At 47.2% G+C, this 71,438-nt stretch overlaps 1 protein-coding gene across 1 annotated transcript; it reads left to right on the plus strand.

Moving 5' to 3' along the window:
* Positions 1–514: 514 nt before the first annotated feature.
* PLEKHD1 (pleckstrin homology and coiled-coil domain containing D1) lies at positions 515–29,912 on the plus strand. The gene is made up of 13 exons (XM_049770400.1): positions 515–919; positions 12,904–12,997; positions 13,274–13,363; positions 13,574–13,650; positions 14,266–14,357; positions 15,423–15,475; positions 22,638–22,732; positions 24,574–24,667; positions 26,519–26,697; positions 27,382–27,514; positions 27,707–27,851; positions 28,737–28,886; positions 29,622–29,912. The coding sequence occupies exons 1-13, from the start codon at positions 771–773 to the stop codon at positions 29,789–29,791; spliced, it is 1,521 nt and encodes a 506-aa protein (XP_049626357.1). The 5' UTR covers positions 515–770; the 3' UTR covers positions 29,792–29,912.
* The last annotated feature ends 41,526 nt before the right edge of the window (positions 29,913–71,438 follow it).

Genomic DNA, 71,438 nt, shown 5'->3' on the forward strand with positions numbered 1-71,438 from the left:
GATTCTTCCTGAAGCCTGCGTGTGAGTGAGTCTTGATTACGCCGACTACCTGGGCCTGAAACTTGCCAGCTGGATGGGGGATGAAGCCACGTGGCTGGGGCCTAAGCACAAAGGCCTCCATCCACCGCCATCCAGCCCCATCGTTAATTATTTCATGCTACACAAGGATGCTCCCTGATGGGTGACTGTCCCCAGACCCTCGCTCCGGTACAAAAGGAGAGATTCTGCAGGAGTGGCACCAAAGCATTCCAGAAGAACAGTTGGAGCAGGTTCCCTGGGAACCCCTGCGTGCCAGCAGCAGCAATCCGGAATCGGGGAACCGGGGTGCAGCAGCCGCCCAGCCGTCCCCGCTGCCGGCGCCCCGTGGGGACCTTCTGGCACGGGAGCCAGGCTCTGCGGCCGGAGGATGCGCTGATTGGCGCGCGGCGGGCCTGGCGCGCTCACCTGCACCCCCCTAGCCAATCGGGGCCCTTAGAATTGGGGCTCCAGCGGGAGGGGAGGGCGATGCCAAGGGCTGGAGGAGTTTCTATCCTGCCCTGCTTGCCCGGCCCGCTGTCATCCCGGGCGGGAGCTGCCCGGCAGTGAGCCCCCAAGGCGCGCACTCCGCACCCCAACCTCTCCAAGTCCCCGCGCGCTCCGACGCAGCAGATCCAGGCCACGGAGCCGCCGGGACGCGCCCCGACAGCGCCCCGAGAAGCCCACCCGCGCCTGGTCCCGGGCAGGGGGTGGTGGTGGTGGTGGTGGGTGGCAGCCAACCCAGCCGAGGAAGGATGTTCACCTCCAAATCCAACTCGGTGTCACCCTCGCCGTCTCTGGAGCAGGCCGACCCCGACGCCCTGGACATCAGCACCAAAGTGCAGCTGTACGGAGTGCTGTGGAAGCGGCCCTTCGGGAGGTCATCGGCAAAGTGGTCCCGGAGGTGAGTGCGCCTAAGACCCCCAAACACACCCTTCATCCACCTTGGGTCCCCTTGGGACTCTCAGCTTTTGTGACCTTGGCCTCATCCCGTTTTTATTTCCCTCTCAGCTGCCCTCGGCTGGTCTGTCCACCAGGGGCTGATGGAGCCAGGAAGGGACCAGCAGCCTGGGGGAAAGTTGGGTGAATTCTCTCAGGCAGAGTTGGGGCGTTGGCTGAGGGCTGTAGAGAATAGCCCGGGGGGGGGGGGGGGGACTACAGCTGAGCCAAGCTGAGCCAGATTCTGCAGAAAAGGGAGAAGGCCCTCCTATACTTCTGGGACCCCACTGCTAATGCCACCTACTTCAGGAGCACCCCCATTAATACATTAACACACACACACACACACACACACACACACACACACACACACACACACCAGCCAGAGAGCAGCCTAGATCCCATCTCCATCCCCCAATCCACAGCGTTGAATGAGCTGGGCCCTGAGTTATTCTTTTGAGTTTTGAGATGAGTGACACCTCTACTTGCATTCAAAGCTTTCTCCTAGCTCTGCACTCACAGTCCACTTCTGCAAGACATGAACCGCAGAGAGAAGCCGCTGGAAGGATCTGTGACTTTCTGGCAGCCGAGCTTTGGCAACCTTTCTGTCCCCAGAAATATGTATTTTTTTTAAATCTGGACCAAAGCTTCTGCATAGAGGCCTTCTCTTCTGAAGGCACAGAGGCCAGAAGAGGGGTGCCAACCCGAGGTGGAGATGGGGGCTGGGTGTAGGAATTCATCGTCCTGCAGGATGAGTGATGGGTTCTGTTCTAGGGGTGGGGACTCATGTTTTCTTGTGTGTGTGTGTGTGTGTGTGTGTGTGTGTGTGTGTGTGTGTGTGTGTGTGTGTGTGTGTGTATGGCGGTGGGGCGTGGGCTCCTCCAGAAAGTCTTTCAACCAGTTCTGGGTCCCCTAGACAGCAGGATCTCCCAGACCAAGCTCACTTAAAAGGAAGAGTGGAGCCGATGTGTGGAAGGGGCTATACATAGCCTTGTCCTGGAAGGGAGCTTGGGTATCTGGTGCCAGGTGTGATGTGTGGGTAACTTCTGGGCAGTTTTCACCCTCAAACCAGCCTCAAGTCTGAGAGACTGAGCTGGAACAGTCTGTAGATTCAGACTCCTTAGATGGAGACCTTGCAAGATGCTTGTGGAGAGGTCCCCTTCCTGCCTCAGGGAGCATCTGCTCTGAGCAAGAGATTGGGGCCACTCAGAGAGCCCAAATGTTGTCTTAATATAAATGAATGAGTCCTATTGTTGGTAGGGGGATGGTGAGGACTTTCTGGGCTTGACTAGGTTCCTGCAGCCCCTACAGCCTGGCAGGTCTGAAGGTTGCAGGGTGAGGGCGGAGAGATTCCCAAAATCAGTCAGATGAAGTTTCAGGAGTCAGCCAGCTTTATTTCCGTCTCTACCACCATGTATATCTCCTCACATGGCCTCTATACCAGCAGCTACTTCTCCTAGCAGCTTTTCTCCTAGCTACTTTTCCAAGCAGCTACTTCTCTCCTCCTTCTGGCTCTCTCTGCCTCTGTCTCCCTTTCAGATGCTTTTTCCAGGCTTCCTAACTGGCTTCCAGGCTGACTAACTCCCTTTGCTGATACTACTGCTGCTGAATCTGTTGCCGAATTGCTGATACTAAATCTCTCTCTGTTGAATCTCTTTAATTCTCACTTCCACCAATTCTCTCGCTTCTGCCATTCGCCTCTCTCACACTTCTCTAACTCCTTATCCCCTCTTTCCTTCCATGCAGACTCCTCTACCCGTTCTGATCATTCAGGTGGGATAAATAAGAAGTTGAGGGAGGGGATACCCACACCCCAGGGCCCAGGGTGATGCCAGCACTGGCGTTCTATTTTGTTTTGTTATTGTTGTTGTTGTTTTGTTGTTGTTGTTGGTTTTTGGTTTTTGGTCACACCCAGCGGTGCTCAGGGATTACTCCTGGCTGTCTGCTCAGAAATAGCTCCTGGCAGGCACGGGGGACCATATGGGACGCCAGGATTCGAACCAACCACCTTAGGTCCTGGGTCGGCTGCTTGCAAGGCAAACGCCACTGTGCTATCTCTCTGACCCCACTGGCATTCTATTTTGATGACTAATGGGCCGCATCTCCCAGAGCCAGAGCAGATGGAGCTGGTGTCTCTGGTCCCACCTGTGATCCTGCTGCTGCATCTCCAACAGTGGCTCCTTGATTTCAAACCCTGTTGCTTTCTGATCCCCAAAGGGGTGCTGGGGAGGGCCTTCTAGGACTGTGTGGTCCGCAGTTCTGCAGCTTAGTATCTTCCCAGGGTATGAAGGCCTCTTGTGTATTCCAGACCATTAGCGGAATGTCCCTCAATTCCCCTGTGCTGCTCAGGGCTCCTGCACGCTCCCCTGGCCTGGCTGCTGGCCTTGATGGGATCCTGGCTCATGCTTATTATTATGACTATGATTGTAACCATAGTCAAGGCCAGGAGCATATGGTCTCCAGGACATGTCCTCTGAGGACCCTCAGGAGTAGAGTCTTTTTTTTTCTGCACAGTTGATTCCAGAGCTGAGAAAGTGCATAGGACAAAGGCCAGGAAGCTAAAAGCATGATATGAAAGCCAAGAGAAGCTTGGATATCTTAAGCACTCCACCCACCAAATCTCTTTCCCACAACCAGGCAAAGTCATTTGGAGTCAGAACAGTGAACATGCCCTATGAGTACTCCTTCAGGCCAAGCCCCCAACACTCATACAAGGTGATGGTTCCCTTCTTTTGCAAGAATTTGGGGTGCAGAACAATAGTACAGAAGTTAGGGTGTTTGCCTTGCAGGCAGCCAATCCAGGTTTGCTCCCCCAGTAAGGTCCCATATGGTCCCCTGAGCCCTGCCAGGAGTGGTTCCCTGAGCACAGAGCCAGGAGGAGTAAGATTTGAGTAGTGCTAGGGCTTAAAAAAAAAAAAAAAAAAAGCAAAATGAACAAGAAAAAGAAAGAATTTGGGGGCTAGCTCTGGATAGAAGGCTCAAAGTCTGAGCCTTTGCATGCTGGAGCCCTGGTTTTCCTTCCTATCACCACAGCATCGCCCAAGCACCTCTAGAGTGATACTTGAGTGCTGATCTGCGTGTAGCCCACCCCCCAGGCACCACCACGTGTGGCCCAAAAATAAGAATTCTGGGTGTACCACAAAGCAAGACCCCATACCTGAAACAGCTAACATTTCAGCTACTGTGGTCTCAGTCGGCATGCATGGTTCTAGAAACACACACACACACACACACACACACACACACACACACACACACACACAGTGAATGATGAATCTTGGATCGATGTCAGAGCCTGCCAGAGAGGTCTGGCTATAGAGGGAGACAGGATGCTCCCTCACTTCCCAGCAGGGCCCCCTGGGCCCAGTTCCCCATTTGTGAGATGGTGCCTCTAGGCCCTAGAGTCTAGGGCCTCAGTTCATTAGTGGCCACAGGAAAGCTTGGGGAGGGGGCCTCTGGGCAAGCCACCACAGAGCCCGGCCATTAGGCTGATCGATACCTGGGCGGGTGCCTGCGGGGAGGGGGCCTGCAAGAACTCGGGCTGCAGAATAGCCAATGGGCAGGATGGAAGTTCTTTGGCAGCCAGTGGCATTCTAGAAAACCTTTTACTCAGTCTCTGTCATAGGACTTGTGCCTTCAGCTGCCTGCCCCAGTGGCCCTGCCCTTCCTGGAGCAGGGAGATGACCTTGAGGTGCCCCCAACTCTGCTTTTTTGGACAACAAACATGGCTTGAGAGATAAGAGAAAGGGAAAGAGGCAAGAGGGGGATCTGTGCTCCCCAGTCTGAGGGGCCCAGCCTGCCCTCTGAACACTGTCTGCTCCAGCTGCCTGTGGAGCTCACTCTGTATTCATGGAGAGTCTGTATTCTAGTCCCTTCCAAATCCTCCAGGATCCTGGGGGAGGGGCTCATACTTGTTCCTCATTTCTGGAGCCCAATCCACCGATCGTTCACTTTTGGGGACCCCACCTCAGGGACCTAACATTGTCTGCCCAGGGCCACGGAGGTCACAGCTTAGGCCGCAGCCTACCAAGGGCAGAGAGGAGGTCTGGGTAAGTGGTGGGCACATGTTCATGACGTTTTGGGGAGAACTTTTCTTTGAGGAGGAGTTTGAGGCCACATTCAGCTGTCAGAAGCTGAATTCAGGAGTCATTCAGGAGTCAGAAGCTACTCCTGGATATGTGCTCCGGGATCATTCCTGCTGGTGCTCAGAATGGAACTGGGGTCAGTGGCATATAAGGCAAGTGCCCTACCTGTCTTTCCAGCCCTGGGAAGTCTGTCTTTCTGCAGAGATGTGGGTCTGAGAGGGTGACCCACCTTGGAGCATCACTTCCTAGAGGGGATCCTGTGATATTGTACTTCCCCGAAGCACTGGGTTTACTCAGGCACCAACCAGACTCAGCCTAACTCTAATACCCAGGTCCTTCTTCCTGTTTCCCAGAGAAGTGTTCACACCTGACTCTGCAAGGTGCCCCCATGTCTGCCTGTTCTCCTGCCCCAACTGGCCCAATCAGTAATGGTTCTCTGAGCATTTAGAGGCAGCTTGAGTGAGTGGAGGGAACTCTTAGGATCCCTCACTCCCAACCACCCCCCTTAAGTGGTTGGCTTCACTCTGGATGACACAGCCACTGTAAAACAAACTGATTCCTTTTGTCAAACTTCATTGGGTCGAAGAGTGACTCACCTAGGACAGGTGAAGAGGCCACGCCCACTCAGTTGCCTCAGTGGCTATCCAGGTTCTGTTTGAAAGGGAATCTGAACAGCAGCCAGACCCCAGACACAATACTTGCAGGCAACTTGGTCTCCTCACATCCAAAACTTGGGTATGGTCCATCCTTTCTTCTTTCCCTGCTGAAGCAGAGGTGAAAAGGGACCCCAAGGTTTACAGGCTGGATCTCTGAATTCTGGCCCCAGATACGCCAGTGTCTCATCTACACTGGGGTGAATATTTTTACTTGGACCCGGCCAGAGAAATAGTGGACAGAGTCCTTGCAGCTGGCTTGGGTTCCATCCCTGGCTTCCTATATGGTCCCACTAAGCCTGCCAGGAGTTAATCCCAAGTGCAGAGCCAGGAGTAAGGCCTGAGTACCATCAAAAAAAAAAAAAACAAAATAAATCTCCCTGGACCTTAAATTGTGCTCTGGGTCTGACTCTATTCCAACACAAAGGGGCAGGCCGAACTGCAAGGCCTCACTTTCCTCGCCCTGTATCCGCACCATTAGCTGTGTTACACACCATACTCATCTGTACTGTATTGTTTGAAGAATCCTGGCCACAATTTGCTTGTTTGAGCCACACCCAGTGGTGCTTAGGGGCTGTTCCTGAGGGACTTGGGGTCTCGAGATCGTGTAGTGCTGAGGATTCAACCTAGGCCTTCTGCTTGCCATCTGATGTGCTTATATCCTTCAGCTCTCTGACCCTTAGATTTCACTGTTTCTGGGTCACTTTGTAGGGTAGATTCTTTGCTGACCCCCTACATCTCAGACTAAAGGCCAGACAAGAGGTATCTGGGTGAGGTATGGGTCAAGTGCCCAAGTAGGTACCCAGCATGGACAAGGAGACACAGGGGAAGTGTCATGTCTACCCTCCTTCAGTCCCTGCTTGCACCTTGGTTCCCAGGATACTTTGGTCATCTCAGTGGTCCTTGCTGCCCAGCCAGCTGTGGAGCTGGGCTCATTGCCATCCCCCTGTCCCTTCTCTGCACCCCCTGGATTCTCCTCTCACACCAGCTATTTGTGAATCTGGCAGACTGTGAGGAAGGGCAGGTTCAACAAGGAGGCAGGTGGCAGAGGCACTGCCATCACCAAGGACTGAGCACCTTCAGACTGGGTGTCCTTGCCCTGATCACTGAGCCTCCCAGGTACCAACAGAGCCTACAGTCGGAGGACATTGTGCTCTTTCTTGCCTTTCCCATTGCTGCATCCTGCCCTCTCCCATAGTCCTCCTCCTGATGCTCTCAGCAAAGTGCACCAGCTCTGAGTTTCTCTCACTTTATGTTCAAGTTTTACTCTTGATGGTGCTTGAAGGACCATATCGAGTGCTGGGAATTGAACTGTGGTCTGCTGTATGCAATGTAAATGCCGTCTCTCTGGTCCCAGGAGTGCTCTTTTTAATTTAAAGTTGTTTTTTTTTTTTTTTTTTTGGTTTTTGGGCCACACCCGGTGATGCTCAGGGGTTACTCCTGGCTGTCTGCTCAGAAATAGCTCCTGGCAGGCACGGGGGACCCTATGGATCACCGGGATTCGAACCAACCACCTTTGGTCCTGGATCGGCTGCTTGCAAGGCAAACGCCACTGTGCTATCTCTCCGGGCCCTAATTTAAAGTTTTTATTTATTTATTTATTTATTTATTTATTTATTTATTTATTTATTTATTTATTTTGCTTTTTGGTTCATATCCAGAAGTGCTCAGGGTTCTGCATTCAGAAATTATTCGTTGCGGCTGGAGAGATAGCACAGCGGTAGGGCATATGCCTTGCACATAGCCAATCCAGGAAGGACGGTGGTTTGAATCCTGACATCCCATATGGCCCCCTGAGCCTGCCAGGAGTGATTTCTGAGTACAGGGCCGGGAGTAACCCCTGAGCACCTCAGGGTATGACCCCCCACACACACACAAAACAAAACCAGTCAGTGTTGGGTCCTGGGATCACACCCCTCAGCCTGCCAGAGTCTGGCTGAATATGGAGCAAAGACTGCCTGAGATGACCCCATTCCTTCACCTCATTCTCTGCCTCTTTCAGGGGCCAAGTGGAGGAGGAGCATGAGGCTGAATACACACGCTATGTGCAGGACAAGTAATGAAAACCTGAAATCTTCTCTACCAAACCATTGCACAATATTCCTGACCGGAATAAGTTCTCAAATCAACATCAGCTGTCTGTTTCATATCCCATAGGACCCCTAAAGGGCCTGAATGCTGTGGTCCCAGTTCTGCAACACTCATTATTACCTCTCAGTCTTTCTAGAGTCAGGCACATTCTCCACCCCAGGGCCTTTGCATAGGCAGCTCTTCTGCTGGAACCTTTTCTCCTTCCTCAAACATCAGCCATGCAAGTTTCCTGTGGTGTGGTACCAGGGATAGAATTCAGATCTCATGCACATAAAGAATGTACTTTTCAAAAAAAAAAAAGAATGTACTTTTCCATTTAGCTAAATCCCTGGCCCCTAACCAGTTTCTATCTGACTCCTCTGTTTATTTGAAACTCTTTTTCCCTGGTTCTTCCCTGTCTTTTACCTGCTTTATGTTCCTTCCGATCCAAATTCGTATAGAGCAGAGCATTTCTTTTGAACTCAGTTGGCCTCCCCACACCGTATTTCCCAAGGGAAAGCCCCACAGCTCTACCCCAGCACTGAGAGTGGTGTCTGGCAGAGAGTTCAGCAATTCTTTGAGGAATCAATACACGAATCCTCATTTTCCAGCTCCCAGAGACAAATATTTGCACTCCTACTAGAGAGGGGGGCTTCTGCAGGCAGTGCAGAAACAATAAGAGCTGGCCCAGGGCCAGAGCAATAGCACAGCAGTAGAGTGTCTGCCTTGCAAGTGGCCAACCCCGGACAGAGCCCTTTTCGATTTCCAGCATCTCATACGGTCCCCTTAGCCTGACAGGAGCAATTTCTGAGCCCAGAGCCAGGAGTAACCCCTGAGTGCCACCGGGTGTGGCCCCCCCTCCTCCCAAAAAATAAGAGCTGGCCCAAGCCAGGGTAGTGTGGTCCTAGATATCTCACTGTCTCCCTTTTCCTCACCTGGACCAGTCCTAGGTCCCTGCTCTTGAGGACTGGGGAGGAGCTCAAGGAGGAGCAAGAAGGAAGAAGGTCTGTCATTGTTCTGATGCTGCAGGTGTGAGCTTGGATGGAACCTATTGGGTCCTGACATGAAAGTGGCCACCTGCCCTCTCGATGTGGCTTCCTTGAATGGTGTAGACAGGGCAGAAGCAACAGGGAGCACCTCCTCTTCTGAGCAGCTGGAGTCCTTGCGTGTTCAATTTCTGTTCTCGTGACCTCCTACAACTGTCCATAGAGTCACAGCTGGTAGGCAGTGCTCCAGCTGGGGGTGCAGCTATGCCCAGAGCAGGCTTTCAGAAGCCAGTGGAAGGGGCACCAGAGCCCTCTCCCCCACACACACACTTCACACCAGGGGAAGACTTCTCTGGTCCTACGTAAGTTGTCAGAGTACCAGGCTCAACCCTATTTGCTCCTCACAAAAAGCATTGGTATCGCCTTTCTACAGGAAAATAGAGACTCAGGTAGGTGCATGTACCAAGGCCTCTAGCTGGGACGTGAAGGGCAGTGGAGTGGTTCTAAATCAGGCTGGGAGGTGGGGATACAGGTCGTAGACCATGCCTAGCACAGGAGACTCTGCGTTTGATCCCCAGAGCACCGTTTAAAGTAATCCTAAACCCTGAGCATCACCACGTGTGGCCAAAAAACAAACAAAAAATGAAACCCTGGGGCCGGGCGGTGGCGCTAGAGGTAAGGTGTCTGCCTTGCCAGCACTAGCCTAGGACGGACCGCAGTTTGATCCCCCGGTGTCCCATATGGTCCCCTAAGCCAGGAGCAACTTCTGAGCGCATAGCCAGGAGTAACCCCTGAGCGTCAAACGGGTGTGGCCCAAAAAACCAAAAAAAAAAAAAAAAAATGAAACCCTTATACAAAAGAACAGGAAATGCTGAAGAAATAGAACAGGAATTAAGGCACTTGCTTGGCATGCTTGGCATGCAGCTAATCCCCTCTACTTCATATGATCTCCAGAGTCCCTACTCCAGGAGTGACCCCTGAGCATCACAGGTTGTGCCACCCTCCAAAAAATACATCCATAAGAATAATGACAAGAAACAGGTGGGACCATCTCCCTAGGCTCATAGAACTGGAGAGGCATGGCCCACCTTCCAGCCCCTCAGCCCCTTCACCATGAAACAGACCAAACCACACTTGGGGGTGACAGGGCGCAGAGGACAACTAATTGCTTCCTCGTAAGATGAGCAGCCAGTGTTGAAAAACAGTCCTTAGGATTGCCTTGGATGGTGGATGGAGGCCTTGGTTCGTAGGCCCCGGCCACATGGCTCCATCCCCATTAACCAGCGGGTCTGGGTCCAGGAAAGCAACGGGTATTGAACTCACTCACAGGCAGGCTTCACGAGAGATAACATCTATTTTTTTCTTTTTTTTTAGAGCTCAATGGGTAGAATCAATGGAAGGAAGAGAGGAAGGGTGGAAAGGAGGGAGAAGAAAGGAAGGAATGGAGGGAAGGAGGAAGGGAGGGAGGAAAGAAGGAAGAAAGGAGGGAGGAAAGAAGGAAGGAAGGGGGGAGGGAGGGAAGAAGGGAGGGAAGGAGGGAGTGAAAGAAGAAGGGAGGGAGTCAGGAAAGAAAGGAGAAAGGGAGGGGAGGGAAGGAATGGTGGAAGGAGGGAATGAAGGAGGATGGAAGGAGGAAAGGGGAGGGAGGGAGAGAAGAAGGAAGGGAGAAAGGGGAGGGAGAAGAGAAGAAGGGGGAAGGAAGGGAAGGTAGACAGGGGAGGGAAGGAAGAGGAAGAAAGCGAGGGAGGGAGGGAGGGAGGGAGGGAGGAAGGAAGGAAGGAAGGAAGGAAGGAAGGAAGGAAGGAAGGAAGGAAGGAAGGAAGGAAGGAAGGAAGGAAGGAAGGAAGGAAGAAAAAATGGAAGGAAGGAAGAAAGGAAGGAAGGAAATTCTTAACTATTTTCCTGGCAAGGAAAGGTGTTGAGTGAGAGATAACATCTTTATTCAGCCCTAGCCAACAGGTGTGGCTGCTAACCATTTACGCATTCAGCCTGCATTCTTGCTTCTCCCTCAGCCATAGCTCTCCATCCAGGTAAATGCCAATTCCTCTCCATCCTGACCAAAGACCAAAAGACCTTAATCCTCTCTGGTCAAAGCCTTATCTAACCTTTCCAAGACTCCTCCCAGGAATAGGCGGGGTCTTGCAGGTAAGATCAAGTTACCTGGTTAGAATGGGGGGTGGGGCCACAGGCCAGGTTGTTTTTTTTGTTTGGTTTGATTTGGTTTTTGGGTCACACCCGGCAGCTCAGGGGTTACTCCTGGCTCTATGCTCAGAAATTGCTCCTGGTAGGCTCCGGGGACCATATGGGATGCTGGGATTTGAACCACTGTCCTTCTGCATGCAAGGCAAATGCTTTACCTCCATGCTATCTCTCCAGCCCCCAACAGGCAGTTCTCACAATAGGGAGAGCACAGACATGAGGTGGGTGTTGAATGGTGGGTTGTGCGTTCCACAATCCCCAGAGAAAGAGAGGAATTCCCATGCCCCCTGTCTGGATAGGACAAGAGATGCAAGTCCAGCAGCAATCCCAATGCAGGAAATAATTCACACACAACTGGAAAGGTATAGCAGGCCAGAAGCTCACACTGCAAGCTGTTCACCCACAAGCCAGTCGCTCCACCATGTGGAACCACAAGCCAAGATGGCAGCTCCTGGGCCCGGAGAGATAGCACAGCGATGTTTGCCTTGCAAGCAGCCGATCCAGGACCTAAGGTGGTTGGTTTGAATCCCAGTGTCCCATATGGTCCCCCGTGCCTGCCAGGAGCTATTTCTGAGCAGACAGCCAGGAGTAACCCCTGAGCACCGCCGGGTGTGACCCAAAAACCAAAAAAAAAAAAAAAAAGAAAAAGAAAAAGAAAAAGATGGCAGCTCCTCCTCCAGGTCTCCAAAGCATCCTTTATTGAGAAAAACTAAGCCCAACCCCAAGGGGAGGAGAAAAAGCCAATGAGGAGGCAATGGGGGAAACATCTTTTTAATAAGAAAACCAGGGACTGAAGAGATAGCATGGAGGTATGGTGTTTGCCTTTCATGCAGAAGGACGGTGGTCCCCTGAGTCTGCCAGGAGCAATTTCTGAGCATAGAGCCAAGAGTAACCCCTGAGCGCTGTCGGGTGTGACCCAAAAAAAACAAAACAAAACAAAAAATACTGGGGCCAGAGAGATAGCACAGCGGTGTTTGCCTTGCAAGCAGCCGACCCAGGACCTAAGGTGGTTGGTTTGAATCCCGGTGTCCCATATGGTACCCCGAGCCTGCCAGGGGCTATTTCTGAGCAGATAGCCAGGTGTGGCCCAAAAAAACAAAACAAAACAAAACAAAAAAACAAAGGAACCGATTGAGAAACATCTAATTAGAAGACAGTATGAGGACCAATCCAAAGGCCTCTACCAACAGGTGGGGTAGGGACAAAGGATCCCTTGTGGGACCGAGCTGCAGTAGGGAGCTCAGAGCTGGCCTGGAGCTAAGGCCGATGGGCTACATGGGAAAGCATATGGCTAGTGCTTACCAGCCAACTCAGCTGCCCCCCAAGGGAGTCCTATGGGCACTTGGTAGTCTCCTCTCTGGTAGCCTGAGTCTCAGGGCCCCAGAGTGTTAGATGCCCAACCTAGATGCCAGGGAGACGTAAGGGAGTGTATGGTCACTGCAGCTGCAGGCCTGGCTCCCAGGCCCAAAACACACTAGTCCATGGTGAGTCTGCAGGTCTGGCCCCTCACAATGGTGTATCTGTTTACTCTTCTCCTTCACCTTCAGGGGTGGAAGGTTAGGGCTCAGGGAGCTAAAGAGACTGGAGGGGAAAGACCCTGTGCCCTCTTAATGACTTGTAGCCACTGATGTCAGAGCTGAGCTCAGTGGGGTTGGCTTCCGGCAGTGGGCCAGGTCCAATGGGCCACTGACATGGATGTCGACTGAGTAGATAAGGATTCTTTGACCCAGGCTCAACCCCCATCATCCCATATGGTCCCCTCAACACTGCCAGAAGTGGTTTCTGAGTGCAGAGCCAGGAGTAACACAGGTCTGGCCCCTCAGAGAAAGGATGGTCCAAGCGGGGTCCTCAGGGGCTCCCCCATGTAAGTACAGGGTACCATCAGATATTTTTATCCCCAGAGAACTCACCCTTGCTATTCTGGTTGTCCCCATCCCACCCCACCTTTGGCTATAGGTTTTTCATCATCAAGGAGAGCTTTCTGCTTTATTACTCAGAGAGTGAAAAGAAGAGCTTTGAAACCAATAAATACTTCAATATTCACCCTAAGGTGAGCAGGCCATTCCCCAGGGAGGGGACCCCAAGGGGGTGTCTTAGGAGGGGAGGGCACAGCCTTGTTCTGGTCTAACAAAGCATGGAAAACAAGCCCCTCCTGGAACTCTCTGTCTTGTTCTGTGCCCCCTGGGCTGCCCCCACCAGCCCTCACAACCTTCCTTGTCCCCCGCTCTGGCCTGGGGCTCAGCAAGACTGACTTTCTCTCAGGGCTTCCCGAGGCCCAAAGTAATAAGATGGTGGATCAGGATTGCTTGTTTCGGTCCTTTCTCAGGGTGTCATTCCTCTGGGGGGCTGCCTGGTAGAGGCCAAGGAGGAACCCAGCATGCCCTATGCTATGAAAATCTCCCACCAAGACTTCCATGTGAGTAAAACCCTCCCCAGACCTGGCCACGATTTCTCTACTCTGCCCCCCCCACCCCCCCACCCCCACCCCCACCCCCCGCCCAGGCTTGGGAGCATCCCCTCCAGTGGCCAGGCCTGGGAGGAGATGTCTATGCATGCATTGGGGACAGGGAGTTTGGGGTGGAGGTGCATGGCTGCTACTCAGGGTCCTTGCTGCTCCTTCTGGCAGGGGAACGTGCTGCTGGCTGCTGAGTCAGAGTTTGAACAGACCCAGTGGCTGGAGATGCTGCAGGAGTCAGGGAAAGTGTAAGTGTTGAACCCCAGGGCATGGGGGTACAGCCTGAGGGGCCTGCATGGGCAGGGCATTGGGTGGGTGGGGTTCACCTGAAGGGTCTCCTGCAAGACACTGAGGGTCCAACAAGCTTTGTTTGGAGTCACAGTTGGCTGGACTGAGTACCCCAATTATTTGGACAAGTCTGGCATCACTCGTGACCTTGGCTACCTCCTTATACCCTTCACCTTCCCAAGCTCGCAATGAGCCATAACTGGAACCAGGGCAAGTGCCCAACACGTGAGATCCACAGTCCATCCCAGGCCTTTGCACATGAAACCCTGGTCCAACTCCTGCTGATGTAAATGAGGCCAAGCTGTGAGTTCAACCAAGAACACAGTAGGTGTCCTGCATCATGTCCAGGAAGCAGCCAGAAGCAATGTCTTCTCTGGGTCCTGCCAGCCTCCAAGAGCAGACCTGAGCTGTGAGGGCCACCTGTCCCAGGTCATGGGGAACTGGACTGAATGCAGCTGGGTTTAAGAGGAGCAAAGATGGGGATGGGCAATACAAAACACACATGTTCTCTTTCCCTCTCTCCTTCTGCCTGTTGCTTCCATGCTCTTCCTTGGATCCATCTGCCCCCACCTCAGGACTTGGAAGAATGCCCAGCTTGGAGAAGCCATGATCAAAAGCTTGGAGGCCCAGGGGCTGCAGCTGGCCAAGGAGAAACAGGAGTATCTAGGTTGTCTGGTGGGATGATGGACGGGGAGCCCTGGCACTGGGGTGCGGGGGGACATAGGCATTAGTACTAGTTCAGCCCGGATCTTCACCCAGCCCAGTCCTGAGCTATAAACTTTGTCCTTGGGTACTCTAGCCTTTCTAGCCTCAGTGTTCTGAGAAGTGGAGACAGTGCTGTGCTTTGAACAGAGGCAGAGGGAGCCAGGATTGTACTAGCAATGGGCAGGGGGCATGGCCTGAGTGAAGTTCCGATTCAGGTCCTGCCTACCATGCTTCAAGCTAGCCTCCATTCTACCTGAAATATGATCCAGGGGAAACAAAGAGCTAGTCAAGCCCTAGAGCACGTGTGTGGAGTATTCAAGGCCCTGGGTTCTTCCCTGGCACACTACACCCTAACCAGCAACAATACTGCCTGGTGTAGTTCTTATGAAAAGAAAAACAACCTAGCCCCTTCACCTGCTGCAGACACCCCTCTCTAAGACTTTTATTTTTCTGCCAGGAGCAATTTCTGAGCCTGGATCCAGGAATAACCCCTGAGCACTGCCGGGTGTGACCCAAAAACCACACACACACACACACACACACACACACACACACACACACACACACACACACACGAAAAAAAAGACTTTTATTTTTGTATGTAAAATTTTCAGAAAATCTTAAAAAAAATTTTTTTGTTATATTTTGGGCCACACCCAGCAGCATTTAGGGATAACTTCTACCTCTGTACTCAGAAATTGCTCCTGGTAGGCTTGATTCCAAGACATTTTTGTTGTTATTGTTCCCCTAGACTTTTAACCAGACCATTTAGAGCTGCGGGTAACCAGTAACCAGTAGTCAGTAGCCAGTAACCCTGGCGATGCAGTTTCCAAGGATGACCGTGCCATGGCCTCCTAAATGTTCAAAGCAAGAACAATGATGGGGATAGAGTAGCTACTTCGGTTATTGGGTAGGGCAGGACTGCCCTCCTCCTTAGGAAATGGGGGATTCTAAGGGGGTCCTAACGATGTGTGTGTGTGTGTGTGTGTGTGTGTGTGTGTGTGTGTGTGTGTACTTGCTTCGGCAGATAAGCTGATGGAAGAAACAGAGGAACTCTGCCTTCAGAGGGAGCAGAGAGAGGTAGGCACACCCCAAAGCTGTCAACTGCGCCTGAGGCTGAGATGTTCCCATCATTGCTCAATACATTGCATGTGCTCAACAGGTTAGGGTGTGAGTTGGTATCATTGGGTCATTATGCCCAAGAACTGCTCAAGACCTGATGCAGCCACTGTCACTAAGACAGGGAGAGACAGACTTACCTATTTGAGAGAATAAATCTAGGGCAGCTGTGAGCCGGAGGAAAATTTAGACTCTCAATCTAGGTCTTTAGCCACAAAATGAGGACAGTGGAGATGCATTGCATACAGGCCTCGTGCAGAGCAAGAGCAAAGTCCCCTGCCTCTAGGGGTTTCTCTGTATGATCTCCTTGGCTTGGGGGTACAGAATGGGGGAGCTCCTCCCTGGGCCCTAGCTAGTGCTCACAGTGGGGGCTGCTGTGGGCAGGCAGGAGGAAGGACCCAGACCTGTATTTGTGTGCTGGCTGTGTGCTGGAGGCTGGGAACAGCACTCGCCAGGTTTTTCTGTCCAGTTTTTTCCTTCCTTTTTTGTCTTTGTTTCTGTTTGGGTGGCAGCACAGTGATGTTCAGCAGCTACTCCTGGCCTTGTGCTCAGAGATCACTTCTGGTTGTAGTTGGGCACTATATAAAGTGCCAAGGATGGAACTGCAGTTGGCCACTTGCACTGCAAATATCTTAACCCTGTACTCTCTCCACAACAGTCTTCTTCCCTTTTCCTTCTTTCTTTTTTTGTTTTTGGTTATTTATTTGTGGGCCACACCCAGTGGTGCTCAGGGGTAACTCCTGGCTCAGCACTCAGAAATCAGTCCTGGCAGGCTCAGGGGACTATATGGGATGCCAGGGATCAAACCCTGGTGGGCTACATGCAAGGCAAACGCCCTGACCACGGTATCTTTCTATCTTTCTCTCTGGTTTTGTTGCCATACGAAGCCGTGCTCATAGTTTACTCCTGTTTCTCTGCTCAGGTGATGATCACAAGCTCATGAAGTTTTGGGGAAAACTTTTTTTTTAGTTTTGATTTTTTTGGAGGCCACACCTGTCAGTGCTAAAGGTTTACTCCTGACTCTAGACTCAGGAATACACTCCTGGCAGGATCATAGGGAATGCCAGGGATAGAACCTGGGTCAGCTGCATGCAAGGCCTTACCTTCTGTACTATCTCTCCAAACCCAGAACTCCTTTTCTTTGAGAGGGGTTTACAGTCACAACCCAACAGTGCTCAGCGACTGCTCCTGGCACTGTGCTCAGGTTTCATTCCTGGTGGTACTTGAGGACCCATATGTGGCATGAGGGACAGAATTGGGGTCTGCCTGTAAAATGCAAGCACCGAAGCTCCTATGCTAGCTCTCCAGCTCCAGTTTTCCTTTCCTTATCTGCATCTGTTTCAGGGGCCTGCCTGTCCCCTGTGCTGCTCCATCTCCACTCCACTTCCTAGGGATCAGCAGGTGTGGTAGTTGGGGGTACTGTCATGGAAAAAGGCCTCAGTGCTAGACAAGATGGAGCATCTCTGGTCGCAGAATCAGCCCAGACAATGAGGGGAGATTCAGGATCTAGAGTCAGGAAACCCAGAGCTGCATCTTCACAGCTGAGCCAATTAACCCCACTGACCTTCTGTGTCTCAGTGGCAAGGCGCTGATGGAAACTGGCATCTGTGCCTGCCTCGCCCCCAGCCCTGGTGAGGTTCTGGGGGCATCACTTTGCAGTAGGTGGTGCTGACTCCCTCCAAGAGGCAGTGAGTGCAGGAAAGCCCTTCTCAGAAGAAAGATCATCCCCTTCTTTCAGTGCAGGCCCCTCGAGCTGGCTCCCTATGGCCCCATCTCTTTCTCCTGGGATGGGCAGACTGCCTGCCTCATCTAGCCAAACTTTGAGTGTTAAGTCTTGCTCGTGGGCCAGCAAACAGGAAACCAGTATGGCCTAGGCCCCAAGTACTCCTGCCAGAACCCAGAAACCCAGAACCTTGGAAAGAACCCCTATCTGGGTGAAGTTCTTTGTCGACCTCCCTGAGGGACTGTGACTTCACAGCCCTATCTCCTGACCTTCCCTTGCATCATTGCTCCACTCTCTGGAAGCATTTCTTTTTTTTTTGTTTTAGTTTTGGGGCCACACCCGGTGACACTCAGGGATTACTCCTGGCTCAGGAAACCATATGGAATACCGGGGATCAAACCTTCATCTGTACTGGGTCAGCTACATAGAAGGCAAACAAATGCCCTACCACTGTGTTACACTCCGGTCCTGGAAGCATTTTTTTTTTTCCCAGTGGAGTTGGAGCTGACTTCTAGTGTCTGCTCTCCATCCTTAACACCAGCCACACAGGTATTAGTGAGAGAAGACACATGTTTTCTGGGGTAGAGGTGAGGAAAGGCTTTAGGGGCAGAGGGGCTGGAGGGTCTGTACCAATACATACACCACCTAGGGCTGCAAGAACAAAAGTCTGGCTGCTTTAGGGTTGCAAAGTGTAGATTCTGCTTTAATGGGCACAGGTTCCTCAGAAATGGGGAAAGAAAGAAGGAAAAGGAATGATATTCATGCTGTATAGTAACTTCTTAATAGAGAACTTTTAAATAAGTAGTAGGAATTGTGCTCTCTGAAGAAAGTTCACAAAGGAAACATTATCCTTTGTTGAATCATTGTCCCCAGTGGGGAAAGGGAAATCCCATGCCCCCTATCCAGGGAGGAGAAGCTGAGCAGCTGGTCCGGTAGTAATTCCCTGCAATAAATAATCCACACAGATATGGAGGTTTTAGCAGGCAAGAAACTCACACTGCAAGTTCTTCACCCACAAGCCAGTGGCTCCACCACATGGAACCACAAGCCTAGCTGGCAGCTTCCAGCTAAGGTCTCCTGACTAGCATTTATTGAGATCAAAATCAAAGCCCCAGGGCCGGGCGGTAGCGCTAGAGGTAAGGTGCCTGCCTTGCCTGCGCCAGCCTTGGACGGACCGCGGTTCGATCCCCCGGTGTCCCATATGGTCTCCCAAGCCAGGAGGGACTTCTGAGCGCATAGCCAGAGCGTCACCGGGTGTGGCCCAAAAACAAAAAACAAACAAACAAAAAAAAAATCAAAGCCCCACCACCCAAGAGGAGGGGGGGAAAGGCAGATGAAAAGGCAATGGGGGAAACAAGACCAACTGAAAACAATTAAGATACAAATGAGGACTAATTCAAAGGCCTCTATTTACATCACAATCCTTAACCTCATCATTAACTAACACAGCTGTTCAAATTTTCAGGCCTTTTTCATTTTTTGAGCAAAGAGACACACCTGACAGTACTTAACAGGTCATGTAAATTACATGATCAGCCCATAGAACCAACTCTCCAGCCCCTCTTTTCAATTTTAAAGAAAATAATTTGGTTCAGGACCAGAATATGCTGTTCAGTACAATGAATAGGGAAAATGCCCTGCACCTGGCTAACCTGGGTTCAATCCCTGGTATCCCATATGGTCCTCTGAGCACTGCTAGGAGTAATTCCTGAGTATAGAGCCAGGAATAACCTCTAAGCACTACCGTATGTGTCCACACACACACACACACACACACACACACACACACACACAAAGTAATTCCCAAGTAGGGCCGGAATGATAGCACAATAGATAGGACATTTGCCTTGCACATGACTGACCTTGATTTGATCCCTGGCATCCCATATGGTCCCCTGAGCACCTCCAGAAGTAATTCCTGAGCACCGCCATGTATAGTCAAAAGAAAAAAGCAATTCCTGAGTGTAGGACCAGGGTAACCCTTAGCATCACTGAGTGTGGCACCAAAACAAAGCAAAACAAACTATTGTTCTTACATATATTTAATTTTTAAAATAGACTTATTTGTTTGTTTTGGTTGTGGGGCCACGTGCAATTGCATTCAGGGCTTACCCCTGGCTCTATGCTCAGGTCATATGGATGCCAGGGATTGAATCTGCGTCAGCCGCACACAAGACAAGCACCTTACGAGCTGTACTATCAATTCAGCCCCATCATATATATATATATATATATATATATTTAAAATATAGGTTTATAGCAAATATTTAGTTTCTTTGCCTGCTTTTATAGAATGTAGGGATTGGGGAAAGGTGCAGAAGAGTACATTTATTTTTCAAGTCAAGTCAGAACATTCCCATGGAGGAAGCTATACTACAGGTGCCCTTGTGGTAAATCCCCAGGATTGGAAGCTCTGGTCTGGCTGTTTCCTTCAAAAGTTATGGTTTAGCACTACAGACAATGACTTGGGTTGGACAACCTAGTATGTCTGGAGCCTAGAGTTGGTCTTATGCCAGAACACTTCAGGGGTAAGGTCTCCTTGTATTTAGGCCAAGGCTTTTCCTTTCCATGTCCCCCATATTTTGCTGGGCCTATGCAAACAACAATTGCCACTCTAACACTGTTTTGCTGTACTTCTTTAACTCTTATCCTTTAAAAAAAAAAGAAAAGAAAAGCTTATTTAAAAAAAAGTTATGGTTTGGGTCAGAGCTAACTGAGAAAGAAGGTGTCTGGGAAGATGTGGTCATTGGCCTCTTGGCTTCTGTATTGGCAGTTATGTTCTAGCACCACAATTGTCATAGAAAGGGGACCTAATATACCACAAGAACAAATGCAAAAGTAAGACAGGAGGGACATACATGCTGACTTGTGCATAAAAGTTGGTGAAAACATTTTGGAGTATGTTTCTGCTCATTGGGGTTATCTAGCCAGAGCACAGTTACAGAGTCAGCCTTGGCTTCTTGCCTAGGAGACTGGAGTGAGCTGGTGTCCTCCAATTTTTCTGTATAATGTTGTTATTAGTATAGGGCCATTAAGCAGTTAAGGGTTCACTAATTCCTGATAAAGGATCTGGGGTACTTGGAAAGTCTAAGGCACTGGTTCTTTGCTGGCCTTTGTTCTTTGTTGTATTTTTGTTGTTGTTCATTAACATTGTACCTTCATTGTTTTTCCATATAATTTAACATTCAGAATTTTAATGACCGTGAATGGATTAATCATACACGAATGAATGAAAATTCATTGAATGAATTTTCTATTTTTTTTTTTATGTCTAGCCTAGTTTCACTGTTATAAATTACATTCATGGCCCAGAGAGATAGCACAGCGGTGTTTGCCTTGCAAGCAGCCAATTCTGGACCTAAGGTGGTTGGTTCGAATCCCGGTGTCCCATATGGTCCCCCATGCCTGCCAGGAGCTATTTCTGAGCAGACAGCCAGGAGTAACCCCTGAGCACCGCTGGGGTGTGGCCCAAAAAACAAAAAAAAAACCCCAAAAAACAAAAAAAAAAAACCAACAAAAACAAAAACATAAATTACATTCATGTACATAAACCTTGATCATCTTTTATTAGAGAGGAGAGTCCATGCCCAGTGATGCTCAGGACTTACTCATGGCTCTGTGTTCCAGAAGTTACTCTTGACAGGGCTTGGGATTCTATCTAGGGATCAAACCAAGGTCTGCCACATGCAAGGCAAGCATCTTACCCGCAGTACTATTTATTGATATTTCATTGTTTGGGGGCCATATCCCTAGGGGCTCAGAACATCGTTTTGGCAGCTACTCAGGGATCACTCCAAGCAGGCTTTGGCAATCACATGGGGTGCCGAGGATAGAAACTGTGTCAGCCAAATGCAAGGCAAGCACTTTACCTGGCCTCCACTTTGGTCTCCTCTTTCACTTAATTTTTGAGGGGAAGGGACCTTGCTCTTGCTTACTACTGCCTCTGTGCTCAGGAATCATTCCTGGTGGTGCCTGGGAGACCTTATGCTGTGCTGGGGATGAAAGTGGGGTCAGCTTCCCACAGGAAAGGTCAGTTTCTCCCTCAGCTCCATAGATTTACAGGGGCTTCCTCTTCACAGAGTCAGTCTGACAGAACCATAGTGGCCCTGGAGCCATGGTCAGTGGAGGGCAGAAGGGGACAGGTCACATCACGCTTTGTCTCTCAGAGGCCTCATCCCTGCTTCATTAGCCTCAGTGAGCTCCATGGCCATGTGCCAGGAGGAGGTAGCACGAGGACAGCATAAGCAGATCTTGGAAGACCATTAATGAGCTACATTAGTGCCCCTTATGATCGGAAGGAAAGCGCAAGTTGGGGGATAAGAAGTTTAAGGATGGCAGTGTTGGAAGGATTTGGAATCAGTTGGTCCATGAGTCCATTCATCTCTGCTCATCCTCAAAAACGCCATCTGCTTCTCCCAGGAGCCCCATGACCTGGCTGGGTTTCCATCATATTGGAACACAGAGCCCTGAGTGAAAACTGAGCATCATTGGTTTGAGAAAGAAAGATCTAAAAGTGGGCCCGGAGAGATAGCACAGCGGCGTTTGCCTTGCAAGCAGCCGATCCAGGACCAAAGGTGGTTGGTTCGAATCCCGGTGTCCCATATGGTCCACCGTGCCTGCCAGGAGCTATTTCTGAGCAGACAGCCAGGAGTAACCCCTGAGCATTGCCAGGTGTGGCCCAAAAACCAAAAAAAAAAAAAAAAAAAAAAAAAAAAAAAAAAAGAAAGATCTAAAAGTAATATACACTGGCAGTGCAGAATGGGTCAGAGAGGAGATATATATTTGTAGCAAACCTCTAGCCAAGAGACATTTGCCCTCACCAGCTGCCATTGACCCCAAGGTACAATTTTGTGTACACGTTTGCATTTTGGAAAGGAAGGGACCAGCCTAGCCTTATAAAGTCTGTTTTGGACTTTGGGGTTCTCATGTTCCAAGGGGATTAAGCTTGGAGGAAGCTGTAATCTCTTGAGAACTGTTTCCCAGAAACCCAGGGAAATAGGAGAACTTAATCTCTAATATGTGCCTAGGAATGACCTTTCTTTGCCTCTTCTAACAAGTGTCACTCCAGGGATATTGAATGGAAAGATACAAGCACCTCATTTTTCTTCCAGGACTTGAAGGCTGTCCAACAGGCTACAGGAAACAAGTGACTTATTCCCTAGGGAGGAGCCATCTAGAATTATCCTCACCCCCAGTTGCAATGATCTCAGTTAGGATCATTTCTAGACCCACTCTTCCACATGTCAAATGTGTGTAACCTTGACCCAATTTCCAAGCTTGGTCTAGTTTATGCCCCAGAGAGGCTAAATACTAGATAAAGGGGTCCCCCTGAGTAAGAATGAGGGGTTTCTGATGTCCAGGATCCTTTACTACTCCTGACCCTTCTCTGATTCTCTTTAGGAGCTTGAACGGCTTAACCAGGTGCTGGAGGCTGAGAAGCAGCAGTTTGAAGAGGTGGTACAGGAGCTAAGAATGGAGCAGGAGCAGATCAAGAGGTGATGTGGTGACCCTGAGAGGCCCAGGAGGAAAGTCCCCTTAGGGCCATGTAGAACCCCCCATTCCGGACCAGGCCTAGAGAGGTCTCCACAGTTACCACTAAATGACTCTTGCCAGTGCCCCAGGCCTGGAACTGTGCCCCAAAGGAGCTGCTGATTCCCCACAAATGGGTCACTTCTGCCAACAGGAGCATGAGGCATGGGACAATGATACAGCCACTTCCCTACCAACCCCTTCTACCCCAGAGGCAGAGGAAGGCTGGTCTGAAGATGTTATTAGTCAAGACCCCCCCCCAACATTCTGTCTTTCCTGCTCAGTTATTTTACATCTGGCTATTGAAATGGGATCTTTAATTCATGTGTGTTTTGCACATGCATTTTCACATTATAATTCTCTAACAGAATAAGAACAATCTGCAGGTAGAGCATAGAAATCTCTATTTTCAAAATGCTTCCCAGGTGATCTGATGTAACCTATCCAGAAATTGGAGACTAGTGCTCTGGAGGGGGTCAGGGGTGGTGGTGTTCATCATTGGCACTGTTGCTATGGGCCATTACAAGTACCCAAGAAGACTTTTCTTGTAACAACCTTATTATTCATATAATAAGTGCAAGTTATTAGATATATATTTTGGGAAAGTGAGAAGCTCACAGGCCATTTTGAGAACCAAGAAGCTGCTCATTCAGATCTAGCCCACAGCATAGAATTAAAGATAGAGCCTTTCCTCAAGGGTCTTACCACCAACCTTGAGCCCATCAACCCAAAAATCTGTAATCAGGTGCTAAGAGACAGAGTGGAGGCCTCCGAGGACTTAAAATCCTGTGTGATCCTTGTGGACTTAAGAAGATGTTAAGGGGCCGGAGAGAGAGCATGGAGGTAAGGCGTAAGTGGTTCGAATCCAGGCATCCCATATGGTCCTCCGTGCCTGCCAAGAGCGATTTCTGAGTGTGGAGCCAGGAGTGACTCCTGAGCACTGCCAAGTGTGACCCAAAAACAAACAAACAAAAAAGATGTTAGATAGGGGCCAGAATGATGGCATAGAGGTAAGTAAGGCATTTGCCTTGCACGCAGCCTACCTGGGATGGATCTGGGTTTGATTCCCAGTATCCCAATGGTCTCCCGAGCCCATCAGGAGCAACTTCTGAGCACAGAGCCAGGAGTAACCCCTGAGTGAAACTGGGTATGGACCCATAAAAAGAAAAGGAAAAGAAGATGTTAGATGGAGCTGTGTCATGAAGGAGCATGGAATTTGGGTACTTGTGTAAGAGAAGGGAAGGTCTTCCAAAAACAAAAGTTAAACAAGGCCCACAGGCTTGAGAGATCCAGACTTAGAATAAAAGACAAGTACTTTGTCACCCCAAGGAAGGGCCTCAACTATATTCCATTGTTCGAGAGCATGTGGGCTCTAGCAAGCTGGTTTTTTAAATAGCTTTTCTTGAGCTGTTCAGAAAAGATGGGGTGAAGCTGGCTCCCCCTTCCCTTTGTTTCATTCATATTTCTCTGCCTGTGGGATGGCCCTGAGTTCAATTTAGCCCACATAAGTAGCTGGGTGGAGTGACAAACCGTGTATACCTTGGGTCTCTCTACACGTGTTGTCAGGAGGGCTGGAGCCATGGCAATAGTGGTAGGGCATTTGCCTTGCAGACAGCCCACCCAGGACAGACTCGGGTTTGATTCCTGGCATCCCACATTGGTCCCCTGAGCCTGCCAGGAGTGATTTCTAAGTGCAGAGCCAGGAGTAATCCCTGATGGGGGTTGATCTTCCCAAGGACAAGGAAGCTTGCCTGTGGAGACAGAGGCTGGAAGGGTCAAGTGCTGTACCAGCCCTTTGTTCCTGCAGGGAGCTCGAACTGACTGCAAGATGTCTCAAGGGAGTGGAGCAAGAGAAGAAGGAGCTGAGGCACTTCACAGAGTCCTTGCAGCAGACGCTGGAGGTAAGAGCGCCACTCAGGGCCAGGCAGGACAGGGCTCTGCAAAAGGGACATGACATGTAGGGGCGCATGTTAAAGGGTCTCTGCTTTGTGGATGATTGGAAATTCTTCCTGGCTCACGAAGCAGAGCTGGATGAGTGTACTTAGGCTTGCCCTTGCTGTCACTGTGGCCTCAGGAAATCCACCTTCCTTAGTGCATATATTTTTGTACCAGACAGAGAATAGATTCGGTGGGTCATGAGGCCACCCACAACTTCCTTCTTAAGTCTCACTCTCTTGGCTGCCCAAGGTGAAACAGCATGGAAGGAAATCAGCTGCCATGCCAGGTCACCTCCATCTGATACTACAGAAACTGTAGGGGGCAGGGTGACATGTGCCAGGGACACAATGCACACTTCTTAGTGACATGGCATGCAGGTGCCAATCTCAGCCTCCCTCCATTCCTGACAATTCTCCTTCAGCATTTAGCACAGATCCTCAATCCCTATGCAAGCCACTGAGCTCTTGTGCCCCTTGGAAGCCAAGCTCTCCCACCATCCACACCTCTGACCATGCTATTTTTTCTTCTGTCACTCTCTGCCCAAGAGCACCCTCTCTCCTCCCTCATACATGCTCTCTGGCTCTTCCAGGTTGGGGTCTGCCTCAGAGCTGAGCTCCTGCAGCACCTTAGATAGCTGTTATGTCACACTGAGTTTGTGTTTGCCAAACTGAATTTTACTAGATGGAGTTTTCAGGTGTCTTCAAACCTGTACCTAGAGTGAGCCTGGCATATCCTGGAAAATGCATTGTCGTTATCAGATTCAGCAGTGCCTTGTAGACTGGAGCACATCTGTCTGTGTTCCCTCCACTGGCTGGAGCTTGGCCTGCAATACATGGAGATTTCATATTCTGAAGATAGTGCTTAGAGTCCCAACTCCAGGTGTGTGTGTGTGTGTGTGTGTGTGTGTGTGTGTGTGTGTGTGTGTGTGTGTGTGTGTGTGTGTGTGTGTTCCCTTCACTGGCTGGAGCTTGGCCTGCAATACATGGAGATTTCATATTCTGAAGATAGTGCTTAGAGTCCCAACTCCAGGTGTGTGTGTGTGTGTGTGTGTGTGTGTGTGTGTGTGTGTGTTTCACATACCATCTCCACTGCCCCTAAAGGGACAAGGACCCTAGGACCCTAAGGTATCATGGGTGTTGTTTTCCCTGAAGTTTCCCTAGGTTCCCTTAAGCTTCTTGTTCTTTGTGGAATTAGCTCCCTTCACTGTGAGATCTTGGCTGGCACTTTGTTTCAAGGGGAAAATAAAGATTTTTTTTTTCATGGAGGAGGATGGCTGAAGAGATAGTACAGTGAGTAGGAACTTATATCCTGGTTCAGTCTCAGACATCCTATATTGTCCCCCAGGACAGGACAGCCAGGAGTAATTTCTAAGTACAGAGTCAGGAGTAAACCCTGATCACCACCAAGTGTGATCCAAAAAACAAAAAGAAAAAGAAAACAGGACTTTTTAGGGGCTATACAGCAAGCAGCACTTTTTAACCTTTTTATACTAATGAACTGGTTTGGGTCACAGATTGGTGGTTGCACTTTATAGACTATAAGTCCCAGAAATTATTTTACCCATCACCCCCTTTCCAGGAAAAAAAAAAAAAGACTTCATTCTGCATCCCCTAGGAATTTAATTTCCCTATGGGTCAAACAGAAATCACCCTTCAATTGCACCCAAGTTTACTTCTGCCCCTTTAGGGCATTCCAGCGCCCCCCATCGGTGGGAGAGAGGACTGAGCAAGGGCATCATTCTGGAAGTGAAAGGCAGGTGAATGCTGCCCGGCTGGACACTCTCCATCAGGCTCTCCATCCCTTCCCTATGTCAGGAACTCTCCCTCGAGAAGAAGAAAACCCTGGAAATGCTGGAAGAGAATGAAAACCAGTTACAGACACTGGCTAATCAGAGTGAGCAGCCTCCTGCCGATGAGGGTCTCCATAGCAACCTCAGACAGATCGAGGAGAAGATGCAACAGCTCTTAGAGGAGAAGCTGCTGGCGGAGAAGAGGTAGGGAACCTGGGACCCCTGCGCCCAGTGGGCTGTGGGGCCAACTGGCCAGCTTTGAGCCCGCTCAGAGCCTCTGGTTCTATGTGGCATTGACCAGGGAAGTAGGGGTATCTCATTCTGTTCCCCAGAAAGTAGGAAGAGAACTTGAACTACTGAGAACTGACTTGAAAATTATGTGAACCATTCAAGTCCACACAGCTTGTAAATAGAGCTTGGTTGGAGCTGGACACATCGTAGGGGCTAGATAAGAAAACAAAATCTTGAAGAAATTGGAGCAATTACTTCCCTTAATATACAGAATTAAGGGCTGGAGCGATAGCACAGTGGCAGGGTGTTTGCCTTGCACGCAGATGACCCAGGACGAACCCAGGTTCGATTCCTGGCATCCCATATGGTCCCCTGAGCCTGCCAGGAGTGATTTCTGAGCGCAGAGCAAGGAGTAACCCCTGAGTGCTGTCGGGTGTGCCCCCCTCAAAGAAAAAGACACATAATTAATCTAGCCCTGCACCCAGAACTCGTTTTCTGACTCCTGGCCTAACACATCCCTGCCCATCTCCAGAAATTTCTGGGGTTCACTGAGCCTGCGGCTTAGGGTTCCTCTAGTCAAGTTTCTGCTCAGGATCGCCCTACACTGGAAAGCCCCTTTGGCAAGGGATGGCTGACAGGGCCTTTTCTGCCTGGCAGGATGAAAGAGAATGAGGAACGCTCACGGGCCCTAGAAGAGGAGCGAGAGTTTTACTCCAGCCAGTCCCAGGCTCTGCAGAACTCGCTGCAGGAGCTGACAGCAGAGAAGCAGCAGGCAGAGCGAGAGCTTAAGGTACCGGGCAGCACCCCTAGGGGAAGCATTTCAGGGCCCAGGGATCCAGGCCTGGCCACTGAGTCAAGGGCAGGACAGCAGGCCGGAGATGGAGGCTTCCAGCCAAGTCCAGAGGCAAGGGGTGGAGAGGGCAGGCCTCTAACACTGGTCCAGAGACGCCTGAGCCCCCACTTCTTTTTCCTCTCCCCTCAGGCTGAGGTGAAGGTCCGCATGGACCTGGAGAGGCGCCTGAGGGAGGCAGAGGCGGCCCTGAGGAGTCTGGAACAAGGGCTCAACTCCAAGGTGCGGAACAAAGAGAAGGAGGAGAGGATGCGGGCAGACGTGAGCCACCTGAAAAGTAAGCCTTGAAGCCTGAGTTTTTAGGATGGGGATTAATGCACACATGGGCCCCAGTATCCCAAAAACTGTCCCTAGCAGGAGTGATCTCTGAGTGCAGAGCCAGGAGTAAGCCCTAAGCACTACTAGGTGTGGCCCTCAAAACAAACAGAAAAGTAAGCCCTGTTCTCCTGTGTCCCAGTGCCCAGGTACAGGGTCTAAGTCCCAGACCTCTGAGCCTAGAGTCCCCTGGCAGGGCAAAGTCTCAGCCCCTTGGGCCCAAACAGAGCCTAGAGTCCCCTGGGTGGCAAAGTCTCAATCCTTGGGCCCAAACAGAGCCTAGAGTCCCCTGGGGGGCAAAGTCTCAGCCCCTTGGGCCCCAAACAGAGCCTAGAGTCCCCTGGGGGGCAAAGTCTCAGCCCCTTGGGCCCAAACAGAGCCTAGAATCCCCTGGGTGGCAAAGTCTCAGCCCCTTATGCCCAAACAGAGCCTAGAGTCCCCTGGGGGGCAAAGTCTCAGCCCCTTGGGCCCCAAACAGAGCCTAGAGTCCCCTAGGGGGCTAAGTCTCAGCCCCTTGGACCCTAGACATAGCCTAGAGTCCCCTGGGGTGCTGTCTCAGCCCCTTGGGCCCCAAAACAGCCTAGAGTCCCCTGGGGTGTCCTAAAGCGGTCCCAGAGACTGATGGAGCATCTTCTGCAAGCTTCTGGGCAAAAGTTGCTTTCGGCTATTGGATCCGGGTGGGGCAGCGGCCCAAGGGGACACAGGCCAACCTGGGGGAGCTTCATTAGCAGGTTCTGTCCCCAAGGGGCAGTGCCCACCTGCTTCCCCTGGGCCTCAGCCCCCCTGGGAGGGCAGTGGGGGGCAGGAGGAGAGGCGGCAGCCCTGCACACCCCCCCCGTGGCCGCAGGGTTCTTCGAGGAGTGCATCCGCAACGCGGAGCTGGAGGCCAAGATGCCGGTCATCATGAAGAACTCGGTGTACATCCACAAGGCGGCCACGCGGCGCATCAAGAGCTGCCGCTTCCACCGGCGCCGCTCCAGCACCTCCTGGAACGACTGTGAGTGGGGTGGGTGGAGCTGCGGGGCTCCTCTGGGGTGCAGTGGGATGGGGGGGGGTCCCAGGTGACGAGGCCGGAAGAGGGGGGAGCTGGGGGCGTGCAAAGAACCGGCCAACCTTGCCGCCCGCAGTGCCACCTGCCCAGGCCACTGGGCCCCGCTCCAGGGTTTGTTTGGGTCGGGAGAGGAAGGAATGGGAGGAGCCGGCGCTGGGGTGAGCGGCTGGGGCGTGGCCAGAAATGTGGGCGGGGCGCGGTTAGATAGGAGCGGGGCGAGGCCTGCGATTGGCTAGGGCGTGGTGAGAGATGTGGGCGGGGCGTGGTCAACGATGCGGAGGGGCGTGGTCAGTGATAGAGTAGGGCGCGGTTAGAGATGTGGGCGGGGCCAGAGATGTGGGCGAGGCGTGGTCGGAGATGTGGGCGGAGCGTGATCGGACAGGGCGTGGTCAGAAAGGGGTGGGGCTTGATTAGAGACGTGGGCGGGGCGTGTCAAAGATATGGGTGGGGCGTGGTCAGATAGGGTGGGACGTGGCTAGAACTGTGGGTGGGCGTGGTCACCACCGGGGCGTGGTGAAGTGGGCGTGGTTAGAAACACGGGCGGAGCGCGACCAGAGATTGGGCTGGGCGTGGTCCGTTGCTTGAGGGCGTGGTTAGCTATATGGGCGGGGCGTGGTCAGCGATTGGTGGAGCGATCAGCTTGTGGGCGGGGCCTGACTCCCGCCTCCGCTGCCTCCCCAGCCAAGCCTCCGCAGTCGGCCCTGAGCTCCCAGCTGGAAGCCACGGACGTGGAGGAGCTGCGGGCCGTGGCCAAGCGGCTGAGCCGGGACCAGCGCTTCCGCGAGTCCATCTACCACATCATGGCCGGCCAGCCTGGAGCCGCGGCGGCGCCGCCCCGAGGGGGAAAGTGATCCACGGGGACCCCCTGGGCTGCAGGGTCGACGGGGCCAGGCCTGAGGCCTACCTGGCTACCCCCAGCCTGAGCTTCACCTCAGGGCGAGCTTCACCCCAGAAGACAGGGGACCCCATCACCCTTATCTGCACCCTAGGCCCAGGCTGGCTTCTGGGGAGTCAGGTGGGGTGTGGGAATGGACCAAGCCATGCCCACTGCCCTCTCCTGGGGCTCCTGCACCCCACTGTGCTCCCCACCTTGACTCTGGCTCCTTCCCTCTGGGAAAACTGGGGAACCCCCATCTTTGCTGTTGAGAGTCACAGGCACCCCAGGTTGAAGACTCAAGACACAGGCAAAGCAGCTTCCAGGCCCAACATCTGCAGAACACCACTGTCAGGGATCACTCCTGAGCACAGAGCCAGGAGTCGCCCCTCAGAGCACCCCGACTTGCCCAGCCCTGCCCCTCCTGGCAGCATCTTTCCCAGGTTGGGTCCTGGTGCCATGCCACCAGGCTCAGCCACTTACTTCCTCAGGGGAGCCCACACCCTGCAGTCTTTGTGCTTTGATGCGGTGAAGATATCCCTTCCCTGAATCCCTCTTCCAGGGAGCACATGCAGGGTGAGGGGTGCAAGTGGGACCAGTAGCCATGCTGAGAACTCCACCTGTAATCAGCTTGGCCTGACTGGGCTCTGGGATGTCAGGTGGTTCCCAGAGGCTCCTATTCCTAGTGCCTCCTCTCTGCATTGGTTGTACTCCGTGAAGCAATGATGTGCCCTAAGTTGGGGGGCCCAGGGCCTAATGATAAGACCAGTAGCCATTGGCTGGCCCCATATCATCAGGGTCAAAGTTGAAATGCCAAAGGCAGCTTTTGTAGAACTCTGCCACCTCCAACAGACCTCACCTCATGTGTGTGCCCTTACCACACCATCTGCCCTGCTGGTCTTCTTCCATACCTACCCCCCAAAGCTGCCTGAGTTGAATGGGTCTCTTCAGAGAAGGGACCTCCAGGCTGGAGACATAACAGAAGTTATGGCACTTGCCTTGCATATGGCTGGCCCTGGTTTGATCCCCAACACCACATATGGTCGAATTCCACCAGGCATGATCACTGAGCACCACCCAGTGTGGCCCCCAAATAAATAACTGAAAAGGGGTTTTCTGGGATTGGGCTCTGGGACACTGGTGGTATAAAAGGTACTGACTTGCTACTACTTGGAAAGCTCCCTGTGTGTGGTGGCTCTGAGGTAGGGGGTGCAGCCAAAGACACAGCAGACCTGGAAGAGGAGCGCTGCTGGCTCAGACACACCCTCTCACTCAGCTGCCAGATGAAACTTCTCTGGGACTCTTGTCAGAGGGGGTGCTTTTCAGATTTCATCATCAGAGTTAAAATGGAGACATCAGTGCACTGGACAGGATCTAAATGTAAAAAGCTTCAAACCCATAGAAACCTGCAGAAGTCATTTATTTAGCCTGTATAAAGAATGGACTTGGAAACGAAGAGGGAGATTTCTAAAACCAAGGATACTATTTTATTTATTTTAAAATATTAGGGAGCCACACTCCCACTGGGCAGTGCTCAGTGGTTACTCTTTTCTTTTCCTTTTTTTTTTTTTTTTTTTTGGTTTTGGGTCACACCCAGCAGCGCTCAGGGGTTACTCCCGGCTCCAGGCTCAGAACTCGCTTCTGGTAGGCTCGGGGGACCATATGGGATGCTGGGATTCAAACCAATGACCTTCTGCATGAAAGGCAAATGCCTTACCTCCATGCTATCTCTCCAGCAGTGGTTATTCTTGACTCCACTCAAGGGTTATTCCTAGCAGTGCTGGGGGAACCATATGGGATGCTGGGGATTGAACCTAGGTCAGCTGACCGTGTGCAAGGCAAATGGCCTACCAAATGCATTATTGCTCCAGTGCCAGTTTTTTGGTTTTTATTTTTGTTTACTTTAACTCATGCTGGTTTGCTCTTGGAAAAAAGAACTTTTGGAAATTATATTAATGCATTCCCTTTGCCCAGAAAGCTATTAATCAGAATGGAAAATACTTTCTCATATACATGCCCCCAATCTCTAGCCCTCCCCCATTTTACCTCATATTTTTCATGCCACAGGCAAACCGACATTAATTTCAACCAACTGATTCCCAAATCTTTATTTGTTAAAACCCATTATTCCTGTCAGTCGAGAGAGCCATGTTTCTATATGAATATATATGAGGGTAGAAATTGCTTACTGGAAATATAAAAATCTGATTTATAACACAGAAAACAGGAACAAAATCCTTACTCCTTGACCAATTAAATGTATGTGACAATAGCTCTTGCATTGTCATCGCTGGAGATCTGGTGCCCTCTGAAGGCCAATCTTGAAATCATAATTTGGCCTGCTGGTACCTGAGCACACATTTATCTCTGTATACAAAGTCCCCCAAGCCTGTACCCCCTGGAAGTAAGATTTTAATGAACTGGAAAATATTTGCCTCCCCCCACCCCTACTCCCGCTGAGGTCCTATCTCTGCCTGTGTAACATTGACTACCAGCTGTATTTTCTTCAGATCTGAGCTGACTCTAAAGGAACCGATCAGACTGCATTATGGGAATGGTTTCAGTGAGACATAGAACTAGTCTTACCTACTACTTAGGTTTCTCACAGAGCACATTCTCCTGTTTCTCTGAGGCGTATGCATTTGCAATTATATTAGGGAATTGTGCCGGAGAGATTGTGAAGGGGTTAAGGTGCTTGGTTTACATGCAGCCATCTCTGGTTCAACCTCAAGAGTACTGCTCAGAAAAAAACAAAAAAACAAAAAACAAAAATAACCAGGAGGATCCATTACATGGTTTATCTCTGGAGGGATTTAATTCTTGCTCCCCACTAACCGTGTCCTACCAGCTCTGCCATGATATATTCTCAAATGCTAAGTGAAATTTTGAGCCTTCAACGAGCAATGACATCAGAATAGAAATGTCAAAGTTTCAGGATGAATCCAGTCGAACAGAAGTGTAGTTATTAAACCATCACAGGAAAGGGGTACTTTGGTCTTCAGATAAGTCTGGAAGTCCCTGAGGGAAACTGCTTCTGTGATGAACCAGACACCCAGGCCACTGCAAACGCTCCCCTCCAGCCCTCACTCTCATCAGAAATCCTATGATTTTGACTTTTGGTTTCTCTTTTTATCACATCACCTCTGATAAACAGTGCTGAGGGGTATCCCTCTCAATACTTGGGGAGAGGATATGGTTATTCTTGCTGCTTAGAAAGCGGGGTCTACTCCCAGAAATCCTGGAGAAACTGGTCCCTTTTTGATCATTGAGTAGGTGGAAGCACCAAAGGTTCACTCTCCTGCTTCTTTGCATGTACCTCTCCCCTTTCCTGCCCTAGATCTTGGCTTCCACTCATGACTACCAGATCCTTTCTTTCCATCTTCTTTCCTCCTCCTCTTCCTCATCCCCAATTCTTTCTTCCTCTTTATCCTGCTGGGCTCAGTGGAAACTTAGGAATGACCCCAAGCTGGGGATGCCTGGGAGTTGAGAGTCCTTAAGTGAAACCCTCTATGTGGTGAGTTTCTCTATGCTGCTCTCATGATGGGCATTCTGTGTGGCCTTCTGGCCTTGCCTTTGGGTGAAACTTGGCTATGGGGTAAGAAGGTTGGATGAAACCAAGCTGGAAGATGGAAGAAGGAGCCCATTGACATGCAGAGAGTCCTGCACTGAGCCCAGCCCCACTTCTGATATTAAGCAGGACTGGAGGTTCTGGTCATGTCCCTGACCACAAGCAAATGCCCCTACCCTCAGGGGATCAAAAAAAGGTAAGCACTTGTAAGATTAGCACCATGGCCCTTGTACTATCTCTCCAGGATCTAGAGTTCATTTTTGCAAGATGAATAAGTTCTGGAGCTGGTTACACAACAATGAAAACCTACCTGACAGGGCCAAACGATAGCACATTGGGTAGGCATTTGCCTTACATACAGTTGAACCAGGTTCAATATCCAGCATCCCATATGGTACCCTGAGCCTGGCTGGAGTGATTTCTAAGCATAGAGCCAGGAGTAGCAGCTGGATATGGTCCCAAAACAAAAACAAAACAAAACTTGACAATTAGCATGATTTTAGAATGATTATATGACTAGACACTATCTCAGTCTGCTGCTGCAGTTGGAGGTGGGGTGGGGCCCCAACTCTTACAGGGAAAGCCAGGTCAGTTTTGGTCAGGTGCTGGCTCTGAGGCATTGATAAGTTGCTTTTTAACATATTTTCTATACATTTTTATTAGAACAAAGATCTCTTAAACCTCATGAAGCTATTCAGAGCTCTTGCAATTGGGAAGAGCTTTGATCTGGGAACTTACTGCTTTAGAGTTCTGCCTACCAGCCCTGAGCAAGCTGACAGAACTCAGGGAAGACTTTCAGGGACAGGTTGAATGTGGTGCATCCAAAGGGATGGGGAGGGAACGCTTCTGTGTCAAGAGGAAAGCAAAGAGAACTGATTTGTCACCCCAAAGGAAAGATCACTGTAAGGTACTGCAGGCACTTGGGAAGCCATCTTGAAAAAGGGCAGATATCCATTCTCATGTCACTCTGGTGTCTAAGTCCAATTATTAGCATTGTTTCTTTCCATCCTCACTCAGCAGATATTTAATGCGCATCTATTGCCAGAAGTTAAGCACCTACCATGTGCTTCTCTCTACCATTTACTCTATTGTGACTATATACCCAATACAAATCACTGCCTTCACCATTCTAAGGGTATGCTTCATTAATGCCAGGTAGATTTTTATTGTAGAACCAGCTCCGGAACTTACTCATTTGCAAAAGTGAACTCTAGGACTGCAGAAATTGTCCAAGAATTCCTTCCATCCCTGGCACTGCAAATGGTCACTATCCACATGCTGCTCCCCATCCTCGTACCTCCAGGAGTAAGCCCTGAGCACAGTCAGGTGTGGGCCAAAAACAAAAACAGAAGTGAACAACAAATAACGACCCATTTCCATCTCTAGCACCTCCAGTTCCTGGTCTATATAGAGATAGAAATTACTCATTTCTGATTATATTATAACTTGGATGCTTTTAGACACCTCATATAAGTACAATCAGGGTCTAGGGCTATAGCCCAGAGATAGAGTACATTTTTTGGGTATGTATGATTCCTGGGTTCTATACCTGACACTGAAACATATATAAAATAATAAATATGTGTCCTTTGTTTTTGTTTTTGTTTTTGGGCCACACCCGGCGGCACTCAGGGGTTATTCCTGGCTATCTGCTCAGAAATAGCTCCTGGCAGGCACGGGGGACCATATGGGACACCGGGATTCAAACCAACCACCTTTGGTCCTGGATCGGCTGATTGCAAGGCAAACGCCGCTGTGCTATCTCTCCAGGCCCAAATATGTGTCCTTTTTAATAGCTTACTTTTCTCACTTAGAACAATATCCTCAAGATTCATCCATGTCCTAAAGAGTTAGAAATTTCCTATCCTCTTAAAGCAATAATTTAACATTACACTTCACTATTTCTATCACTTTTATAAAGCAAAAGTGGATTCTCATTTTTCCTGACAAAGTGTTGGCAAATAGGGTGGGCCCTGGCCTTCTCTGGCAGTCTCAGGTGAGGAAAGTCAGGTCCTTCTGGAGAACTAGTTCCAGGTGGCTGCTCAAGATGGCTCCTCTTAAGGATGCTTTGAGTCTCTTGCTCCTTCCCAGCAGAGGGCAGCACGCCTTGAACTGGGACAGCAAATTTATGGGGAGAAGGGGCAGGAGCAGAGAGAGGGAAGACTGTGACACCGCCCAGTCCTGCATTATGGGGTGAAACACCTTGAGATGCTCCTCTTGAATATATGATACAAAAATCCACTTCCACTATTATTTATTAAGAGTATATGATATATTGCGAACGTACACATCGACTTATTTTCTTTTTTGTCTTCACAAGACCCCTTCTCCTTGATTACAGAAAAATGAAACCAATAGAGGTCAGCTATGGGATTTGCCCACAGTCAGACACTATAAATAGAGACTCAGGGATAAGAGTCAAGGGCAATGGCTTCCTTCCTTCCTTCCTTCCTTCCTTCCTTCCTTCCTTCCTTCCTTCCTTCCTTCCTTCCTTCCTTCCTTCCTTCCTCCCTCCCTCCCTCCCTCCCTCCCTCCCTCCCTCCCTCCTTTCTTTCTTTCTTTCTTTCTTTCTTTCTTTCTTTCTTTCTTTCTTTCTTTCTTTCTTTCTTTCTTTCTTTCTTTCTTTCTTTCTTTCTTTCTTTCTTTTTTTCTTTCTTTCTTTCTTTCTTTCTTTCTTTCTTTCTTTCTTTCTTTCCTTTCTTTCTTCTTTTTCTTCCTTCCTTCCCTCCTCACTTCCTCCTTTTCAAAAACTCCCTCCTTCCCTCTCTGTTTCCTCCCTCCCTCCCTCCCTTCTTCCCTTCCTTCTTCCCTTCCTCTCTCCCTCCCTCCCTCCCTTCCTGCCTTCCTTCCTTTTTATTTATGTTGCTAGGAATCAAACCCAGGGCCTCGCACATGCAAGTGAGCTCTACCACTGAGCTATATTCTCAGCACCCCCAACCCACCTCATCTATATATATATATATTTTTTTTTGTTTGTTTGTTTGTTTTTGGGCCACACCCAGCGGTGCTCAGGGGTTACTCCTGGCTGTCTGCTCAGAAATAGCTCCTGGCAGGCACGGGGGACCATATGGGACACCGGGATTTGAACCAACCACCTTAGGTCCTGGGTCGGCTGCTTGCAAGGCAAACACCACTGTGCTATCTCTCCGGGCCCTCATCTATATATTTTCTAGCACATGTAAACATGTATTTTTTTTTTTTGGTTTTTGGGCCACACCCGGTAACGCTTAGGGGTTACTCCTGGCTATGCGCTCAGAGTCGCTCCTGACTTGGGGGACCATGTGGGATGCCGGGGGATCGAACCGCAGTTCGTCCTAGGCTAGCGCAGGCAAGGCAGGCACCTTACCTTTAGCGCCACCACCCGGCCCCATAAACATGTATTTTTATACTTTTCTTGTTTTATTTGGTGGGGGGAGGCCACGCCTAGCCGTGCTCAGGGCTTACTTCTAACTCTAATTCAGGGTTCACTCCTGACAGTGTTCAGGGAACCATATATAGTTAGGGATTGAACCTGGGTTGGCCACATGCAGAGAAAGTGCTTTACTGCTGTAGTATCCCTCCAGCCCTCATATTTATACACTAATAGATAATATTAAGATTATTAATATATAGCGGCCAGGGCAGTGGTGCAGTGGTCTGCCTTGCACGTGCTAACCTAGGATGGAACGCAGTTCAATTCCCCCTGCGTCCCATATGGTCCCCCAAGCCAGGAGTGATTTCTGAGTGCATAGCCAGAAGTAACCTCTGAGCATCACCGGGTTGCGGCCCCAAAAACAAAAAAACAAAACAATTATTATATATAAATTATTTTCATTTTCTTCTTTCCTTCTAGAAATGTAATTGAGCTCCTCTATATAGTAGGCCCAAGAATCTACACTCAACTCTTGTATCTTATGAATTTCTAAGGTATTGGTTCAGCAGCTTAGCTTCTAACCAATAATTTCTTCTCTCTCTCTCTCTCTCTCTCTCTCTCTCTCTCTCTCTCTCTCTCTCTCTCTCTCTCTCTCTCTCTCTCTCTCTCTTTGGTTTTGGGTCACACCCAGTGATGTTCACGGGTTACTCCTGGCTCTATGCTCAGAAGTTGCTCCAGGCAGGCTTGGGAGACCATATGAAGTGCCTGAAACCTGGGTCTGTCCTGGGTTGGCATTTGTAAGGCAAATGCTCCACCACTGTGCTATCACTCTGATCCTCTAACCAATAGTTTTTTGAAAATTCTTTCTCAAAGTCTGGCAGGGGTCAAGAGAAGGCCTGGAGGTCAGAGCTTCTCACTGAAGGAATTTGAAAAGCCACCAGACCATTTCTTGCTGTCTCCAACTATTTCCAGGTTAGCAGTTAGAGTTACCTCTCCTTTGCCCTTCCACAACTCCTCTACCCCCAGGACAGGTGAGTCCTCTCCGGGAAAGGCAGCCAATAGCTGGCAGGTGCTGGAAATTCAGAGCTTGGCAACCCTATAGGTCAGCAATGATTCTGGAGAGAGGCAATTGGTGACATGTGAGCAGGGTAACACCTCAGCACTCTTCTCCAAATCTGCTGAGGTCACAAGACTATTCATTCTGGGGCTAAAGCAATAGCACAGCAGGTAGGACATTTGCCTTGTTGAGGCCAATCTCAGTTCAATCCCCGTCATCCTATATGGCTCCCTGAGCTTGCCAGGAGTAACCTCTGAGCACAGAGCCAGGAGTAACCTCTGAGTGCTGCCTCTCTTCTCATTCATTTATTTTATGGCATCAATTACACTCCAATTAGATACTTTGCTAAAACCTGTCTGCCCCCCAGATTAGCATCCTCATGAACTGCACCTCCTCAATTTCTGCAAATGTGGCTTCCTACACATTGGATATCCTGCCCCATCTAGGCTTTTGGAGCTGATGCTGTGGGTCTCACCTCAGTCACCACAGCCAGCACTGGTCTTCAAGAAGAGTGCGGGTTCTCAAGGGCTACACATGGACCCCATTAAGGTCAAAGTGAATACAGGCTCAAAAAATGAAAAGAAAGCTTTCCTTTTTTTAATTTATTGACTGATTGATTTTTGGACCACACCCAGCTATTCTCAGGGGTTATTCCTGGCTCTGTGTTCAGAAATTGTCCCTGGCAGGCTTGGGGAACCACATGGGATGCCAGGGATTGAATGTCCGTCCTGGGTTGGCCACATGCAAGGCAAATGCCTTACTGCTGTGCTATCTCTCTGGCCCCAGAAGTTTTTCTTGTTTTCTGTAAATTCCTTAATGATGGCCCTTTCCTTCCAGATGCCAGGGGAGTCATGTCACAGAGACTACATGAAAAATTCTGGGTTTCATCATCTGAAGGAGATAGTGACATCCTCTTATGCTGTTTCATTTGGGGTCAGTGAGGTTGTGGAGCTGACATCTCATGAGACAGGCTCACAGATGACACTTCCCAGCTTGTACCAAATGAACTTTCACGAACTGCATAAATGGCTTCATTTATCCCTGCAAAGAATTCGCAAATTAGGAGCTATAGCTCTGGTAGAAGCACAAATATCAAAGAGAAAAATGAAATGGTCTTTCTCCCATTTGCTCTTTTACTTTGTTACTCATTAAGAACCAAGATGATCTGAGCGGGTTCAACAGTCAGACTCTCAGTTTGAACTGGTCAAGAGGGGCCAAAACAGTGGCACAGCGGTAGGGTGTTTGCCTTGCATACGCTAACCTAGGACAGACCGTGGTTTGATCCCCCAGCATCCCATGTGGTTTCCCAAGCCAGGAGCAATTTCTGAGTGCATAGCCAGGAGTAACCCCTGAGCATCACCTGGTGTGACCCCCCCACAAATAAAGAACTGGCCAAGAAACTTGGGATGATGTTGATCAGCAAATAACAGGAAGCCCAATGTCCTGAGTCTATACAACCTAAGGTTTAGTTTTCTCCCAGAATGAGAAACACAATCAGACAGTTGGAGGTCTTGGGGCATTACTTAAAGAATTTAAGGTCAGCTTCTCTGCTATACTCTTGGCTTATCCATCATGGTGGCAAGATGTCCAACCACCCCATCTGAACTCCAAGTAGGAAGAAGGCAGTGAGAAGGATGGGTCAGAGCAATAGTACAATGTGTCAGGTGCTCCTTGCATGCAGCCGATGTGGGTTTGATCCCTGGCCTCACACATGGTGGCAAAGTCCTGAATATTGCCAAGTGTGGCCCAAAAGCAAGGGGAGGTGTGGAAGAAAAGAAAAGAGACACAATATCAGTCTTCTCACTCATTTCCATCCCCTCAGGAAAACCTTGCCCATAAGACTTTTGCTTGCATTTTATTGGCCAGAAATAGATCAATTGGTCACTTCCAGCTGCAAAGAAGACTGGAAAAGTGACTGATATTTTAATTTGGAGTAACAGCTAGATTGCCAGCAATCATGTTAGCAACAAATTTGTGTAGCTATGAACTTAGAGGTCAGGAAGATAGCTCAGGAATCAGGTTCATGCCTTACATGTCAAGGACCTGAATTCAATCCCCCTTATAATGAGTGCCCCCCACTCCCAGCACTGCTCAGGTGGCCCCTAGTACAACTGGGCCCAAGGAGCATTACATCACCAGACCCTAGCATTGACCCATTCGTTTGGATGATCAGTTATAATAGGTAATTCCTGGACCCCTTAAGCACTGCTTGGGAAACAAACGAAAAAATCTGTGATGTTGCCTAGCATATGCCTGGTCCAAGCTTGACACCCAGCACCCCATATGTTCCTTTGAGCCCCGCCAGGCGTGATTCAAAACTCAGACCTAGGAGTAAGCCTGAGTACAGTTAGACATGGCCCACCCCAACCCCTCAAAACTATATGGATTTACTTTAATTGGTCATTGATTATGTATCAAGTGAATATTGTACCTTGAGATATTTTCTCTGACAGTATGTGTATGGGTAGAGATGGTGAAGCAATTTTATGATAATATCAAACAGTTGAAGAGCATTGTAACCCTTCCTCCAACTTCCTGCCTATCTTACCTGGATAGTGAGACGCTTCCACCTCTGGGAGGGGTCTGTGGATGGTAATAGAGTGGCCTGGGGAAAGGGGAAGGAGAGACTCAGCAGGAAGACATGGCAGGTAACGAAGAGAGACAGGTTGGGTGCAGAGAGGCTGGTTAACTCAGAGACCATATGAGATATGCATATGGTGGTTAGCTTGTAATAAAACTTTATGTCTCCTAAAACTTCATCTGACTGCTGTGGATCATTTCCTCCCTGTTATCCTGAACCCACAGACCCGCCAGGCCGTAGGGGCTGCAGGCGCCGGACTGGGATAAAAAAAGGCCTCACCATCCATCCATTTCTCCACCACCACCACAAGGACTTTATAATTAATATTTACTACAACAGAGCACTTCACTGTTTCTTGCTATTCTCCCTCTCAACTCGTCTAGGTTTCAGCCCAGTATCACATATAGTTCCCTGAGCATCACCAGGGGTCACTCCTGAGCATAGAGCAAAGAACAGTCCATATCACCACCAGGTATGGTCACCCAAAACAAGCAACAAAAAACAATAACCCTAAACATACCAGAACTCTAATTTGCTTTCAGGCATTGTCTCCAGGCCTTGGAGTAGGTTCTAATTAGTTTTGGGGGCTTTTCAGTTGTTGTTGTTGTTGTTGTTGTTGTTGTTGTTGTTGTTGTTGTTTTGGGGCCACACCCGACAATGCTCAGAACTGGTTCTGCACTCAAGAATTACTTCTGTGGTACCTGAGGAACCATATGAAATTGAGGGATTGAATACAGTCAGCTGTGTGCAAAAGAAATGTCCTGTCCACTGTGTTATCGGTCATACTTGTCTGCCAGAGCTGGCTTTAGGGCTGGCACATGATCCTAGCTGGTCAATGGATGAGCTGTCTGTCCGGGCACTTCTGGGACAATCTTCCTCACTAAAAATCATAAAAGAGGCAACCTCTGGGCCCAGAGAGATAGCACCGTGGCATTTGCCTTGCAAGAAGCCGATCCAGGACCAAAGGTGGTTGGTTCGAATCCCGGTGTCCCATATGGTCCCCATGCTGCCAGGAGCTATTTCTGAGCAGACAGCCAGGAGTAACCCCTGAGCACCGCCAGGTGTGACCCAAAAACTAAATAAAATAAAATAAAAAAAAAAAAGAAGAAGAGGCGACCTCTTTCCCTCCATAGGATGGTTCTGGTCTGGATATGACCCCTACATGTAAGGCAGCCAGATGTGACCCTGAGTGCAGTTAGCCTAATGATCACACCAGTGCAGAAGATAACAGAGCAGAGAGATAGCCGGAGCCTTTTTTGCGAATTCTTAGTGGGCTAAGCAGTCACTACTCCAGGCCACTCATTATGTGAACTTGTTTCTCTTTCTCTAATACTCAGGCCATTTTTGGTTGTTTTGTTTTTTTAATTAAGCATTTTTTAAAATTTTTTAATTAAGCATTTATTTAGGGGAGGTTGGGGAAAGGTGGAGATCCAGCAGTACTCAGGGGCTATTCCTGGCTCTGTGAGTGACCTCTGGTGGTGCTCAGAGGAACATATAGGGATGAGGGCATCAAACAGATCAGCTGCTGCATGGGAGATACATGCCTTAACCTCTGTCTCTCTCTCCTGTCTGAATTTTCTGTTATTTGCACACAAGAGCTGTCACACTGAGTATCACCTTAAATTTGTCAGAGTTGTGGCATGATTCATAAAGTCTGAGGGCTTTTCCTAAGGAGTAAAATCATTTTTCCATTACAGGCTAAGAACTAGGAGGCACTGACTTATGAACAAATACTTGTTGAGAGCCTATGACCATATATATTGGTTTTTGGGTCACATCCAGCAACACTCAGGGGTTACTCCTGGCAGGCTCAGGGGACCATATGGAATGCTGGGATTAGAACCACCGTCCTTCTACACGAAAGGCAAACACCTTACCTCCATGCTATCTCTCTGGCCCCCTATTTTTTTTTTTAATTTTATAACACATCACCTCATCCCTAAAACTCTGAAATTAGGATATAGCGTGGATTGACTGTGTTTTATGATTGTTGCTGCCCAAAGCATGGTCTTGAAAAGGCGATCCTTGCCTCTGCAAAGAGCAAATGTGACACTATCAAAATCTGAAAAATGTTTGTGAACCGCTTATATGTGGAGGGGATCTCCAAATATGCATGGAGCAAGTTCGTGGCACAAAAGAACCAAGTGATTGGGTGGGGGGGAGTTGTGGTGGTGGTGAACTATACATGGTTGGCAGTATTGGTAACAGAGCTAGAGCCGGAGAATGGTAGAGTCAGCTCAAGTGCCCAGCATGAAGATTTGTCCCTTTTTTATGGTTTCCTCTAGGACATGCTGTTATACCATTATGCCTGCTGTCTCAGAGGATGGCAGCATGCCAGAAAAAGATGGCCAGAGTTAACTCTCAAAAAGAGAGGACCACATTTGGAATGAGAACTTGTTCTAGAAATACCTTGGCTCATGTCTCTCACTTCTATTTCCCATTGTATTGTGCATAAGAGTGATGGATGATGAACATCTATAGCTAATTGAATCTAAAAGAATTCCTCCTAAGGGATAATGTTGAAGCTTCACTGGCAGCATTTTAAGTTTCCTGCAGCACATAAAATAATGGTGTTTCTTTGGGCCAGAGAGTAGTACAGTGGGTAGAACACTTGCCATACATGCTGCTAATCCAGGTTCATTCCCCAGCACCACATGAGATTTCCCTGAACATAAAGGAAAAGAAAAAGAATGATGAGGATCCGGAGAAATAGCACAGAGGTAGGGCATTTGCCTTGCATACTGCTGACCCGGGACAGACCCAGGTTCCATCCCCGGCATTCCATATGGTCCCTCGAGCCTGCAAGGAGTAATTTCTGAGAACAGAGCCAGGAGTAACCCCTGCGTGCCTCCAGGTGTGGCCCAAAAATCAAAACAAAACAAAACAGAAAAAGACTGGTGTGCCTTACATTCCGCGAAGCCTTGAATGTAGGATGCAAAGCACTGTGTCAAGCACTTTTGTGGTGCTGAGTTCACAGTGGACAAACACAGATGCCTGGTTGGTTGGACAGTTTGCATGCAAAGTCCTTTATGTCATTAGAGATAGTATGACAGCTTTGATTGCCTCTGTTCTTTTGATTGGCTGACACTAAACCATGGCCACATACCCCTGCAGGAGAGTCTGGGAAATGTAGTCTGGCTGAATGCCCAGGAAAAAACTGTGACTGTCGTTTAGACTGAGCCACCAGCTGTCTGTGCTTCACACTTTAAGAAGCACTGAAGAGGGAAAAGAGGGTCCCAGCAGCCTAGAACCCAGAAAAGGAAAAGAAAAGAAAACACGTCTTATCTCACTGGGAATGCTATTCTGACTATCAGACATCCAAGCTCCCATTGGGACACTGCTTGTGATTTAGAAAACCAGCACTGGAATCCAGAGTGATAGTACAGATGGTAAGGCGCTTGCCTTTCACGTGGCCAACAAAATTCTATTCCTGGCATCACATATGGTCCCTGAGCCCAGCCACAAGCAATCTCTGAATGCTGCCAGGTGTGAGCCAAAAGTCAAAACAGGAAACAAGCAAAGAATATCAGTGCTGGGGAATTCAGGCCTTCGTCAAACCTGAAATGAAAGAGGATGGAGGGAGATTGGAACCTGTAAGGTTTTTCTGAAACCATTTTGGGCTGAGGAGACTTCTCATGAGGGCTTATAAAGCCCTACCACTTAGCACAGTTGAGACCCCAACTCTGTCCACTCAGAAGGTTGGCAGGCCTGGTTCTCTTGCTCAGCAAAATGTGGGCTTCTGCCTCTGGCACCTGGAACAGTGTTGGGGCAAAGGACATCTCTGGATATAGATTGCTCAGTTCTATGTGTATATTTCATAAGGGCAAAAGGACCTAACTTCCTATCCTTAGTACCTCTTGGGGTGTGGAGAGGAGCTCAAGGATAGAGATGGGAAGAACTTAGAGGACTGTATTTTGTTTGTTTGTTTTGGCCACACTGGCAGTGCTCAGGGGTTACTCAATTGCTCCTGGCAGGCTCGGGGAACCATATGGGATGCTGGGGATCAAATCTGGGTCCCTCATGGGTCGGCTGCATGCAAGGCAAACACCCAACTGCTCTACTGCTGCGCTATCACTCCAGCCCAGGGGACTGCATTTTAAATACTTTTTTTTTTTTGAGGGCCACTCCAATCTGGCAGGGGCTATTCCTAATTCTGGTCAGAGGATTCAGCTCCCAGCAGTGATATAGATAGGGCACGGGGAGAACCATATGGTGCTGGGGATCAAACCAGGCCTCCTTTAAGCAATATCTGTGCTCCAGCCCATCGGGCTCACTGTCTAGATCCCAAACCTTGGAGAATTGTAAAGCTGTATTACAAGCACTGTCTGGCCCTTAGAGCCAGTGTCTGCTCATAGTAGATATCCATGAAGACTTCTGAGTGAATAGTGTGGGCCTGTGCAGACCTGTCTCATATGCTTGACATTTGTGTCATTTGTTAGAAACACAGATGACAAGGCCAGAGCAATAGCACAGCAGTAGGGCATTTGCCTTGCATGCGGCCAACCCCAGACAGACTCCGAATGGATTCCTGGCAACCCATGTGGTCCCCAGCCTACCAGGAGTGAGTTCTGAGCACAGAGCCAGGAGTAACCCCTGAGCATCACCGGGTGTGACCCAAAAACCAAAAATAAAAAAAAAAGGAAATACAAATGACAATATACAATTTGTACATGCAATATACAATGTCTCCAATACACAACTTGTACATCCACCCCCACACAACACACATGTGAGCACACAAACTTGTTCCATGTGGGACTCAAGGTAAAGTCTCTAAGTCAGGATTAAGAATTGAGCCTCGGGTCTGGAGAAATAGCACAGCGGTGTTTGCCTTGCAAGCAGCCGATCCAGAACCTAAGGTGGTTGGTTCGAATCCCGATGTCCCATATGGTCCCCCGTGCCTGCCAGGAGCTATTTCTGAGCAGATAGTCAGGAGTAACCCCTGAGCACCACCGGGTGTGCCCCCCCCCCAAAAAAAAAGAATTGAACCTCATATTAAGGGGGAACCCAAGGAAGTTTCCCCCTTCATATGAGGGAGCTGAGATGTTGGCTTCTTGCTCACCCTGCAGAGGAGCTGAACCAGTAGCTGGGCCACTAGCTGAGCTGAACTATAGCAGGCCAAGTCCTTTCCATTTCCCTCTCTTCTTGCATGAACCCTGTCTGCCATTTCCTGCAGACTGCAATGGATCCAAGTTCCGAGGCCTGTGAAGCCTTTTTCTGTTCCCCTTGCTTCCCTAATAATTCCTCAAGGGGAGTGCTTGGTCTTTGTTTATTCGTGCAAAATAGGGCCCAGGGAGGGAGCACATTTCTTCAGCTGGACCTAGAGGTAGATGGCTGGTCCAGAGCAGAGTTCCCTGGTGGAGAGGGAGGGCACCATTCTAGTTGCCACACCTGGAGAAAGAAGCTCAGAGGCTGGGAAGGACCAGGAACCAGAGGGTCCAGCACAGAAGCCAGGACCCAGGGCTGCCACACTCCCTGCTTGTCTTTGCTGGTTGATGTTGCCTTTTTTTTTTTTTTTTTTTTTTGACAAACATTTGGAGCAGAAAGTGGTCACTGCTAGCCCCACCAAGCCCTCAAAGAGAGAGTCCTCCTGAGGTTCCCTGTCTTTGATTCTTGTCATAGGCCACCACTTGGATGAAGCATCATGGAGAGGGAGAGAAACCAGATCTGCTGTGGGACCAGGGCATTCACTAGCAGAGTGGGCTGTGAGACAACAGGCAGAGGAGAGAGAGAGAGAGCGAGAGAGACACAAAGACAGAGAGACAGAGTCAGAGAGGAGTTTGAGAGAAAATGTAGTGAAAGAAAGTATGTGAGTGTGTGAGTAATGTGTATCTGAGAATGTATAAGTGAAAGATTGAGTGTATGCATTTGAGAGAGAGGAGCGGGTGTGCTTACTTCTATGAGGTCCAATGGGCTGTTGTTTTCAAGAACAGCTTTGAGCAGAAGCAACAGCAGGACAAGTCTCCCTGGATTCCTGCAGCTTCCCCTAGCAACGGTTGTCATGGCCACAGACTGATGGGCTGTTTAGGAGAAAGAAGGTGGAATGTTTGGAATGATATCTGCCTGTGCAAACATTCTCCCCACCACACACACAAGGAATCAAAGAAAGGCAAAGTCCAGCTAGACTAGGCAGACCTCCCTTCCTCTCTACTTCCCTTCTTCACTATCTTCTTTTTTCCCTTCCTTCCTTCCTTCCTTCCTTCCTTCCTTCCTTCTTTCCTTCCTTCTCTCTTTCTTTCTTCCTTCTCTCTTTCTTTCTTCCTTCCTTCTTTCCTTCCTTCTCTCTTCTTTCTTTCCTTCCTTCCTTCCTTTCTTTCTTTCCTTCCTTCCTTCTTTCCTTCCTTCTTTCTTTCCTTTCTTCCTTCCTTCTTTCCTTCTTTCTCTTTCTTTCTTTCTTTCTTTCTTTCTTTCTTTCTTTCTTTCTTTCTTTCTTTCTTTCTTTCTTTCTTTCTTTCTTTCTTTCTTTCTTTCTTTCTTTCTTTCTTTCTTTCTTTCTTTCTTTCTTTCTTTCTTTCCTTTCTTTCTTTCATTGATGGATGGGCTTAAGAGAAAAAATGTGGAATGATTCCAAATGATTCCAAATCCAAGTTTTACCAATCATGAGTTGAACAACTCTAGGCTCAGATAATAGTCACCAGTTTTGGGCACTAAAGTCTTTTTAAAAATAAAATCTCAGTAACAAGGGTATAGTGTTTGTATGTGGCTAAACTGATTTCAATACCTGGCATTGCCTTTGTTCTACTGAACACTGCAGGAGTGATTTCTGAGCACAGAGCTAGGATTAAGCTCTGAGGATGGCCAGTTATTGCCAAATAAATAAATAAATAAATAGTAAAATCAAGATCTCAAGTAAGGGCACCAGTGTGATATCATGGCATGTATGGTGCTCATCTTGCAGCCAACCTGGGTTCTATTCTTGTCACTCCATATGACCCCCCAGTTCCCACATACACACAGAGTGATGACTGAGTGCAGAACCTAAGCTCCAGCCTTGAACACAACTGGGTGAGGCCCAAAACCTACAACAAGGAAGAAAATCTCAAGTTAACAGTATTGTACACTTCAAAATCTGTCTAGGATAGATTTTATATTAGATGTTAGGTCAACAAAGAAATAGATTGTAATATAAAATTATTTTTAAAAGCTAAACTTTTTGCAATTTTCTGACAATGCAATTCCACACCCATTAGATTATAGTATAGTATGACATAAGTACACTTTTTTGTAAGTGCACTGGAAAACTATATGTTTGTGTGACTCCCTTTATTTAGGTTTTGGGACCACACATAATGATTATTAGGGCTTACTTTTGACTCTGCATTCAGAGTCATGCCTGGTGTGGCTTGAGGGAACACATAGGGTAAGGAGGATGAAACCATGTTGGCCAAGTGCAAGACCAGTGCCTTACCCTCTGTACAGTTTTTCCAACCCTATAGCCTTTTTATTGTGCTAGTCTAGAATGACCCCACAATATTCCCAAAGAGTGCCTATATTATGCCTATGTGTCCTCCATCTGGAGCAAAAGGTCAGAAGAAAAGTATTAGGGTCAAACTTCTCCAGTCCTTATGGCTACTGGGAAGGGCTTGCACTGGCTGTCCAGGCAGGATTGTTGGGGGTTAAAAAAGATGCATGTCACCTCCTCACACCCCCGCAGTCTTCCTCCTTCCATCTTCCCCTCCCCTCTTTCCCTCCCTTTTCCCTTCCCTCTGCCTTTCTATCTGACCCTCAGCTTTCCTCCCAGTCTTCTTCCCTCTCCCCCTATTCTCTTCCCCCTTCACCTTTCACTCACTCTCCCCTTTCCCCTCCTTTGCTTGCTCGCTCCCTCCCCTTCTTTTCCCCCTCTTCTTCTTTTTTTTTTTTATTAATATCCTTATTTAAACACCTTGATTACAAATACAATTGTAGTTGGGTTTCAGTCATGTAAAGAACACCCCTCCCTTCACCAGTGCAACATTCCCATCACCAATGTCCCAATTCTCCCTCCTCCCCACCCCATCCCCACCTGTACTCTAGACAGGCTTTCTACTTTCCTCATTCATTCACATTGTTATGATAGTTCTCAATGTAGTTATTTCTCTAACTGCACTCATCACTCTTTGTGGTGAGCTTCATGTCGTGAGCTGGACCTTCCAGCCCTCCTCTCTTTTGTCTCTGAAAATTATTGCAAGAATGTCTTTTATTTTTCTTAAAACACATAGATGAGTGAGACTATTCTGTGTCTGTCTCTCTCCCTCTGACTTATTTCACTCAGCATAATAGATTCCATGTACATCCATGTATAGAAAAATTTCATGACTTCATCTCTCATGACAGCTGCATAATATTTTATTGTGTATATTTACCACAGTTTCTTTAGCCATCCATCTGTTGAAGGGCATTTCCCCCCTCCTCTTCTTCCCAACCCCTCTCTTTCTCCTTGCCCGCCCTCTTAGCTTCCCCTTTCTCTCTGTCCCTCCACAGAAAAAAGTTGGAAAAAAAAAAGATGCATGTAGAAGTTATCTGAAGTGATCATGCTTTGCTAGGGTAGAGAGAGTTTAAATTATTAAAGAACTAAAGATTAAAGAACAAGGAAGTATAAGTTCATACTGCCTGCTATCAAAGAACTTTTCATTTTTCATAACTATATAATATTGTTAAAGGGAAATATATGAAAATAGATATTAAATGCTTATAATAACTCAGATAGGTAATCAGATATAGATATGCCTGTTAAGCCTTTCTCCACCCCTACCTTCTTGATCCTCTTAATCTGAAATTTCACCTTGAGACATTAATGGCCTGCTGCCCTGGTAATCGTTAGCCAACGCTCGCCCCTAAGAGTAATGTATTTGGGCAAAAGAATGGACTTCTCGCTCCTCCTAAGATTCTCGGCTTATTTGAAAAAGGACAAGTTCACCATCTTATTGGACATTGTGTTTGAACCTGGACTAGGGATTGGTGCATTCTATAAGCCCTACTTTCCATATTGACCCTCCTCCTAAGGTTCCTTAAACCTATAAAAGACACCTCCCTCAATTGCCCAGGGTTTCCGGTTTCAGTCAATATGACAGTTCCTGGTGTCCCAGCTAGCTGGAATCAATAAACCTGATTTTGCAATCTGAAGATTCATGGCCTTTATTTGAGGCAGTGGGCTTTCTCAGACCCTTAACATTATAAGTCATGAATTCTTACAGGTTTAAAGTTAATTCTGTGGAGTGAAGCGCCAGGTTTATTAGTATTCATTTTTGCCGAATATCTTTATTTCTTTGTCTGGGTCCAGTTGAAACATTTCAGTATATTAAAATACCACAATGTTAATACTCAAGAGAAAAAGCCATCTTAATGTATATGCTGATCACTGTGATCAGTGTGATTTATTTTTAAAAATAAATTCTCTTGCTCTTCAAAAAAAAAAAAAAAAGAAAAGAAAGATGCATGTTCCCACATTTAAGGGCTCTCCCACAGGGTGTTAGAGGAATGTAATGCCATGAAGTGCCTGGGGGTGCCTGGGGCTGAAGAACTGTCCTTCTGACAGGGGTCTTCAAACTACGGTCCGAGGGTCACATATTGTATTTATCCCCATTTTGTTTCTTCACTTCTAAATAAGATATATGCAGTGTGCATAGAAATTTGTTCATAATTTTTGTTTTTACTATTATCTGGACCTCCAACAGTCTGAAGGACAGTGAACTGGCCCCCTGTTTAAAAAGTTTGAGGACCCTTGTAAGGGGGTCCTGTGACCTGCAGCCTCTCCTCTGGCTGCCCTCAGTGACTTTCTAACAGTTAAGTCCCATCAAGTTGCTTCTCTGCTTAAATCCCTCAGTGGCTTTTGATTGCAACAGAACAAAGTTCAGGTCCCTGAACTTGCATTTCCTGCTCTCATAACCTCTCCCACATGGGATGCTGAGTGCAGTCATTTCCTTTAGGAAGACTCTTGCAAATCATTGTTTTCTGATGGGTCTCCATGGACCTGGGGCCTCTGTCCTTCTCTCTCTCTCTCTCTCTCTCTCTCTCTCTCTCTCTCTCTCTCTCTCTCTCTCTCTCTCTCTCTCTCTCTCGCTCTCTCTCGCTCTCGCTCTCTCTCTCTCTGTGGGCCTCTGTCCTCTCTCTCTCTCTCTCTCTCTCTCGCTCTCGCTCTCTCTCTCTCTGTGTGTGGGCCTCTGTCCTTCTCTCTCTCTCTCTCTCTCTCTCTCTCTCGCTCTCTCTCTCTGTGTGGGCCTCTGTCCTTCTCTCTCTCTCTCTCTCTCTCTGTGTGTGTGTGTGTGTGTGTGTGTGTGTGTGTGTGTGTGTGTGTGTGTGTGTGTGTGTGTGTGTCTGCCCAAGCAGTATTCTACTGTCTTCCTGACTCCACCGGTTCCTTTTACACAAAGTGTGGGCTCCTCACATCCATGAGCATTAAGGTGAGCGCCAGCCAAGCCACCTTGGTGTAAGCTTCACACTAACCCTTGCGTGTACTGCAGGTCTACGCAGAGCTCTGTCCACTCCAGCCAAGTTGAACTACTTCCTCTTTAATCTAATTTAATTAACTTTGGAGGGCTTGGGGTCACACTGGCTCTGTGTTCAAAGGTCCCTCCTGGCAGTGCTCAGAAGAGCTCTGCTTCTGCTTATTCATACCTGAGGTAAACAATGCCCCTCTGCTTGTTTCCTTTTGCACCTAGGAGAGTATGATTTTTCCCTTCAGTTAACAAAGGTTAGCTGAGTGTCTCTGAGAGAGAAGGATGCCCTTGCGGGAGGGCTGAGCAGCAGGATGACACTTGTGGCTTTTGTTTTATTTATTTATTTATTTATTTATTTATTTATTTATTTATTTATTTATTTATTTATTTTGGCCATACCCAGTGGTGTTCAGAGGTTACCCCGGGCTCTGCGCTCAGAAATTACTCCTGGCAGGCTGGGGGACCATTTGGGATGCCAGGGATCAAACCAGGGTCAGCCTTTTGCAAAGAAAATGCCCTACCTGCTGTGCTATCGCTCTAGTCCATGTGGCTTTTGTTTTCAATGTCCTCCAATCCTGGGCTAAGGCTAGACCTTGATAGGTCTTGGGAAGAACTATCAGAATGCTGTTGTAAAGAACCTCATCAAAAAACAAACAAACATCCTTAAAAAAAAAACCACTTAAAATTTGAGGTTAACTTAAGCTAATATGCATGTACATGGAAATGTAAAAAATACTATGCCTCTAATGTTTAAGGAGTTATGTAAGTTTTATGGCTTTCGATTGCCTTGTGTGCTGTTAAGAAATATTATAATGTGTTACAATCTGGGGACTTGAAGGACAAAGTAATTGTACAAGGATTCTGTTTTATTTATCTTAACGTTCTTTGGCTGAAAGTTCAAAATTAAGATATCAGCAAGGGGATTTCTTCTGAGAATTATGTTAAGTGTGATTGTCCTTCCATTATAACTTTACCTTGTCCTCTTTCTTTGCATCTTTTGTTCTCATAATTCAAAATAAAAAAATTAAAAGAAAGTAAAACAAACAAACAAACAAAAACCTCTCCCCAAGGCTGGAGAGATGGCACAGCAATAGGGTATTTGCCTTGCATGCTTCCAACTTGGGACACACCCACGTTTGATCCCCGGCATCCCATATGGTCCCCCAAACCAACCAGTCAGGCATGATTTCTGAGTGCAGAGCCAGGAATAATTTCTAAGTGCCACAAATGTGGCTCAAAAACAAACAAACAAACAAAAAGATTTAGCCCCTTGGATCATGGGAACAGTGTGGGGCCTTAGATTCTGCAGGTGTTTAGAGGATTGAGCCCACGAACAGGATTTCTGAGCTCATGGGAGAGGGGGAATGAGTGTAGAGAAGAAACACGAGGAGGCTGACATTTCAGCTCTAGCAGTGGGGAAAACAGAGCTGTCTTCAGTGGGGGTGATGAAGCCTCTAGCAGACTGAGAGGGAAGGTGGGAGTGTTGTATTCATTATTAATTATAGAGTTGTGGTTGTGCACGGATGGTGGAGTGGATGGATTCGGGTCTGAAGGTTCAGGATAACAGCGAGGAAATGATCCACAGCAGTCAGATTTTAGGAGATATGAAGCTCTATTATAAGGCCCTAACCACCATGTGTGGCTTCTAAGCTAAATAGCTGCTACATCCATGCTGTCTCTGATCTCTCTCTTCCTCCTGCCTCTTCTTCCTACTCCTTCTGTGTCTCTCCGTACCCCCCAGGCAACCCCTTAAATTACAAACCACAGACCCCTCCCAGCTATGGGAGGGTCTCCCTCTCCAGGTGAGATAGGAAGGCAGTTGGGGGAAGGGTAACAATGGACTTGTATTTTGGATGTGTTTACTTGGAGATTCTGCTCAGTGTCTACATAGGTCATCATGTGGGTCAGTTATGTGAGTCTGGTAATGGGAAAGAGAACTGGGATGAAGGTGTGATTTGCAGAGCTCCCTGGACCCCAAGCATCGAGAATACCCCGTGAGCATTGCCAGCTGTGGTCTCAAAACAATGATGGGGCTGGAGTGGTGACGCAAGAGGTAAAGCGTCAGTTTTGCACGCTAGCCTAAGCTAAACCGTGGTTCAATCCTCTGGCATCCCATATGGTCCCCCACGCCAGGAGCAATTTCTGAGTGCATAGCCAGGAGTAACCCCTGAGCATCACCAGGTGTGGCCAAAAAATAAAAAAAAAATAAAAAAAACAAACCAATGATACAAAATATTGAAATTCAGCCTGAGAATGTGACTCAGTAGTACAGCGTATGTATGGCACTTGTGAGGCTCCGGGTTTTATCCCTGACACCTCAAAAATATAAATCAATAAAGAGCCAGAGAGATAATTCAAGGATTAGGGCACTTGCCTTGCACATGGCCTGGATTAATCCCTAGCATCACATGTGGTCATCCGAACACTTCCAGGTGTGATCTCTGAGCACAGAGCCAGGAGTTCTGATGGATATGGCCACAAAACACACACTTCCCCAAATATAAAATAAATCAGGAAATAAAACCTTGAGAATCCATATGAGGGTATATGCTGGTAAATTCCCTGCCTGGGAGGGTGATCTCAACACACCCTCACCAATGCAGCCACTGCTCCATGTCGCCCCTCTTCCTCTGCAATCAGAACAGAGATTCTGTCTGAGATGAATGGACATGGGAACCATGCCTAGTGATGTGCATTCCACGAGCTTTATATGACAACACCATGCTCAGCCATGTTTGTCCTTCACGCCAGCGCCTGCAGCCAAACCTCAGCTCTTCTCTGTTGTTTGATACTAAGCATAGACACAGCTTTGAAGCTTCCAGGACTGTCTGGAAGAAATGTGTTTAATGCCATCTTCCTTCACCCATCCTCCACCTCTTTCTTCTTTTATCCGCTCCTTTCCATCAGAACAGATGTCTCTTCTAGCATGTTGTCTACTGTCCCTGTGAGGTTAAGAAGCTCCAGAAATCAAATACTTCCCCAGGGTCCAGAGCCATGCTGAATTATTGAGAGGCTGAATCTGTCGCAAGTCTCTGAGTGATTCATCTTATCTTCAAGGTTGAGCTGATGAGTCTAGAAATAAAAGAACAAATAGATACACCCAGGAACCATGGAGACCGGAAATTCCACTGGAAAGCAGACAGCCTAATATCTCCAACTCTTGAGATTCTCACACAAACACGGCAAAACAGACTGCCCAGTGGATGACCATTTTCATGGTTCTGGCTGTGGCTGGCTGGAACTCAGGACTTCCTGGCTTCTTATCTCTGGATTTGAAGGAACAAATACACTAGCAAGTAGCCAAATTTCACCCGATCTCTGTGCCTGCATGAGAGCCAGCTCCTCCTCAACTGAACTTTTCAATAAAGGACCCAGTTTTGTTTTGTTTTTTACAGTCTTCAAATCTAGAGACAGTGAACCTCCAGCAGCAATGTCTAATAATGGGGTGAGCAGATGCTAAGCATGACGTAGGAGGGCTCCTCTTCTGGATTGGGATAGATTGGTCTTTGGGTAATGGATTGAGAATTATCCTCTCTTGGGACTGGAGTGATAGCATAGTGGTAGGGCTTTTGCCTTGTAAGCGCTGACCCAGGATGGACCTCGGTTTGACCCCCCAGTGTCCCATATGGTCCCCCAAGTCAGGAGTGATTTCTGAGTGCATAACCAGGAGTAACCCCTGAGCATCACTGGGTGTGGCCCCAAAACAAAACAAAAACAACAACAACAAAAGAATTATCCTCTCTTGAGGCCAAAGAGATAGTATAGTGGGTAGAGCACTTACCTTAAATGTGGCCTATCAGGGTTTGACACTCAGCACTGAGCCCTGCAAGGAGTGATTGTTGACTGCAGAGCCAGAAATAAGCCTTGAGCACAGTCAGATATGGACTGAAAACCAGGAGTGGGGTGGGGGTAAAACATCCTCTTGATTCTGGGGCTATGGCTCAATTGTCTTGGATATGGAAGGTCCTAAGTTCAGTTCTTGGAACCAGATGACACCCTGATCACCATGGGTTCTAGTGGCTCCCAGAACACTTACAGTTATGTTCCTCTCAAAAATTATTTAAAAATCTAGACATTTATGTTTGGGGCCAAAACCCAGCATTGTTCAGGAGTCATTTCTGGAAGTACTTAGGGGAACATGTCTGATGCTGGGGATTGAAGCAGGGTTAGTTTCAAGCACCTAAATCCCTGTACCATCTCTCTAGCCCAAAACAATTTTTTTTTTTGGTTTTTGAGTCACACCCGGCAGCGCTCAGGATTTACTTCTGGCTCTATGCTTAGAAATCGCTCCTGGCAGGCTCAGGGGACCATATGGGATGCTGGGATTCGAATCACTGACCTTCTGCATGAAAGGCAAACGCCTATCTCTCCGGCCCCCTCCCAAAACAAATTTTAAAAACAAAATGATTCCCTTGATCAAGATCATCCCTATATCTGACTCTCTTGCCCTTCTAGGACTCAATTCATTACTAGGGATATTACTAGGAATAATTTATTTTCAAAGTAGAATGTGAACTCTATTTTGTAGGATTCTCTACTTAGAAGGATTCCCTTAGATTTAAAATGATGGACATTTTAGATGCTGCTTCTTGAGTTATCTGTCAATTATAGTCCACCACTCTGCTCCATCTTCTTTAACTCCTGACCCCTTGCTTTTGGCTCTGAGCTGCCCGTGACTCCTAGGATCAATCTCCCCTTCCAGGAAGCCTTACAGAGAAGGAGTAGTGTTTCACAGAGACACCAGCAGGAGTAGAACAGAGTGGATTTAAAGGACTATGATTTCATGAGTATAGTCATGACTTGGGAAACCACCCAACTTCTCTGACCTTCACTTTCCAATTCTTTTTTTTTTTTTTTTGGTTTTTTGGGCCACACCCAGTAACGCTCAGGGGTTACTCCTGGCTATGTGCTCAGAAGTTGCTCCAGGCTTGGGGGACCATATGGGACACCGGGGGATCGAACCTCGGTCCGTCCAAGGCTAGCGCAGGCAGGGCAGGCACCTTACCTTTAGCGCCACCGCCCAGCCCCTCACTTTCCAATTCTAGGCAATAAAAATGGCCAAAGATATAGCACAGCGGTAGGGCATTTGCCTTGCAAGCAGCCAATACAGGACCGACCTTGGTTCAATTTCCGACATCCCATATGGTTCCTCGAGTCTGCCAGGAGCGATTTCTGAGCACAGAGACAGGAGTATTTCTTTTTTTCTTTCTTTTTCTTTTTCTTTTTTTTTTTTTTTGTTTTTTGTTTTTGGGCCACACCCAGCGATGCTCAGAAGTTACTCCTGGCTGTCTGCTCAGAAATAGCTCCTGGCAGGCATGGGGGACCATATGGGACACCGGGATTTGAACCAACCACCTTTGGTCCTGGATTGGCTGCTTGCAAGGCAAACGCCGCTGTGCTATCTCTCGGGGCCCAGGAGTATTTCTTGAGCACTGCCAGCTGTGATCGCCCCCCCCAATAAAAGGCCATAGTCCTTATTCATTGGGTTATGAATCTTTTTTTGTTTTTGTTTTTGTTTTTTTGGGCCACACCCGTTTGATGCTCAGGGGTTATTCCTGGCTAAGCGCTCAGAAATTGCCCCTGGCTTGTGGGGACTATATGGGACGCTGGGGGATCGAACCTCAGTCCTTCCTTGGCTAGTGCTAGCAAAGCAGACATCTTACCTCTAGTGCCACCTCACCGGCCCCTGGGTTATGAATCTTAAATAAAGATTAAGATTGTGAATCTTAAAGAACCTGTAGACGAAGATCCTAGCACATAGAATCCTTAGAGTCCACTGTCATCTTACTATTAACACTTCCCTTGGCTGTGGTAGGTGCCTTAGTTCTTGCTTTCCCTGCTCAGACATCTGGATATCCACTAGTGTCCATTCTCCCCTCTCCTTGTAGCCAGGAGTGGCCACATAGTTAAGTGAGATGGAAACAACGACAAGGAAGTATGCACCTTGAACAAATGGAAATGTTCTCTTGCTGAAACATGGAAATGGTGTTGACCTTAGCTCTGATCACAGAAAAGGAAAATGCCCTATTAAGGTGATATAGATGAAAGTTGGACATTGGTATCCTCTCCCCAGAGCCAACTCTCTGCCTGCCCGTGGACCCTCTAGAAAGTCAGCTTCTACCTTTGCCCCTTCCACTGCCACAGCTCAGCCAACACTGTGCCATGGGAGCAGCCTTGAACTGCCCCAAGACCACTGCCATGGTTCTTGCTTAAAGGAATCTACTAAGCACCCCTACCTAAGCTTAGCCCAAGAACAAATTGGGGAGCAAGTTTCATTCTTCTCTGCCTTCCTACACACACACACACACACACACACACACACACACACACACACACACACACACACACACACACACACACACACACACACAGCAGGCCAGGCCAGACTCCAGAAGGAAGCTCCTCAGAGAGTTTGTTGGCTCTAAATAAACACCATAGGGCTAGATTGAAGCTCATTCAAATACATCTTCTGAGACCCCATTATCAAGAGAGCGCCACCCTGTCAGATTTGGCTTAGTTCTGTAGGATGCCAGCAGTCACATTCACTAGATCTTTTTTGTTGTTGTTGTTTTTGGGTCACACCCGGTGGCTTTCAGGAGTTACTCCAGGCTCTGCTCTCAGAAATCCCCCTGGCAGGCACGGGGGACCATATGAGATGCCGGGAATCGAACCCGGGTCTATCCCAGGTTAGCAGCATGCCCTACCACTGTGCTATCTCTCAGGTCCCACACTAGATCATTTTTGCATCAAAACCTGGGCAAAAAATAGAGCCTCTTGGTTAAAAATGGGGTGGGCATCTATACATCAAAAAGTGTGAAGATGTTTGTAATTTGTTTTTAATTTACATCTGGCTTTTGCTCCCCTAGAATGAGGCCACCCTACGGGTTTCTCTGCTTGCTGCAGGGACACGAGCTGTGTATTGTCCATTAGACTAAGACCTTGGCAGGCACTCTGGAAGGCTGGGACTCGGGCCCCTTGCCAGCCTTTCCTTGAAGACACTTCCCAAGAGCCTGGGCTTTGGCAGCTATCAGCTGCTGCTGCTTTTTATTAGTGCTTCCCTCTCTTTGATTAGAGCCTTCTCTGGCTTCTTTGTGTTGACAGCAGCTCTCACTGCAGCCCGCAGGTTCAGAAGAGCCATCAGCCTGGCTGACAGCTGTAAAGGATGAGTGAGGAGCACCGGTGCATCTTCTTGCTTCCAGATGGGCCTCACATAGCACATGTGGGCTGTATAGTTCAGTAGTTCTCTGAAGACTTTGTGGGCCTGGTGGAGGCAGGTCTTTAAAAATTGCATGTTTTCCTCTTCCCCAAGTGACTGTTTCCGTTAGCTAGATGACACTTCTGAGAAGACCCCACCCCACATCAGCAGGTACGGACAGGACACGGGTAGTTCCATTGTCACTGGTGTTAGAACCAGATATCATGCATTGGTAGACACACTGGCCTTTTCCATCAGTTGTTTTTACTGTAAAAAGATAGATCTTTGGGCTGAGGGGCTGGTTTGGTCAGCTCCTTAGTGGAGCAAGGGGGAAGTGAAGTTAGAGAGGAGGATCCTCAAATAAGCTATTGATATGTGGGGATGGGATGGAATCCTTGAGGGTACAAATCCTCTCTGCATTTGTGGTTCATACAGGTTAATGTGGGTGTAAAGTCACTGTCCCAAAATTTAGATTCCTAACTCACAGTTGTGCAGGTGACACAGTTGGGGGGGTGTTAAGAATCAGCTTTTCATGTTACATTCTCATGTAGACATCTAAAAACACACACCCAGGGTGTAAGAAAAACATCACTAAGGGAGATCTAAAATTAAGAAAGTGTTTTGGGGCCAGAGAGATAGCATGAAGGTAAGGCATTTGCCTTTCATGCAGAAGGTCAGTGGTTCAAATCCTGGCATCCCATATTGTCCCCTGTGCCTGCCAGGGGCGGTTTCTGAGCATAGAGCCAGGAGTAACCCCTGAGCGCTGCTGGGTGTGGCTCCCCACCAAAAAGACAGTGTTTTAGTTTTTTTCTTTTGAAGCCATATCCAGTGAGGCCCAGGGTTTATACAAGGAAGGTTCTATGCCCAGAGATCACTCCTGGGGCACTCAGGGGACCAAATGGGTGCCAGGGATCAAACCCAGGTTGGTTGTGTGCAAGGCAAGTGCCATACCTGCTGTACTCTCTATCTGGCTCCAGAACTCAAACCTACTTTGAAATCGCATAAGGATGAGATTCAGCATTAAAGCTATTCTCTAGCATATATTAGATAACACACTTGCACACTTGGTTTGGGGGCCAGACCCATTGGTACTCAGAGGTTACTTCTGGCTCTGTGCTCAGAATATTGCTCCTGGCAGGCTCAGGGGACCATATGGGATACTGGGGATAGAAACCAGGTCTGGGCCCGGAGAGATAGCACAGCAGCGTTTGCTTGCAAGCAGCCAATCCAGGACCAAAGGTGGTTGGTTCGAATCCCGGTGTCCCATATGGTCCCCCGTGCCTTCCAGGAGCTATTTCTGAACAGACAGCCAGGAGTAAACCCCTGGGCACCACCAGGTGTGACCCAAAAACTAAAAAAAAAAAACTAAAAAAAAAAAAAAAGAACCCAGGTCCATCTCGAGTTGTCCTCATACAAGGCAAATGCTATCACTCTGGCCCTCTGAACACTTTTCTCTCCTAGTTCTCAGGATAATCTGTGAGGTAGGCACCATCACTGCCCCTACTTTATAGATGAGAAACTGTGACTCAGAGAAATTAAATAATTTGTTCAAGATGACCCAAAGAGTCAGCTGTATCTGATATACCATTTTTAGCATTATGCAACTTTGTGAACTGGGCTGGTTCTCAATGAAATGGGCAGAAACCAGATTTATCCACTGGATAGAGTCTATGTCCTAGTCCACTCTTACCTTATGGTCAAAAAACATATTATAAACACTTGTATTCTAGTACAGGGAAGGAACAAATGTCTTGTATGTGTGAGGTCCTAGGATACCACATGTCCTCCACCCCCAGTGTAGCAGGTCAGCCCCTGAAGAGGTTGACTGATGGAGGGATGGAGAATGAGGCCCTTTTCTTCCAGCTCGGTGCACGCATCTGTCACCCTGTCTAGCCCACGGTTCTGAGGTGAAACGGCGGGTAAACAGCTCGCAGACAATCAGGCTCGTGGAAATATTTGCTTTATTCGGATGGACAAAACTGAAGTCCAAAGACTCAGATTCAGTTCCAGCCAGCAAAAAGCCCTCGCCTTCCACAGACCCTTGCTCTTATAGTCCAGAGTCAGGTCCCACCCAATGGTGGGATCAGATACCAACCAATGGTGGAAGCAGAATCAGGTCCTACCCTAGGGTGGGGGCAGAATGCCAGGTCACACCCTAGGGTAGGGCACAATCACCTAATCAGATTAGGGTGAGCAACATAGTAATCCCCCAAAATATTTACATACACAACAATTCCCCCTTTTGTTTTTAGTAAACAAACAATATTGTCTACAATTATTAAAAGAAAAATTAGTCACTAATAAAAGAGCGGCTGTTTGCATAAGCGCATCACAGGAAAATGTAAAGAAAAACTTCTAACCTAAGCACAGGGTGTCTAAAACCAGAAACATGTATCAAGGAATCAACTACAAGCTCCTGACAAGATAAATCTAAGACGTACATAGATCTTTCGAAGAGACACCAGAAAGGTTGTGTAGCAGGCAAGGAGAAGCACCTTTTCTTTATTTGTTGTTGTTGTTGTTGGTTTTTGGGTCACACCTGGCAGTGCTCAGGAGTTACTCCTGACTCCACGTTCAGAAATCGCTCCTGGCAGATACCGGCATTTGAACCAATGACCTTCTGCATGAAAGGCCAACGCCTCACCTCCATGCTATATCTCCAGCTCCATTTTCATTCAAGTTCAGGTAGACCAGAAAGCCCATCTTTGAGGGCATTGAACTAGGCCTTTATTTCAGAAGAAGAGGCTCATACACCCTCTGCACAGTGGGGAGCCACTGCAATGATGATCAATAGGTATCTGAACTTAGTCCAAGTTCTTAATCCTGTCTGAAGTCCATAAGATGTCTGAAATTGATGTTGACTATTTATAGATGGGAGCTTAAGTCACAAACCAAAACAAAATGTTTAAGGCAGAGACCCTCCCTGTGTAAATAAACAACTTGAGGGCCCATCCAAAATGGATGGAACCTTCTATAAACCTAGTATTTTGCCTATGATGCGCCCAGCAAAAAACCCTGAGAACAGACAAAAATATCATTTAGGAAATTATAGACAATAATATCTAACTCACAAACCTAAAGTCAAGAAAGCAAAACGTTAATGTAATACAACATCGATTCCTAATATTAAAAACTAAAATAGAAAAACATTAATTACGATAGTCAAAAGAAGTGTAGTACCAAACATAACTTCAAAGGATTACAGTTATAGGAAAAACAACAGATGTAATTTCTACAGAGTTCAATACCAATCTGTAAATATGAGGGGTCTGGAACTCCAAAAAGACCGGCAGAAGACACTTGATGGGTCTGGAAAAGCGGGTTGAAGCCTTGTACAGGAGATAACATCAAGCTGAATGAAGAAGGAAGGCCAGTACAGTCATCCATGTGTTGGGGCATCCCCAAGCGTTACATCATTACATCATAAGTTGGTTGGGCTTCTGTATTTCCTTTGGGATCGGTGCAATCTTGGGGTAGCTATTGTAGAAACGGTCAACAATAGCATTTTGTATGTGGATGGAAAACCAGAAATTCAGATAGCACAGTTTAACTGGGATCCAGAGACTGTGGGTCTTGTCCATGGATCTTTTCTCTGGTGTTACATTGTGACACAAATCCCAGGTGGCTTCATTTCCAACAAGTTTGCAGCATATATGGTGTAAAACTCCAACAGTCATGGATTTCTTCTTCCCGCCGAGATCAGGAAGCTTGTAGTTGTGGGTGAAGGAGATGGGTTGCACATGTGAAATCCTGAAAATTAAAATGTTAAGGACTAGAAAGAGAGAAGGAAGGATAAGGAAGACTAATTTGGGGAAGATAAAGTTAGGAAAAAGGAAACTATATACAAAATATGCAGAACAGACAGACACTAAACAAGACATACATACACAGACTTCACAAAAAATATGGCCATAACACTCACTCATACTAAAAAATATTTGTTGGAAAGGATCCAAAATAGAGCAAAAGAAAAGAGAATTCAGCTGAATCAATTAAAAGCTCCTTAAAATGTAATAGCCGGCAATTGTTTAGATAAATCATTTCAAATTCACTAAAAATATATATATATATTTTTTTTGCCTAGCAGATCTGAAAGAGAATTTCATGCGTAATACAAACATGGACAACTCTACTATACGTGTATATCAGTATATATACAAAGTTATTGTATAACAGTAACTTTATGATAATCAATCATAGGCAAGAAGCACTGTGAAGAAAGTCCACCTAAAATTATCATTATGTAAGCGTCTTAAAACCTAAATTGAGGGAAATAAAGCAATGATGTTAAAATAAAAAGAGTGAAAGTCGTTAAATGAGTATACCTAGAAAGAAAAACAACATTAATATGATGAGAAATTTCTCTTTCAGGTGAACCTTGACTAAATTAATTTGTAAAATTTCATGATTAACTGAGACCTAGAGCAATAATGAAATTAAGACATAAATCCATCCTACAAGGAAACACATTGGGGATTCATGATTTTCAATCTATATTCATTGATCATGCCTGTGGAAAGAATCCTAGAGCATTAATAGCAACTGATAGGGAAGTAAAATGATTATCTGGTGTTCATTGTAGATCTCTAAGAAGTATAAAACAGGATGTATGCTGCTGTGGATTTCACCAATGTATTAGGGACTTTTTTGATCTTCTTGTCATCAAAATTGATCCAGTGTTGTTTTGCAGCAATTTTACAGTATGAAGTACAGTGTCCATAGTGAACTTTACCATAATGGTTTGACACCGATGATAAGTTGTATTTCTTAATCTTGCTTTTATTCTCTGAAGTGAATTCCTCTAAATTGAGGTCTTCTAAAGGAAAATCTACATAAGTATGCAATTTTTTTATTTGTTTGCCATCAAAAGCAAAACGTTTCAAGTGTATTATAAGTACTGGTGGCAGTTTCCATAAATACGTTTTCTTTGAAAAATCCCTTCTATTTTTGCAACTGTTGCACAGAACTTTGTTGTCATTTCTTAATTCTTCTTCTTTAAAAAATTCAGAGAGGCATTCCTGTAATGTACATTTATCTGTAGATGTAACAGCCAAAGACAAATGAACAAATGTCTCATAAACCTCAGACTTTTGGTGGCAAGTGAGACACTGGTGTATAGATTTGAATTGTCCTTGAAAGAGATCACAAATAATAGATTTATGAGCCTTTTGGTGTTCTGGACTAAATTGTTCATAATTTTCATTTCCCATGAGATGTGTAGTTTTGTCTGTCATTAGATTTACAGTAAGCAAGTCCTGATGTAATCCCTCTATTAGGAACATCAGTAGTTCGTGAGGATCCTGCTGATTGTGTCCAGCAAACTGGTCATTAAGTAAACCAATTGTTACTTTGAAGCTTTCAGGGTTAATATATCTATGAAATCCATTTCCCATGGTTTTGATGAGCCGACCAAATTCTTCGGCTAATTTACCTTCATGCCCCATCGGATTTTTCTTGTTAATATCCTTTTTATAATGATCTTTATAAAAATACTGAGTTAAGTCTGAAATATTATACAAGCATTGCAATATTGAGTTCATGTAGCAAGAGTTTCCTATATTTTGGAGCCCAGTTAAGACAGGTTCCTGTCTTTCCTTTTGCATCTCGGAGTGTAAGGGTTTATCACTACCATCAGTCTCACTCATTGTATGGTGTGTGACAGCTAAATCGTTCCCTGCCCCAGAGACCTTAGTAATATTACTGCTGTTAGTGTCTGAAGTATTCTGTTTTTTCTCTGAAGGGGAGTTTGTAGTCTGAACCTGATCATTTGTGCTAGCCCGATTTCTAACAAGACGTAATGGAACCCAAAATTTCTTGGGAGGGTCATCATTTATAGAAACATAGGCATAACCCCTTCCTCTTAGGAGAAGATAGCCAGCTATCCATTTTTCATCCTCCTTGATCCAAATAGGTTTATGGGTTGTTTCTTGTCTCTGAATATCTTCTTTAAAATGTCTTTCCGCTGCAGTGTAGCTTTCCCCTTGGGGTAAGTTAAAGTAATTTAGTGTGATAAGAGTCAAAGATAGCAAATCCGTTGGTGGTAAACCTCTTTTTCTATTTTTTTGCAATTGAGTTTTTAAGGTTCTGTGAGTCCTTTCTACAATGGCCTGTCCCCTACAATTGTAAGGAATTCCTCTGAGATGTCTTATCTGCCATTCCTTACAAAAAAATTCAAAAGTTTTGCTAACATAGGCTGGCCCATTATCAGTTTTTATAGAATATGGAATACCCATCACAAAGAAACATTGTAAAAGAAAACTACAAGCAGCCTTAGATTTTTGAGAAGACATGGGAATTGCCCACATAAACCGAGAATAAGTGTCCACCACAACATGAAGATAAGGTTTCCTTAGAAATAAATCTGTTTGAGTTATATCCATTTGCCAAAGTTCGTTAGACTGTAAGCCTCTTGGGTTTGCTCCTGCTATGTGAGTCTTTTTTGTTAACGGTGCACATACGTTGCAGTTTTCTACAATTTCTCTAGCTTGCCTCCATGGAATTTGGTAATTCACATGTAAACGGCGAGCATTTGTGTGTAGGGCTGAATGTTCCTCTACAGGTGATTTAAATATAGGCATTGCTAGCAAGTCAGCAGTTTTATTTCCTTGAGCCATAGGTCCTGGAAGACCTGAGTGGGCTCTAATATGTGTGATGAAGATGGGCTCAGTTCGTTTTTGAAGAAGCTGCTGTAATTGTTTAAGTAAGTCCTGTATGATCGGGTTATTAGCATTAAGGGATGCAGTGGCTATCACATGACATAAATTTACCACATACAAAGAATCAGAAACTATATTCATGGCTTCAGATACATTTTCTAATAGGTAAATTAACGTTGCTAATTCAACTTTCTGTGCAGATTTATATTTGGTTTCTATGGTCATATTAATGTTGTCTCCAGTTATTCCTCCTTTTCCATTTTGGGATCCATCAATGTAAAAAACCTTGGCATTGGGAATAGGGGAATCCCGAACAATTGAAGAAATAACAAACTGAGTTTTCTTTAAAAAGTCCCAAATTTTTCCTGCTGGATAATGGGAGGATATTTCTCCTGTGAAATCTGAGAGGGCCCTTTGTAGAGATTCATTAATTGGCAATATTGACTCAATTTCCTTTTTTGGTATTGGCAAAACTATTATATCTGGATCAAAACCTAGTAAAGATATAGATCTGAGTCTTGCCTTGATAATAATCTCTGAAATCAGTTGTAAGTAGGGGACAACTGAGCGAGGTTGTTTGTTATGTAAATACACCCATTCCAAAGGTCCTGACTGTTGCATCAAGGCCCCTGTGGGGGTTTCTATAGTAGGGAAGATTAACAGTAATACCTTTTCTCCTGGGATGAATCTTGAGAGAAACGATTTTTGTAATCTGCTCAAGAAGATGTCCAATTCATTTTTTGCAGCTGTTGTTAAATTTCTCGGGCTATCTAAAGCAGGATCACCCTCCAACGTTTTAAACAGATTAGATAACTCTGCATTTGGGATTCCTAGTGCAGGACGGAGCCAATTTACGTCACCTAAAAGTCTCTGAAAATCATTAAGCGTTCTGAGGTTTTCTTTTTTGATAGAAAATTTTTGTGGACATATAGACGTCCGGTCCAAAATAAAACCCAAATATTGATACGGTGGCATTATCTGTATTTTTTCTAAAGCTATTTTCAGTCCTGATGTTTGTAAACAGTCAGTAACATAAGAGTATAATTCCTGTAAATCTGTTTCGTTGTTCATTGTGAGCAAGATATCATCTGTATAATGAAATATCATGGCTTGAGGAAATTTTTCACGAGCAGGGCTCAAAACCTTATCTACAAAAAACTGACACATGGTTGGGGAATTCAGCATGCCTTGGGGGAGAACAGTCCATTGGAAACGTCTGCAGGGATGGGTATTATTGAGAGAAGGAACTGAGAATGCAAAACGTTTTTTATCATCTGGGTGGATAGGAATATGGTAGAAGCAGTCTTTCAGATCAATTATAATTAGTGGCCATTCCTTTGGAATAACTACAGGTGATGGTAAACCAGTCTGCAATTTGCCCATAGGTATCATGGATAAATTTATAGCTCTAAGATCCATCAAAAGTCTCCATTTACCGGATTTCTTTTTTATAGTGAATATAGGTGAATTCCATTGAGAAAAAGATGGTTCAATATGTCCTAAACTTAGCTGTTCCTCCACTAATTCTGTCAGCACCTTTAATTTATCAGTTTTAAGGGGCCACTGACCTGTCCAAATTGGTTCATCAGATTTCCATTTTATTTTTATTGGTGCTGGTGTTTTTACGGCAGTGGCCCCCACTAAAAATTTTTGGTTTTTAAATCAAAAGAAGGTTCGGGCTCTTCTGGAGCTAATGGGATGTGGAATTCTGCTTTCCACTGTTTGTGTAGGTCACGGCCCCACAGGGATGGTGAAAATGGGCCCACGTGAGGTCTGATTATTGCTTTTTGATTTTCTGGGCCGTAAAATAGTATAGTCCTCGTACTCAACAGACAGGAATTCAGGCCTCCTATTTCTTCTAGGGAATACGGGATTTCCTGAAGAGGCCAATTTTCTGCCCATTCTTTATCAGAAATTACGGTAACCTGAGCACCCGTATCTATCATTCCATCAAAGGGTTTGCCTTCCAAGTGAAGTTTGACCATTGGGTGTTCATCTTTACATTTAGTAACCAGAGCCACGATTGGGTTTTGAGCAGCATCCGGATCTGTGCTTCCAAAACCTCCAATTCTAGTCTTATCTGAAGTCCCAAATTTGACATAAGGCACTATTACTATCTGGGCAATCGCTTCTCCTTTTTTAAAGGTCCATGTAACTGGTACAGTAATAACTACAATGATTTCTCCCATGGAATCTGAGTCAATGACACCAGTGATTACTGATATACCCTTTATGTTGAGGGAACTTCTGCCAAGGATCAAACCCATGGTATCTGGGGGTGGCGGGCCTACAATGCCAGTTTCTAACATGTAAGGGCATGCTCCTGGGTAAATTGTAATGTCCTCTGGGCATAATATGTCTAATCCGGCACTCCCTGAAGTAGAGTGGATTAATTCCCTTATCGTGATGAATTTTCTTGGGCTGGGCTTGGAAGGATTATTGTCTGTGAACTTTGCCCCTGATTTGGAAGGGCCTGGGGGGAGGCCCTGTGGGCGTTTCCCTGCATCTTGTATGTGTGTTCTTGGGGAGCTGAATTTATAAGGAGACGACAATTTCTTTTGATATGTCCCTGTTTTCCACAATGGTAGCAGGCGATTTGCCTCCTGGGGAATGTGTTGAAACCTCTACTTAGGTTATTATTAATGAGGTTTCTGGATCTGCAATCTTTCGCCCAGTGGCGACCCCTTTTGCATTTTGGGCAAAGACCTGGTTTCCGGAAAGTGTTCTGTCTCCGAGGGGAGTAAGGCATTGTTCCCTTGGTAACTGGGAAGGTTTGTACTGAGTCTGAGTGGGGTGGGGGTTGGTCCACATAGACATTCCGGCAGGCATAAAGGTAATCATTCAGATCTGACTTTTCATTTAATGTATTCAATACTAATCTACAGGCTGAATTTGCATTATGATAGGCCAAAGATTTTACTAGGAAGTTTCTAATCTCCTCATCTTCCACCTGTAACTTCAGAGCATCTTTAATCTTACCTACAAACTCTGCAAATGACTCATAAGGCCCTTGGGTAATTTTTAAAAAGTTTCCTCTACCAATGCTGTTAGAATCAATTTTTTCCCATGCTGACAATGCAATCTCCCTGATTAAATTTAAGATTTCCTTAGGTAAAGCTGCTTGTGTCTGAATATTTGCAAATTGATTTTCTGCCATCAATAATTCATACGATAGAGTAACACCTGCCACTTGCTTTTTCATACCATCCGGACTATATAATTTAGCTTTTACGCCTTCTGAATAGTACATTTCCCATTCAGTTCGCTGTTTAGATGACAGGCATATTTCAGCGATTCTTTTAAAATCATACAAAGTCCAAGATGAGTTATGACTCCAAAGTCTTAATAACTCCACACTGTATGGCGATTTTGGCCCATTTTCTTTACATGATCTTTTAAACCGATCTAATTCTTCCATCTGATAGGGTACATAGTTAGAAACATTGACCCCGTCTATAGGGGATAAGGCCTGATTAGCAAAATTATTCTAAATAGAGCTCTGAGACCGAGCATGTGGTTCATCGTTTGAATCTGCTCTGCTCTGCGATTCAATTTTGTGACTAGAAGGAGGCATACTTTGTGGAGTTAGCACTGGAGGTAGATCATTATCTGAGTCACTACTGTCAAGCAATTCACTAGAATCAGGCTTAACATTCTGAGTTGTTTTTCTTCCAGCAAAAATTTCTATATTGTTGATGGTGGGGCTGGATTCGTCAGCCTGCACCTTGGTCTGAGTTTTCGTCAGATAAATTTCCTTATTATCTATACTGGTTTTAGCCTCACCATTTCTACACTTTCTATTTCCTAAATAGAAATAACAGCAAATAACTATGCTCATAATAATAACGTTAGTCAACACAGAAATTCCACAAACTATGATGGCTAGAGACACTACACTTTTCATTTGAAATATAGACCACAACCATCCAACTGCAGTGATTGTCCTTAGATCAAAACCAATTAGTTTAAAACAAAACAAAACGCACCAATGCGTAAGACTAAGGGTGGTAAAATCCACATGACTAACCACAGAAACCATTTGATGGTCAGCATAGGAAATTTCCAATGAAATATTTCACTTACAGTTCTGAGGGTCCAGGGTTCAGGTCCCTGTCCGGGCGTCATTATGTAGCAGGTCAGCCCCTGAAGAGGTTGACTGATGGAGGGATGGAGAATGAGGCCCTTTTCTTCCAGCTCGGTGCACGCATCTGCCACCCTGTCTAGCCCACGGTTCTGAGGTGAAACGGCGGGTAAACAGCTCGCAGACAATCAGGCTCGTGGAAATATTTGCTTTATTCGGATGGACAAAACTGAAGTCCAAAGACTCAGATTCAGTTCCAGCCAGCAAAAAGCCCTCGCCTTCCACAGACCCTTGCTCTTATAGTCCAGAGTCAGGTCCCACCCAATGGTGGGATCAGATACCAACCAATGGTGGAAGCAGAATCAGGTCCTACCCTAGGGTGGGGGCAGAATGCCAGGTCACACCCTAGGGTAGGGCACAATCACCTAATCAGATTAGGGTGAGCAACATAGTAATCCCCCAAAATATTTACATACACAACACCCAGTATAGCATGATCCTCTCAGCCCCGCAGAGAGTGGCCCTCACAGTGACTGAGTAGGGGGTGTCTGGATGTCCTTCTTTTAGCTAATGCAGATCTGGCTTTACAACTCTCAAAATGAAAAGCTATAGAACTATTTGTGTGTGTGAAGGGCACACCCACCTGTGCTCAGGGTTTACTCCTGGCTCTGCACTCAGGGATCACTGCTGATGGGGCTTGGGGGACCATATGGGATTCTGGGGATCAAACCCAGGCTGGTTTTTGCAAGGCAAGCCCCCTATCTGCTGTACTATCACTCCAGTAAGACTTCCGAATTCTTATAGAGGTCAAAGGGGTTGTCAGTGTTAGGTCTTGATCTTGTAGCCTGGGAGATAAGAGGGTCTGTCAACCAGTGAGTCCTATGCAGATCTTAGCAGCATGTTGTGTCTTGAAACTGTGAGCCCTCAGCCTTTTAGAAATGAATTGTGTTAACATAATTGATCTATTATATAGGCTTTACATATGGTGCCTTCATTCCCTTTACCCAATACAGAGACAGTCTTGTTTTGTTTGCTTGGCTTTCTCACTTAAATTTTTTGCTGTTTTTTGTTTGTTTGTTTGTTTTGTTTTTGGCCATTTCTGGTGTCACTCAGGGGTTATTCCTGGCTCTGTGTTCAGAAATTATTCCTGGTAGGCTGGGGGAGGTGGAACATATGGGTTTCTGTGCATACCCACTGTGCTATTGCTCCAGCCCCTCACTTAGAATTTTTAGATGATTCCTCTAAAACCTGACATGCTGTGTTCTTGGAAGTCTCTGGCTTTTCTGATTTCCCATTCCAGGCCACTGTAACTAGATAGGGAAGCAGGGATGGTTCCTGGTTCCTGGTCTCTGTGCTCTGAGCTCAGTGAAGCCAGCGCAATATAGTGTGTGGTGAGGCCGGTAGCACTTAAGAGATAGCCAGTCCCAGCAGACCTGAGGCTCAGAAGCTGCATTCAATAAAACTCAGGTGTCCAGTTACTGTATTCTGGGGTACTCTCTGCTTCTGTTTAACTAACTGCAAACAACCATCCAGCCACCCTGGATCTTTGCTTTCTCTTTGTTTTATTGGAGTCAAAGGTTAGGAATAGGATCCTTGTGAACATCTGGAGACAGATGCTCCCTGATGCCCCAGAGACGGAATCCCCAGCAGACACCACAGCTGAGGCAGATCCAGGGCCTCCAGCAGCTGCTCCCCCATTCCTCCCTGCTCCTCTTTGCTGTCTGGCCCAGAGCTGGCTTCATTCAGGCTGGCAGCTTCTCCTTGAGGCCCAGTGTTGCCATGGAGAAGAATTAGGAAACATATTGTGAGATTTGCAGTGTAGTTCAGCCACCTGGAAACAAGTGGGTTTCTAGAAAAGCATCAATGGAGGCAGAGAAAGGGCTTTTGGAGGGCAGCGGCTGCTACAGCTGAGGGGTGGGTTGAGGGGGACCCCCACTGGGGCTTTAGTATTCTGGGCAGGCAGCTTGCTGGTTTGCTCCAGGGCTTGTAGTAGAAAAGTTTGCAGGTGCTGAGAGGAAACTGTGTGTGTGTGTGTGTGTGTGTGTGTGTGTGTGTGTGTGTGTGTGTGTGTGTGTGTGTGTGATGGTCCAAAAAGGAGTTCATTGAGATGTAGAGACATTGAAATGTATGGATGTGAATTTCTGCTTCCTGCAGACAAAAAAAGCTGCCTTTTGCCCAAGCATATTAGCAGACTTCCCTTGATCTATTGGTTTCCAGCTCCTTTGAAACCATTTGAGTATTTCTTCCCATCACCACCTGCAATTCTTTCTTTCTTTCTTTCTTTTTTTGTTTGTTTATTTATTTATTTATATTGGTTTTTGGATCACACCCGGTGGCATTCCTGACTCTTCTATCAGAAGTTGCTCCTGGCAGGCACAGGGGATCATATGGGATGCCAGGATTTGAACCACCACCCATCTTGGATTGGCTGCACACAAGGCAAACGCCTTACCACTGTGCTATCTCTCTGGCCCCTCCACCTACAATTCTTACAGGAGTTTTAGAAAGCCCCTTTAGGGCATACATCACCCCTACTGGCTGTTGCCTTATAGTACAAACAAACAGTTGGAGAACTGCAGAAGTAGTGCCTGCCTTGCACTCTGCCAATCCTGGTTTGAATCTCTAGCATCATGTACAATCTTCTAGGTAGGTACCTCCAGAAATGATTTCTGAGCAAAGAGCCAGCAATAGCCTCTAAGCACCTCCAGGTGTGGCCTAA

This window comes from Suncus etruscus, chromosome 3 (assembly GCF_024139225.1).
Source record: "Suncus etruscus isolate mSunEtr1 chromosome 3, mSunEtr1.pri.cur, whole genome shotgun sequence".
Taxonomy (NCBI): domain Eukaryota; kingdom Metazoa; phylum Chordata; class Mammalia; order Eulipotyphla; family Soricidae; genus Suncus; species Suncus etruscus.

Coding starts and splice junctions, on each gene's coding strand:
- PLEKHD1 (XM_049770400.1), top strand. CDS start 771: ATGTTCACCTCCAAATCCAACTCGGTGTCACCCTCGCCGTCTCTGGAG. Junction 12,998..13,273: donor ACTTCAATATTCACCCTAAG/GTGAGCAGGCCA, acceptor GTCCTTTCTCAG/GGTGTCATTCCTCTGGGGGG. Junction 28,887..29,621: donor CAGCACCTCCTGGAACGACT/GTGAGTGGGGTG, acceptor CTGCCTCCCCAG/CCAAGCCTCCGCAGTCGGCC.